Source organism: Manis javanica, chromosome 7 (genome assembly GCF_040802235.1).
Source record: "Manis javanica isolate MJ-LG chromosome 7, MJ_LKY, whole genome shotgun sequence".
Lineage (NCBI taxonomy): Eukaryota > Metazoa > Chordata > Mammalia > Pholidota > Manidae > Manis > Manis javanica.
Window position 1 is genome coordinate 116,385,217 of NC_133162.1, and position 72,089 is coordinate 116,457,305.

A 72,089-nucleotide genomic window follows, 5' to 3' on the forward strand; every position below is an offset into this window, starting at 1 on the left:
AAAAGGAAAGTTGACCACAGAGGAAGAAGGTAATGTGTCAATGAAAGCAAGATGCCAGGCTTGAGGACAGAGGTAGGGGCCAAAACTGATGGGCTCAGGAAGCTTCCAGCAGGAACTGGATGAGGCAAGGAATAGATTCTGCTCTGGAGCCTCCAAAGGCACCAGCTTTGCTAACACCTTGCCTGTAATCCACCAAAACTGACTCTGGATCTCTGACCTCCAAACCTGTAAGAGAATAAATTTGTACTGTTCAAGTCAACTAAGCTGCAGTCATTTGTTACAGCAGCAATAGGAAATAAATATACCTGGTGACCAAGATCCAGTGCCAGGGTCATCTAACTTACAGTACTGTCTCTGACACCAACCTGGTGACCTTGGGACTGAATTTAATTGCCATATGCTTCAGCTTCCTCATGTTTTGAGCAATTCATGAGATGATTCATGCAGAGTTTTTAAGCACAGATTATGACACAGAATGTGTGCAACTGATGGAAGCTAATATTCAGAAGGAAAGGGACTGACAATGGTTGAATCAACCAAGTTCCAGGCACTTCTCAGCTCCCACCTTATTAAAGTCCCATGACAGTCCTGAGGGGCAAGGATTTCTGTTTAGGTATTTTATAAATTAAGGCAATTGAGATTCAGATTCAGACTAAATCATTTGTGTAGTTGGTTATTGTCTGTATCTACCTACTAACATTCACTGTCTCTATTTGATACCCTGACAATTAAATTCCTTCAGGGAATTTTTTTTTTTCCCTAACCAAAGCAAATTCAAGATAAATGGACCAATGCAGTGGAAGAGTACATTATCAAGAATCTGGCAAATGTAGGGCCTCATCCCTTTTCTGTGACAAATTAGTCATGGACTCTTCTGTGCCTCAGTTTCTTCACAGGTAAAAATTAACTGTTGAAATATTAATGATGAAATAACACTGACCTTTTTATTTTCTAGACAAATCTAACAGCGGAATTTTTAATCAACTATTTTTATCTAAGAACTTCAGATGCATCAGCACATTTTTGCCAACTTAATTTTTCAGGAAAACAAACTATGAACTTCCATTGCATTGTAACATTTTGATTGAAATGTAACTCTATCAATTCAATAATGGTAAGAGGCTTTCCCCTCAAATCTTAGAATCAGAAGACTCTTCCTTCTGTTAAAAAGATACTTAATAAAGGGTGGTGGAAACTGGTAGAATATTACTCCCTAGTCTTATAGTAAATGAAGTAAAAGTCTTTGTAATGAGCACAAGGACATCGTTAGATAGTAACACATTATTTGATTATAAAAGTTATTCACAAACTTATCAACATCATATCTGTTTCTGTGGGGCACAGAAGTAGTTGTAGGATATGAATCTTGGGCTGTTCCTAATTAAACCCTCAACATAGACAATAATTCATATCTGAAGAATATCCTCCACCATGGCAGCAGAGGCCATCAGGCTCTACCTACTTCCTAGGGGTGCAGAATGATTTAAGCTCTCCAAACAGCAAAGTGGCCTACGATCAGGGGACCTAGATTCAGCTGTCTTGACCTAAATGACTTGAGTTCTCTTCCAATTCCAAAATGCTGTTTTCATTGTCTTTTCTACCTCATCAGTTAATTTGTTTGATGCTACAGGATGCTTAGTAACTACATGACATCTCAGAGGCCCATTTTTAGATGAAAAACTGAGGTCAGGTGAGGGGACTTGCCTCAAGTCATAGAGTGGACCATCCACTGTAGAACAAACATTAGACTTCAGGCCTTCCAAATCTTAGGCTTACTCTTTTCTTCCCACACCACCTGCAAACACCAGCAACCTTTCCACAGCAGCAGTGAGGTGCAGGTGGTATGCTGCCTGTAACGTTAAATTTCATGCTTAGAAAAACTGTCATGGCTGGCTGCCCAGAAAAAGTAGTACTTGTCTTTCCATTTTCTTAAAGTGGTTAGCCCAATTTCTTTTTAATAAAGAAGAAGGTAAAAGGTTCTCAGAAGTATTCTATAACTTGGAGGCCTTACAAGGAATAATAGATCAATGAAAGTGCCATAACTTAGGAACTAATCCTGACCCTGTGCTTACTAAGCTGTGCAACCTCTTTCTAAATACTTAACATCTCTGAACTTTAGTTTCTCTCATCTACAAAATTAACATCTGCTCCCCAGCGTTGCTTTTAAAGTCAAATAAAAATGACAACACTAGTGAACATCACTTCTTTAATTGTGGTGGGTTGGGCGTTCTGCTAACCACTTTACCAATTTCATTTCATTCCCTTCTTACAATCACCCTAACAGGTAGGGTGATTATTTACCCTGTTATTATTATTCACATTTCATAGATTAAGAATTAACCTTGAGTACTTACGTCATTTGCCTAAGGTCACAGAGCTAATTTCAAGTCCTCTTCAACGACACTTTAAAAAACATGATGCATTATCCAATACAGTGCTTCAGATCCTCTATCTGATTGTCCCTAAAATGTCTGTTCTGGATGAACTGATACCCATGCCTATTGCTGGAACCACCTCTGAGATAGTAAACTTAGGAATGTGTGCTTGCCTTCCCTTCCTTCCTCCTTGGTCAGCAGCTTAGGGATGAAGAAAGCTGAGGAGAAAGTAGATGTGTAAGTGAGTAGGAGGCTGTAAGCTCCGGAAGGCAAGGGCTGGGATACATCTCTGTTATATGCTCTGCATAGTGTTCCATACTGAGCACTTTGCCCAGCGCCCTGCTCAGAGTGATGCTCAGTAATATTCGCTAAATGAATAAAGAAAATGCTGCCTCCTCGTACAGATGGGCGGCTTTTCTACGTGCAACTTACCCACAGCACAGACAATGATCCCTGAAAACAAACTGATGACTGAATGTGTCCACTAAGCTCTGGTCGTTTCCTCCAGGGCATACAACCAGACATTATTTCCCACCGTCTCCTGGAGTTATGCAGGATCCTGTAACAGTCAATGAAATAGGAACAAAAATGAGCTACACTGTTCCCGGCCTGGCCCCCAAAACCTCACAAGTGAGTCTCTAACTTCCTTCTCCTACCAGCTGGAGGCAGAGAATCCACTGGTAGATTCCAGAGCCCTAGGATATGGTAAAGCCACTAGAAGGAAAGACTGTGGGTCCCTGAGTACCTGGAGCAGAGCCCCCTGGAACTACCACCAATTCAAGCCTGATTCCAGCTGCTGTGAGAAACTTATAATTTACTAAGCCACTGAGGAGTTACTGAGGTATGATCGACAACTATAAATTGTATGTATTTAAGTTGTATAATGTGATGTTTTGATATGTTTGCATTATGAAATGATTGCCACTATCAAGTTAATTAACATGTGCATCACTTCATATAACTCCATTTTTTTTATAGTGAGAATGCTTAGGATCTACTCTCTTTGCAAATTTCAAGTATGCAATACAGTACTGTTAACTATAGTCACCATGCTGTACATTAGACTCCATAACTTATTCACCTTTAACCAAGAGTTTATACCCTTTGGCCAGCATCTGCATGTTTCCCCCACACTCCAGCTCCTGGCAACCCCCATTCTATTCTCTGCTTCTAAAAGTTCACCTATTTTAGATTTCACATACAAGGCAGATCACGCAGCATGTGTCTGTGTCTGGCTTATTTCACTTAGCATAATATCCTCAGGTTCATCCCATATTGTCACAAATGGCAGGATTTCCTTCTTCTAAGGCAGAAAGTATGTTTATTTTCACATTTTCTTTATCCATTCACTCATGGACAGAATTATGCTGCAATGAACCTAGGAGGGCAGTTATCTCTTTGAGATACTGGTTTCATTTCCTTCAGCTGTATAGCCAGAAGAGGGGTTGCTGGATCACATGGTAGTTCTATTTTTAATTTTTGGAAGAACCTCCATATGGTTTCCATAGTTGCTGCACCAGTTTGCATTCCAACCAAAAGCTGTAAGAGTCCTCTCATCTTCACAACTTGGCTAATACTTGTGATCTTTTGACTTTTGATCATAGCCATCTTCACAAGTCTGAGGTGATACATCATGTGGTTTTGATTTGTATTTCCTGTCACCAAAGGCAATATTGCGCCCCTTTTGATGTATCTGCAGGCCATCTCTATGTTGTCTTTGGAAAAATCTCTCTTCAGGGCCTTGCCCATTTTTTAACTGGGTCATTTAAGTTTTTGCTCTTGAGCTGTATGAGTTCCTTATATGTTTTGGATATTAACCCCTTATCAGACATTGTTTGCAAATAATTTCTCTCATTCTATAGATTGCCTTTTTCATTTTGTTGATTGTTTACTTGGCTGTGCAGAAACTTTTTAGTTTGATGTCGTCCCACTTGTTTGTTTTGATGGCCTGTGTTTTTGGTTAAGCCATCCAAAAAAATGCCACTGAAATTTTTGAAGCCATTGTTACGGCAATTGGCTTACCATGCCTTCCTCCTACCCTGCCACCACCAGTTCACAAACCTGCAGTGACTGTGCTGGCATCAGGCCAGCCAGAAGGAGTCTCAGCCTACAACAGCTATAGACACAAATCACACATTCTTTCATACACTCTCAGACTGCCTTATGTAACTTGTTTTTTCTATTTATTTCCTACTGTTATTATTTTCCTTAATAAAATTTCATTTGTATAAAAATACTTAAAACAGGGAGGAGAGCAAAGAGAATGTTTTGGGCCTCAGACATTTGGGAATGGAGCATGTGAAACAATCGTATTTGTTAGGATTTCTGACCTTCTGTCACCACAGAAGCTAAGGGAATAAACCCTTGGAAATTGGTGGTCTAGAAATATTTACAAACTTATAAAGAGAGACTACCAAGCTAAAACTTTCACCTAGGCACAAAATGTTAAGGAGATACATAAAATCAAGCATGTACATCTCAGTATTAAAATCTATTCATTTTTTTGCATGTACAAAGACTTGGCCTACAAGAGCCTATGTTTCCTTTAGATAGGACTTTAGGTAAAAGAAAAACTTGGATTTAAATCTGATGGCTTGGAAGGGGATACAAAAATATCTTTAAATATTTTAAGCAATTGTGCATAAATCCCTGGCACAGAGAAGAATGTATTTCTTTCTATCCTTTATGATATTTTATGATTACTCTTCTAATAATTTGTGTGATATTTCCCAGTTGTCAAATGTCTCTGATTGCCAGTGATTAAGACTAAATGAGAAGATCACACTTCTCCCCCAGGTGGTTGTTAGGAAACATCTGAACCATAGTGATTTGTTTGAACTCTCCCTAGCAATCTCAAGTTTACATAAACATTCATGCACACAACACTAATACATTTATTGGCAATGCAGGTTTCTGATCTAAAGTATCCACTTTTTCATGGATTAGAAATCATAAGCATATTTGGAAAACCAAGGGTATGAACTTCAAGATTCATGGTTTTATACATGTTAATTAAACCAGATCTGAGCTCCTGGATAATGTGGGCATTTGAGCTTCATACACAGTAGGTGAGGACAATAGAATTATTAATTAATGATGACATGAGTCACTGTTCTCTTTGAATGGCGAGGGAAATTGTCAGATGTGTCTTATTTCTTCAGTCCTATTAAAACACAAGAACAAAAATCAATGGTTCAATAAATAATTAAGAAGTAGCCACCATAGAAAAAATGTAAAGGTCATAACATAAGGCTGTGTCTGCCAATGTACATGGCATAAAGGAGAGGTGGCATCTAATGGTCTGCTTAGTTGAGTACTAACATGGAAATCAAAATTCTAGCAAAATATCAAACTAAAACTTTTTGTAATCTTTGGAGTAGATTAAAATACTAGTTTTACTGTTATTTAGATAGATGATTATATAAACATATCACACCTTGCCCTGCCTTCATATCTTTGAATTATGTTTTACCCTCCTCCCAGAATACTGCCTTTATTTTTTGGAGAAGCCATTTCTCAACCTTCAAGTCTTGCCTCAAGAATCACCTCCCTGGTATGGCCTCCTCTGACCCTACCCTTACAGACAGAACAAAATATCCTTTGTCTCTGCTCCATAGCCTACTCCACCAACTCTAATCTACTATTTAATAATGTGTGTCTCCTTTTAAAAAAACAGAGCTGTGGAACATTCCAGATGGTGACGTGAGAGGTGAGATGGAGAATTCCTCCCAAAACCACAGATATTATGAAAATGTAGTTAATTGATACAACTAACCCTAAAACAACAACAAGAAAGAAGACTGAACCAGACTGCACACAGACCTCACAAACAGAGCAGACCTCACAAAACAGGGTAACGTAGGAAAGCCTTAATCAGGTGGGACCCAAGCCCTTCCCCCACCCGAGCTCACCGGTGGGAGGAAGAGAAATGGAGCGGAGGAGGGGGTGGAAGCCTGGGACTGCTGAACACACAGCCCTGGAGGTCTGCTTTGGGGGCAGAAACCTACACTGTGTGGTGCTCAGGACATTGGGGAGCTCAGATAGGCGGAGTACTTGAGACACAGATTCCGGCCATTTGTGGATGAGGGGACCCACACCCAGCAGCTCTGGAAAAAGGAAATAGCAGGTAGTCTGAGAGGCTTCCTAGTGGCGAGAGGGCTGCTGAAGGAGTGGGGTTTGCACAGAGCTTGCTGTGCAGGGGAGGGGAGAGCTGGACAAGGTTGTCTGGGTACACTTTGCCCAGCAGGTTGGGAACTTTGAGGAACTTCAGGTGCTCCATCCCCCTGGCTGCCTACTTAGCTCTGAGGCTCCCCACTGTGACACACAGCCTGCTGTGCCTTCCTCCTACCCTGCCACCACCAGTTCACAAACCTGCAGTGACTTGCTGGCATCAGGCAAGCCATAAGGAGTCTCAGCCTACAACAGCTATAGACACAAAGCACAGAGGCTTACACCAGAGACAGGCACCACAGATGGGAACCAGGAAACAGATCTTTCCTCACCCAAGGCACCAGCTCTGCTTCCCTATGACCCACAACCTCACTCTAGGGGTTGAGCAGCTCCAGAGACTGGAGCTTCTGGGCACTAGTGGACACCACACAGAAATATGAAATGTCAAAAGAACATGGTTCAGACCAAAATTTCACAACCCCCAGAAAAAGGGCCTAATGAAACTGAACTCACCAATCTGCCTGAAAGAGAGTACAAAATATGCTTATGGAGGTACAGAAAAATACTCAAGAACTCAGGAACGAATTTAAGTCGGAGATGCAATCATTAAGAAATTACATATCTGAAATGAAACATACAATGGAGGGATTTAAAAGCAGATTAGATGTAGTAGAAGAGACAGTAAATGGAATAAAAAATACAGAAGAGGAATACAAAGAAGCTGACTCACAGAAAGAAAAAAGAATCTCTAAGAATGAAAGAATATTGAGAGAATTGTGTGATGAATCCAAATGGAACATTATTCATACTAAAGGGTACCAGAAGAAGAAGAGAGAGAAAAAGGGAAAGAAAGTGTAATTGAGGAGGTAATTGCTGAAAAGTTCCCCAATCTGGGGAAGGAGATAGTCTCTCAAGCCATGAAAGTGTACAGATCTCCCAACACAAGGGACCCAAGGAAGACATCAAGACATATAATAATTAAAATGGCAAAGATCAAGGATAAAGACAGACTTTTAAAAGCAGCTAGAGAGAGAAAAAAGATCACATATAAAGGAAAACCCATCAGACTATCATCAGACTTCTCAACAGAAACCTTACAGGCCAGAAGGGAGTGACATATTTAATGCAATAAAGCAGAAGGGCCTTGAGCAAAGAGTACTATACTCGGCAAGGTTATCATTTAAATTTGAAGGAGGGATTAAACAATTTTCAGATAAGAAAAAGTTGAGAGAATTTACCTCCCACAAACCACCACTACAGTGCATTTTGGAGGGACTCCTATAGATGGAAGTGTTCGTAAGGCTAAATAGATGTCACCCAAGGGATAGACAAAGACTACAGAATATGATTCAGAACAAACAAAGAATGGAGGAGGAAGAAAAAGGAGGAAAAAAAAAGAGAGAACCTTTAGGTTGTATTTGTAATAGCACACAAAGTGAGTTAATTTAGACTGTTAGACAGTAAAGGAATTACCCTTGAACCTTTGGTAACCACAAGTCTAAAGCCTGCAATGGCAATAAGTACATACCTATTGATAATCACCCTAAATGTAAATGGTCTAAATGCACCAATCAAAAGACATAAGGTCACTGAATAGATTAAAAAACAAGACCCACCTATATGCTGCCTACAAGAGACTCACTTCAAACCCAAAGACATACACAGACTGAAAGTAAAGGGATGGAAAAAGATATTTCGTGCAACTAACAGGAAGAAAAAAGCAGGTGTTGCAGTAGTTGTATCAGACAAAATAGACTTCAAAACAAAGAAAATAACAACAGACAAAGAAGGACATTACATAATGATAAAGGGGGTCAGTCCAACAAGAGGATATAACTGTTATAAATACCTATGCACCCAGCACAAGATCACCTACATATGTGAAACAAATACTAACAGAATTAAAGGGGAAAATAGAATGCAATGCATTCATTTTAGGAGACTTCAGCACACCACTCACTCCAAAGGACAGATAAACCAGACAGAAAATAAGTAAAGAGACAGAGGCACTGAGCAACGTATTAGAACAGATGGACCTAACGGACATCTACAGAACACTCCATCCAAAAGCAACAGGATACACATTCTTCTCAAGTGCACATGGAACATTTTCAAGAACAGATCATATACTAGGCAACAAAAGAACCTCAGTAAATTAAAAAAGATTGAAATTGTACCAACCAGCTTCTCAGATCACAAAGGTGTGAAACTAGAAATAAATTACACAAAGAAAACAAAAAAGCCCACCAACACATGGAGGCTTAATAACATGTTCCTAAATAACCAATGGATCAAGGACCAAATAAAAACAGAGATCAAGCAATATATGGAGACAAATTACAACAATGATTCAACAACACAAAATCTGTGGGACACAGAGAAGGCTGTGCTAAGAGGGAAATATATTGCAATACAGGCTTACCTCAGGAAAGAAGAACAATCCCAAATGAACAGTCTAAACTCACAATTAATGAAACTAGAAAAGGAAGAACAAATGAGGCCCAAAGTCAGTAGAAGGAGGGACATAATAAAGATTAAAGCAGAAATAAATAAAATTGAGAAGAATAAAACAATAGAAAGAATTAATGAAAGCAGAAGCTGGTTCTTCGAGAAAATAAACAAAATAGATAAACCCTTAGCCAGACTTATCAAGAAAAAAAGAGTCTACACACATAAACAGAATCAGAAATGAGAAAGGAAAAATCACTACAGACATCACAGAAATACAAAGAATTATGAGAATGTTATAAAAAATTATATGGTAACAAACTGGATAACCTAGAAGAAATGGACAACTTTCTAGAAAAATACAACCTTCCAAGGCTGACCCAGAAAGAAACAGAAAATCTGAATAGACCAATTACCAGCAAAGAAATTGAATTGGTAATCAAAAAACTACCTAAGCACAAAACCCTTGGACCAGATGGTTTCACTGCTGAATTTTATCAAACAGTTAGTGAAGACCTAATACCTATCCTCCTCAAAGTTTTCCAAAAAGTAGAAGAGGAGGGAGTATGCCCAAACTCATTCTACAAGGCCAACATCACTCTAATACCAAAACCAGGCAGACACCACAAAAAAGGAAAATTACAGACCAATATCCCTGATGAACATAGATGCAGAAATACTCAACAAAATATTAGTGAACTGAATTCAAAAATACATCAAAAAGATCATCCATCATGATCAAGTGGGATTGATCTCAGGGATGGAAGGATGGTACAACATTTGAAAATCCATCAGCATCATACACTACATCAACAAAAAGAAAGACAAACACCATATGATCATCTCCATAAATGCTGAAAAAGCATTTGGCAAAATTTAACATCCATTCATGATAAAACTCTCAACAAAATGGGTATAGAGGGCAAGTACCTCAACATAATAAAGACTATATATGACAAACCCACAGCCAACGTTATACTTAACAGTGAGAAGCTGAAAGCAATTCCTTTAAGATCAGGAACAAGACAAAGATGTCCACTCTCCCCACTTCTATTCAACGTAGTTCTGGAGGTCCTAGCCATGGCAATCAGAAAATACAAAGAAATAAAAGGCATCCAGATAGGCAAGGAAGAAGTCAAACTGTCCCTGTTTGCAGATGACATGATATTGTACATAAAAAACCCTAAAGAATCCACTCCAAAACTACTGGATCTAATATCTGAATTCAGCAAAGTTGCAGGATATAAAATTAATACACAGAAATCTGTTGCATTCCTATGCACTAACAATGAACTAGAAGAAAGAGAAATCAGGAAAACAATTCCATTCACAATTGCATCAAAAAGAATAAAATACTTGGGAATAAACCTAACCAAGGAAGTGAAAGACCTATACCCTGAAAACTACCTGACGCTCTTAAGAGAAATTAAAGAGGACACTAATAAATGGAAATTCATTCCATGCTCTTGCCTAGGAAGAATTAATATTGTCAAAATGGCCATCTGCCTTAAGCAATATACAGATTCAATGCAATCCCTATCAAAATACCTACAGCATTCTTCAACGAACTAGAGCAAATAGTTCTAAAATTCATATGGAATGACAAAAGATCTCCAATAGCCAAAGCAGGCAGAATTATGCTCCCTGGCTTCAAGCTCTACTACAAAGCCACAGTAATCAAGATAATTTGGTACTGGCACAAGAACAAACCCACAGACCAGTGGAACAGGATAGAGAGTCCAGATATTAACTCAAGCATATATGGTCAATTACTATATGATAAAGGAGCCATGGATATACAATGGGGAAATGACACCTTCTTCAACAGCTGGTGTTGGGAATACTGGACAGCTACATGTAAGAGAATGAAACTGCATTACTGTCTAACCCTGTACCTAAAAGTAAACTCAAAATGGATCAAAGACCTGAATGTAAGTCATGAAACCATAAAACTCTAAGAAAAAAATATAGGCAAAAATCTCTTGGACATAAACATGAGCAAATTCTTTATGGACATATCTCCCCAGGCAAGGGAAACAAAAGCAAAAATGTACAAGAGGATTACATCAAACTAAAAAGCTGCTGTACAGCAAAGGACACCATCAGTAGAACAAAAAGACATCCTACAGTATGTGAGAATATATTCATAAATGACATATCTGATAAGGGGTTGACAACCAAATTATATAAAGAGTTCACACACCTCAACAAACAAAAAGCAAGTATGCCAATTAAAAAATGGGCAGAGGATCTGAACAGACACTTCTCCAAAGAAGAAATTCAGATGGCCAACAGACACATGAAAAGATACTCCACATCGCTAACCATCACAGAAATGCAAATTAAAACCATAATGAGATATCACCTCACACCAGTTAGGATGGCCAACATCCAAAGAACAAACAACAACAAATGTTGGCGAGGATGTGGAGAAAGGAGAACCCTCCTACACTGCTGGTGGGAATGTAAACTAGTTCAACCATTGTGGAAAGCAGTATGGAGGTTCCTCAAAAAACTAAAAATTAATTTAGTAGTAGTGGAAATACCATTTGACCCAGGAATTCCACTCCTAAGAATTTACCCTAAGAAAGCAGTAGCCCAGTTTGTAAAAGACATACGCACTCCTATATTTATCACAGCATTATTTACAATAGCCAAGAAATGGAAGCAACCTAAGTGTCCATCAGTAGATGAATGGATAAAGAAGATGTGGTACATATACATGATGTAATATTATTCAGCCATAAGAAGAAAACAAATCCTACCATTTGCAACAACATGGATGGAGCTAGAGGGTATTATGGTCAGTGAAATAAGCCAGACAGAGAAAGACAAGAATCAAATGATTTCACTTATCTGTGGAGTATAAGAGCAAAGAAAAAGAAAAAACTGAAGGAACAAAACAGCAGCAGACTCACAGAACCCAAGAATGTACTAACAGTTACCAAGGAGAAAGGGACTGGGGAGGGTGGGTGAGTAGGGAGGAATAAGAGGGAAAATGGGCATAATGATTAGCACACATAATGTAGAGGGGGGGACATGGGAAAGGCAATATATACAGGGAAGACAAGTAATGATTCTACAGCATCTTACTACACTGGTGGACAGGGACTGTAATGGGATATGTTGGGGGGACTTGATAATGGGGAGAGTCTAGTAACCATAATGTTGTTCAAGTGATATACATTAATTATATCCAAATAAAAAATTAAAAAAAAAAACAGAGCTGTTTGAGGACAGGTACTTGACATTGTCCACCTTTGTATCCTCAGAGCCTAGAAAGATGTGCTATACTTACTGGGTGCTTGATAAATGTTTGATGCATCATTAAATGGTTCTCAAAGTATTGTCTGTGAACACCTGATAGTTCTATAGACCTTTCAAAGGGTCTGTGAGGTCAAAACTATGTTTATATTAATACTAAGAAGTCAGTTGCCTCTCACTGTTGACCTCTGCACTGACAGAGTGAAAATGATGGGTAAAATGACTGGGTTCAGAGCACAAATCAAGTCATGGCAACAAAAAAGTAATATTGGTAGTCCTTTTAGTTTTCACAGCTGCACACTTCCAGGAAATAGAGTGCAAGTTCCACTTGGGAATGTCTTTGGGCACATAGCAAAAAAATATTAATTTATTAAGTCTTGACCTTCAAGACATGTCTTTCTAATACTCCGTGTGATGAAATGGCATGGATGGATTAAAAGCCCTGCTGTATTCTGCAGCCCAGTGGTTTTTCTCAAGGATATGCCCTGGTTTGTTTGTCTTGAATTACAAACTGAGCTAGCTGGGGGTTTTTTTTGTTTTCTGTTTTTCCTAAAAAGAACCACTAACAGGTAAACCATGGTTATTCAGATTTGGAAATTTGGCAGAAATTTTCACATAATCGAATAGAGTAAGCCTGCTAATTCAAGGGAAACACAATACATTGCAAATGACAAAATTCAAGTTTTCAAGTATAAATTAGAATTTTGGAAAACTTGTATCTTCTACTTTGCTCTTAACAGCTTCGCAATATTTAAAGACTTTCCTGATGAGAAGAGTGGTGATATTTACAAATGTTGAGTTTCGATATTCTACGGTAACTTGTGTCAACACTTGGAGATCTGTGTATTACTTCTAGTCCCCTGAAAAGAAGATGCTAAAATGAGATTAGACATTCACGAGAGTTACTGATAGAAATACCTCTGAAGGGTAAAGGAAGAGAGCCTGAGAAGGCATAGGAAGCCTTCAGACCATAATGTAGGTCTGATGCCTGTGCAGGAGGGAAGCAAGAAAGAGCTTCAGACTGCAGTGCAGTTTCAGGAATATTTCTGCTGAGCCAATGGCAGATTCTGGAGCCAAAGTTATCACTTTAAGGAGGTCTGCGTCTCACAGGGATGGGACTGCATCAGTGCTTCTGCTATGCTCATTCCTTGGCTGGGATCAGCTCTGGGAAGCATCACCTTCATACAAATGTGGTGGTGGATCCAGAAGGGCAGCAGCAGATGCTGTTAGTTAATTATATTCCCTGCAGTATGAGATCTCAGCAGTGCATTTTCATGTCCAACAGAATCTGGTATAAGTCAATGAACTGATATTTTCCAAACTGCCAATGCATGTTGTTACACAATCATGAATGAATAAAATATTCACCAAAACTGAGTACAAAAAAACTCATCAACATGAACTACGGTTTCAGATTCCACATTGCAACAAATTTAAACTGCATTTAATATTTTAGAAACCACCATTATTTGGGGTTTGATGTAGTATCAAAGAATAGCCATAATCATCTGAAAAGGCTATTAAAATAATCCTCCTTTTTCCAACCAGGTATACATGTGTGCCAGATTTCCTTCATACACTGTACTTCAACATAAAGAACATACCTCAATAGATTGAATGAGAAGCTGCTAGGAGAATACACAGATCTTCTATTAAGCCAGGTATTAAAGAGATCTGAAAAAAAAAAAAAAAGTAAGACAAAACCCTTCACCTCACTAATTGTTTTCTTGGGAAATACTTTCCATTAAAATGTTTTATGTTAACCTGAACTAGATTTGTTACTGTTAATTTTTAAACAAATTGATAAATATTTGAAAGTTTCTCAGTCTGAATTTATAACACAATAAAAGGCAATGGACGTTATTCATATAACAGAAGCTCTTTGAAGTCCTTGATAATTTTTAAGAGTATAAAGTAGACCTGAGAGAAAAATGTTGGAGGACCACTGCATTAAGGAATCATTACATTCAGCAATGGGCAGTGAAACAAAGTTAGTACACAATAGAAGAAGGCAAAGAATACAGTGGTTAACAGAATAGCTCAAGAGTCAGAAAACCAGAATTTAGATTTTGGCTTCAATATGGCATCTTTGGACAAATGAATTAAGCTCTCTGACACTCTATGTTGGTGAGGATATGGGGCAACTGGAACTCTCCCCCTTTACTGTTGAGAGTCAAAAATGATGTACCCATTCTTGAGAGGTATTTAGTGGTTTCTTATAAATTTAAGCATACATCTATCCTATGAGCCAGAAATTTCTCTCCTAGGTATTTACCTAAGAGAAACAAAACTCTTGTTCACAAAAAAGGAATTTATGTTTGTAGCAGACTTATTCATAATAGTCAAAATATGATAGTAATCTAAATGTCCTTCAAAGCAAAAATCACAAGTAGTGTTTTATTCAAGAAAACAGGGTAATACACATGTAATTTTTAAAAGAAACTACTGATACACACGAAATTACTGACTCTTCTCTAATAAACATTTTGTTGAACCAAAGAAGCCAGACACAAAACTATACATACTCTAAAATTCTGCTTATATAAAATTCGAGAAAACAGACTGAGGTAATCTGTGGCTAGAAATCAGAAATTGGGGATGACGAGAGGTTAGGGGAAATGGAATTTTCTAGAAAGGGCACAAAGGAACTACCTGTGGTGATGAAAATATTTTACATCTTGTTTTGGGGAAGTAATTATATGGATGGACACAGTTATTAAAACCCATTAACTGTATCCCAAGATGTGTGTATTTCATTTATATTTGTGTATGTTAATTATATTAATTGTATGTCAATAAAATGTATTAAGAGGTGTAAGTAGCAGAAGGAGGAGAGGAGAGAAGGAAGAGGAGAAAGAAGACCTTGGCAACAGTGGTGTCTGGGTCTGACTGCAGATCTATTAAATAAGAAGCTGTGAGGGTGGGATCCAGGAATCCGTGTTGTACAAGCCTCTCAGGGATTCGACTTGTCGAGAACTCTAGGGTCTTGACAGGTATTGTCCATATCGTCATCCCCACGATTGTAGAAAACACTGTTTTCGAGTGGGAATAGATCAAACAGGACCTTCTGTGTCTCAGAACTTTCAGGAATCCCCTCACCTTGGGTCTCCTGAGCACTTTCTATCACATCATTCATATGAATCTTCTAATTTTTTACTCTGACCTGCATATTTTCTTTTAAAAGGTATATCTTAATCTTCGATGTGGATTATAAACCCCTCAATCTCAGGCCCTCTCTGAGATGTCTCCCACAGACACTGCTGGGATGATATTCCTGGGGCTCCCCCCACACCGTCACTCCCTTGGCCCAGGAAGCTGGTACTTGCAGCGTCACCCTGCGAGCAGCTGCGGCCTGTTCAGTACTGGGAGCACCTTGCCAGAAGTGCTTCCATCAGAGGGGAAGTCTGGGCAGGGAACAGTCAGAGCCTTCCGGCCTTGGCCTCAGAGTGAGTCAGCAGGACCACCAGGCTGAGCATCCAGAGGGCAGTACAAGGCCAGGCCAAAAGTTTGAGGTGATCCTGGGCTTTTCTAAGCCCATAAAGGTGAGAGCTTAAGAAAGCAAACTGGACCATTGTTCCCAGCATGTCTGGCTTCATGCCCAGGCTCAGCCCTCCGCTCAAGCAAATGCGCATAAACCTACTTTCAAAAAACCACTTCCCCCAAATCTAACACAAGGCCTTGGCTTCAGGTATAGAATCATGTGAAATGAAGGATTCAACAGCCTCCAGTCAGATTGCTGAGAGAAAAGGCACATTAGTGACAGGGACAGTGAAAACAAAGGCAGCCTACAAAACCCGAACATGTTTTGGTCACATTTTCTATTGAAAGGCATTGTGCAATCTCTAAATATGGAGATCCAAGATTCTGTACAGCTTAAATCAAGAGCTGAGTCACTTGTTCCATTGACTGCATGTTTAAAATGGGTGGGCACAGTTCCACTGAGTATAACAAAATTGCATTTTATGCATTGATAGCAGACACCTGTTAAGCAATGTATGTGAATGTTCCCAATGTTCACAGCAAAGTAGTTATGAGGCAGAGACTATTATAACTGCCATTCTATAGATGTGAAAACTGAGGCTAAGAGAAGTTAAATAATAGGTTTGATTGTCATCTAGCTAAGAAATAGCCAAGCCATACTAAGACTCAAGTGGCCTTACCCCATGACCCATTCATTTCTGAAACAAATCTACACACTGAGTAAATATTTATTAGACACCTATTTATTATATGCCAGATACTTACTCTAGGCACTACAAATATCATGACAAATTAAACAAAGTCCTTACCCTCACGGAGCTCACACTGCCGCAGAGAAGACAGTAAATGATGAATAACAATGTTTCCAATGTAATAAGTAGTGATAAGGGATAAAAGTGATGCCACGTGCTGGGTGCAGCTTAACTAAATAGGATGGTCTCCAAGGCCTCTCTGCAGGGAGGTCTTCATAATAGGACCTGACCAAAGGCTGGAAGGCAGCCGGGTACACATTTGCAAGGAAAGAGTCCCACATGGTGGTAAATCCTTGCAGGGAATGCTTGTCAAATTAAAGGGATGGGAGGAGGCAAATGGGACTAAAGCAGGTAAGCTAAGGGAAGAGTAATGGGAAATGTAGTATAAAAGGTTCCCAGGGGCATATCTTGTAGGACATGGTGGAAGATTTTATTATGAGGCTGATCGGGAGCCTTTTGGGCAGGTGAGGGGATGGCCTGCTGGGGCAGATGAGATTTGGTGGTGAGGCTCCGTGAGAAAGCAAGCAGAGAAAGCAGTTAGGAGACTACTGCAGGAGTGCGCGCTAGACATGGTAGTGGCAGAAGGGCTGAGAAGTGGCTGAATTTAGCACATACTTTGGCTACAGAGCCATGGGATTTGCTGAAGGTTGGGTATGAGGCATGAGTCAAGGATGATAGGATGCTTTGTAACTATCCTGTGTGATCGCTCCATGTGCTCACCAAAGAGGAGTGGATATCAATCTTCCTTTCTTCCAGGAAAAGGGAATGCAAATCAAGAGAAAGGCCCTCCCTGGAAAAAAACCAATAAACAAGCCTTCCTAGCAGTTGAGTCTTATAGTATGATGGTAAGGAAACTGCAGGTTGTTTCGCACGAGGAAAGTTAAGCTAAGTGTGGGAAGTGGGCTTCATTTATGACTCAAGCACTTGAGGAGAATGTGAGCCCAGCAAGATGCCTAAGCCCTTGGGTTTCATTTGCTTTAATTATGAAATGGGCATAATAATTCATGTCGACCTACTCAGAAGGTTTTTTTGAAGAACCAATGAAGTAGATTAAAGTATCCTAAAAATTCTGAAGTATAACATACTGTAGTATATAATAAGAATTCTTTCTTTGCAAATTTAATGTCTACATATTGTTGGTAGTGAAGTAAACTTTTGTTACATAAGGTGAGTTTTAATATCTGTCATTGGATTTTGTCTGGATTCTGACAAATTTCCCTTTCAGCTACAGAAGGAAACTCCATGCTCATGTTTCTGCAAGCACATGTAACTCTCTCTCTTTTCAAGCCAGGTCAATTGCTCTGTGTTCCAGTATCAGTTCTGCTGTGTATACCTTCTTTGTTGCATGCAGCTGTTTTTGCTTGGATGAGGAATATGGTTGAAAAGTCAAAAGTAAACAATGGAAATTGCAATGAAAAGGAATGAAATGTTTGAGCTTTAAAAGGAAAGTTAGAAGTTTTAAATAAATTGAGGAATTGCAGCCTTCACATTCATAGAACACTCATAGGTCATTCCATAGTGAGAACATATTAGACAGTGCAGAGGAATGTCCACCCAGGCAGGAATCTGAGTATTTCCTAATTTGCAAAACCGAACAGAACCTATTGTGCAAACCTATTAATGTATCAGATACTATTCACTTTCCATTTCACAAGTAACTTACATTCATAGCGATCCCCAGGAAGTCCACCCTCAGCACACACATGAAGTCAAGTGGAATGACTTCCTTCTCCATAATTTCAATGATATACTTGCTCTATATACACAATTACCCACATATTTGGAGTTTTCATTGTAATCATCCGAAAATGTAAAGAGTTCGAGATAGTCATCTCAGACGCTGTGTCTCTAGATTTACTGTTTGTATCTGAACAATTATGTGAAGAAATAACCAGCCAAAACAAAAAGAATGTTTTCAGCAGCTGCTATTAAAGCCAACAGATGAGGATCAGAGAGAAAATGGCTGATTTAGGAATCACGATATACAAAGAATATTTCCATGCCTTTTCTGCTTCTGCCTATTATGCTCATTTCTTCACATTTTCCACATTACCCCACTAGCCCCCTCCACTACCTTCCCGATCATTTTATTGCCATAAGTTACACATAAGGTGTAGCCAGGCTAAAACATACACACACACACAGACACCACACAAACACAGGTGTCACTTAATCATGATTGAGAGGAAAGAAGTTTGGAGGTTCAAATAAGTTTTGGTTACAGGTAGGAAAAAAAACATGAAAAAAGATGCACAGCTTAATCTAAGAACATATACCCACTGGGAAGGGTGTGACAGAGATGGACGTTCACCCGTCCATGTACTCCGCCTCTGTATTTCCAGGTGCCCTTGCGGTTGGATTGGACCACGGGATGGAATGTGGCCATCACAAGAGTGGGCAGAGAAGCTGTGTGTGTCGTATGTCCAGTCTGCCTCTGGAGCATCCAGCTCGGTCTTCGCTGTTCTTTTGTTAGCAGCTGGAATTGACTGAGATGATGGAGACACCTGACTCTCCTGCTAGAGAAGAGCCACCCAGCTTCCACAGGAATAGAACAGAAACTTTCACTCGGTAAATCCACTGAGATATGGGACCTCTTAGTTTCAGTAGGTAGTGTTGATTACCCTGACACAAAATGCTTTTGATGATAAATTACATGTGGTCTTGAGGTGTCAGAGTCTTAACCAAGGGCATATGAATCTGCAACACAAATTCAAATCAAAAGCCAGGGTGTGTTATATATTCCTATCTATAAACATAGATATGGATGTGATCAATTACCTGGTGGGAATTGCAAGTTGAACAGCTTTTCTATGATGCTGCCCACTTTCCCACAAACCATCACCTCCTCTAATCGTTATAATTGCAGCAGTTTATCTGAATTTACATATCTGGGACAACAAGTCTCTTTTTAAAAAAATGCTTGCAGATAAATTGTGGTTTTCCACACTGTGGTGTGATTTAGTTGGTTCTGACTGAGTTCTTCTAAGCACTGCTGGTTCACAAGCTCCTTGGGAGCTGACCAGGTGTAATCAGAAACTGGTTCCCATAGGCAAAGGGTAGGGAGAGACTGGAGAAAGAGGTAGGCCACTCCAGATTGGTAAGTGACTGGTTTGATAAGCAAGAGAATGCACATATGAGGCTCATCTTGGGCAGCCACAGGATGAGCAGATTTCTACACTTGCCTGCCAGAATCTCAAAAGTTTATATACTCAATGGGGTTCAGTCACATACACAGTACAGATGGTCTCAATACCATGTCCCTCTCTTGAGGCTGTGTCCTTGGGGCAGCCTCTGGGAGTGGGGAAGGCAAACAGAAACCACATTCCAAGGACAGGGGAAGGGGTGAGGAGCTTCTGATTGCCCGGGTCCAGTTCACAGGTCAACTGGCAGTCCCATCTTCTCAAAGGCCTCTCCCAACAAACACCTATCAGAGAGGAAATACACTAAAACTGAAAGTCAAGGGACCCAGGAAGACAGATCCTTTAAAATAGGGTGGAAAGGGTAGGTGAGATGCCTGAATGTGAGTGCCTTGGGACAGGCTGAGGGTGTAGCAGGACTGCCAGGGTGGCACTGAGTGGAGGAAGAGAGAACAGAGAGGGTTGTTAGAAGGATGCCCAGGGAAAATCTCATAGGTTTCACATTTTTGCTTAGGGCCAACTCTAGCAAATGGAAAAAGACATTCTTCTCCCATCTAACTGTCAAGGCTACCTGATACCTATTCCTAGGGGATCTGACAATGTATACTGCAGTTCCTCTACATGAATTACATAAGCTTTTGTGGGTTAGCCTGACACCCTAATCGCCAGTCAACACACTGCTTTTATGAGAGAATACTTCCCAAATTTCAAGCAAGCAGTTCTGGAGTACAAACAAAATTAGAGATTGCTTGTGTATGAAAACAATCTATACACTTCCTTGTCACCACCAAGACTAAATTCTTTGTCTTTATTACAAATCTTCTTGAATGCCCTTTTAAAAGTTTATAAATTTTTCCTTACTTAGGTTGTTCCAAGAATATTTTTTAACCTAATTTCATCTAGTTGTATGTATTTTAAAATTTGAGCTGTAGAAAAAGGCATTACAGAGATAAAGGTATGTACCATGGACCACAAAGTTATACAGGTTAGGAGAGAAATCAATTGGTGATGTCTAGCAAATACCTGATGGAGGAGAAAGAGCTTATCCTTTAAGAGAGGAAAAGCAATACCAAAATCTCTCTAAGGAGAGCTGCTAGGAGAGGCAGACTGTAGTGTAAAAAATCTTTCAGAGTATCTTGGAGGAGTTAAGTAATTTTCCCATACTGAGGGGGCATGTGGATAACTGACTCTTGAAAAGTAAGAAGCCTCAACATTAAAACAATTGGAAGCACTTTCTCTTCCATGGCTTCTCCATCCAGAATCACCAGCAAGAGCTGCTTTCATGATGAAAGTCAAATGCAGTCAAAATGGTAGTATTGCAGGAGGTGGCAGGGTTGACATGGGGTTCATTTAATCAAAACTTTCAATCCCATACCACTGCTATGTTGCAAAAATATGTTGCAATAATAGTCAGGACCATGTATCTCCTTGTTGGTAGGAACTCAAGTCTTAAAATGGAAAACACACATCTTTGAGAGATTCTCCCAAACCAAGAGTCTGTGGTGTTTTTAAGTAGCAGGCTCATATGCAGAAATGCAGGGCTGGCCCTCAATGTCAGTAGATTCTGCTTCACCAGCACTTCCTTCTTCTACCATCCCATCTCTTTTGAGCCTGACATGGTACCACTAACTACTTCTCTAATCTACCTGTGAAGAACTCAGATAGGTGCTTCGGGTCATCTGAGGTTCTTCACTAGAACACCTGACTGTATTTGGGTAAAATTTGCCACATAAAGTCAAATACAAGCAATGTACTAAAAAGAGCAACCAAAGAAGATGAGCAAAGAAGTTTTACAATTGGCCTGTGAGTGAACTCATGTTCCTGAAACCTGACACTTGACTGAGTTCTTTATTTACCAGTTTCAACTTCTTCCCTGGATTATAGTTTTAAGAATAAAGGGAAGACTTCAGGGCTTCCCTTTGTGTCCGGGACTCTTCTTTGCAAAATAAGCCTTCTCTTTCAACTGTGACACTGATGTGGTGACTGTTAGTATATCGCCATTACCACCCTGGGAATGAAAGCTTTCATATACCTGGTCTTATTCACAATTCCAGTCTTTGACACTAGTTATTATGGAAATGAGTTATTCTAATACCTGCATTTATTCAGTTGAAATGCCAAGAACTGATCTGGGAGAGTGAAGGAATATAAACAAATATAAGCTCATCTATGCTCCAAAGAAGTTCTCATTTGGAGTGATAAGACACACACCACTCAAATAGTTTACTAACATAGACTAGCTTGAATTGGCCAACATGCTTCAAAAATATTTGTTGAATGAGTGAATAGAGAACAAGTAACCACTCAAATGAGCAACCCAGATAACAAGGAGAGCAAAGACGTGCCTAAGATCGTATCACAGGGCAAGTAAACAAAAGTTACCTGGAACTATGAAAGTGCATTCCACTTGCATAGCACACCTGTCTATCCCAAGAAGTAACTGAATCCTTCATGGACACATCTGCAAGCAGAGACTTAAAACTGAATGCAGAACAGTCACATTTGGCCCTCTTTTTGCATAGTTCTCCGTCCTGGATCTGTGTTGCCTGCTGAGCAAGGCCTTTGGAATCACTTTAGGGATCCAGAAATGTCTCTTCGTAGCACATCAGAAAACTGTAACTATAACCTGAAGACTTGACAAAAGAATTAAAAATATAGTTTACTTTGGCATGTGGATTATTTTGAGTTGAAGCCAATCAAGAGACAGCAAACTCAAGAAAAATTTTTACCTCTCCCTTAACTACCTAAAAGAATTGAGATAGGGGTCCTGGCTCACAGAGAGAGCTATTACCAGGGTTACCTTTTATCTGAGTGACTCATCTGTATGCCAGGGCAAACAGCTAATTATCAAACATCTGCTCTTCTTTCTGTTCTGTGAATCGCCCTTGTGCCCTTTGAAGCCCCATGCCCCAACCCATTCCTTAGCTCAGGATGGCATATAAGCCTCAATTGCTTCTAATTGCTCAGACCTTTACTATAATACATTTGGGTTGAGACTGAGTTGAAGATACTGACTAAACACAGTGTGTGACTGAGTACTTTCTTTCTTTCTTTTATGATTTTTTTTTAATTAGGAAATTTCTCTATCTTGCCTTCATTTTTCAGTCTATCTACCAATGCAGCTTCTTTTTGTGCCTAGCCTTTCTTAATACCATATTTTTGTCTTTTTTCTTCATTCCTTCCTCTATTTGTTATTCATTTAATTTCCCCAAGTTGTCTTTCCATCCACACAGGGTTTTCCTATATGCAGCCTCTTATTTCTTCATGCTACTTTGTTAGTAAAATACTTTACATTGTTTCTTTCCCTGACTGTTTAACTTATGATTTTCTTTGTTAGTACAGCTTCTGAGCCTGATTAACAATTTCCTTCAAATAAGTAAAGAGGCCCGATATTCCTTTTCCATTCTGGTAATCCTTCCAAAATCCATTAAACCTATTTCTAAATAAGTCATCAAAATCAATGAATATGTCTTAGAGTCTTACCCAAAGCCTTGGAATCAAGATTTCTAGAACATAACCTGTCCGAACATTTGCCCACATTTTCTGTTGATGAGTCACCATGATGATTTTATATGAAGATTCTGCATCTCTTCATTTCTAGATTTTCTCATTTGCATTAAGGTATTTACAATCAATTAAGCATGTTCAACATATCAAGCTAGAAACACCCACCTGATATGAAATTCCCATAAACGGAGAAAGGCTCTAGACTTTGGAGCTGTGCAGATTAAAACTTCACATATTTTGATGTGTAAAAAGATTAAGTGGACACATAACTTCTTGGAGTGTTTTATAAGTGAGGAATGTTGATTCAAATTGTGTCCCTAGGGAAAGACAATTAGTATAGGTAGAGCAAGGGCTATCCTTAGGCAAAACTGCCAAGAAATACCCAATGAACTTGACATATTTATGGCCCTTAGGCCTCTCTCTGGAAGCCCTAAACACTGAGCAAAGAGAGAAGGGTATTTGGCATCAGAAAGCATGTCTCACCACATCCTCTTCTTTAGCAAGTTATTCTCTGCTTAAATCTTTACCCTACTTTGAAGAAAACAAAAGTATTAAGAATGAGGGAGTTTAAGATACCTTTATTATTCTCTTACTTTCCCAACATGTGGGCTAAGAGGTGAGTAAGCAACAAATCTTCATTTTGTAGAATTGTAGGAACTACATAATTTTTTAGAAGTTAAAGGTATAATGTTTACCTAAAGAGATAAATAAATATAAATTTGGCATCAGACACTATATGAACACAAGTAGACCCTTACAAATGAAAATAAGGTATCAAGTTGATGAATGTTGCCATAACCACAGTAAAATGTTTCTTAAGATATTTTTAGTAGAATGAATGGGCAAGTTCTTCATGAGTGTCTTCTTTGACTTGTAGCTCATCAAAAGTCTCAGAGGCAGAGAGAGAATCCTGGCATAGTAGGAGAAGGGAGAAATAAGCAATTCACTCAAGTGACTGCAGAGACAAATCAACAAAATCACCATATTGAGGAGCAGGGATGTGATAGGGAGATAGGAACTTCTGTTCTTAAGTTTATAATAGGAAAACACCACTGCTTGGTTTTGGGAGGAAGTAAGTTTGGAAGGGAGCAGAGAGACATTACTGTGTTCATAAACCTGGTTTCTAACATACAGATAGAAACCAAGCTTATCAATTGGAATTCTCTCTGACAGGGCTGGAAATTGATATTATCATACTTGTGTGCTGCCTCAAAAATTTGCAAAAAATGCTACCATGCTAAGCAACACATTGCAGAAAATGTGACAAAACAAACAATATGATTTACTTTCTTTGTATTCATACTATACTGGCTACCTTATTCTGTTTCCTACTGTTTATCATTTACATAAAATTTGTAGGTTGATTCAGCTGACAGAAATCATAAGCAAAAGTAGCATGTTTTTTAAAGCTCATAGTCCTGTTTTATGGATTTACATTTGCCTGTTAGAGACCTCCCCCCTTCCCCCTTTTCTTTTTGTATTTTATTCCTGGGGAAGAGGGAATAATAATTATGAGAGAAATATTGTTTTGCAAGGAGCATGAAATTTTAAATATTCAGAGCAAGACCTGTGAGATTCAACAGAACCTAGAAAAGAAACAAACTGCATTGATGCAATAGGAAATTATATAGGAAACATTTCTACAGAAGCAAAAAGGGGGGAAGGAATGGAGATCAAACTCCAGACTGATAAGGACACAAGGTCATTCTAGCAATACATTCTGCACCCACAAAGGCATGTACGTGAACTGTCAAATTCAGTAAGGAAGAAAGGAACCCACCATTCTAATTTTAAAAACCTAGATTAATTCCCATGTGATTTTTCTCTTGCTCTTATAAACAGACTAGGAGTATTTGAAACAAATGGAAATTCGACTATGCCTAATTTATCCACCTGCCCCAGAGTTGTGTCTCCTTGGAACCAAAACAATCACGTGAAAATATACAGCATAAACTTAAGCCTAAAAATACAGATAAATATAAATGGCTGTCTGCCAGTAAGCAATCTGTTTGATCTATGTTTAATGTGAGTTGACTGATTTTTTTTTGTGTGTGTGTGTGGATTTGGAGATGGCTACCAATGTTTTTAATATGGCAACAATGTTGTCATGTTTTCTGTGTGTTCCCAGCTGAAGTGCTATGAAGTACTGATGAAGACAGTGGTAGTAAGGTAAGGGCTTATGGAATTCCTACAAAGGACCACAGAGTAAACTATTAAGTGCCTGAAAACAAGCCAACCAGATCTGTAGAAAGACAGAGTATAGAAATGTAGAAACTGAGACTGAAGCTAGGAAATCAGGTCATCCCCCACAATGTGCTGATGTTTACTGTTATGATATACATGACTGCCCTTATCTACTGGAAAATGAAAAATGTACTATTATTTCAAAGCCAGAACATCTTGGTGCTATAATATTAAAATTTTTTAGAGTGTTTCTAAAAATTCTAGGTTTCATCCTTACTTTAATTCTCGCCCCTTAAAGACTAGAAGCTTTAAAAATAGAGCCAGTGGTACCTTGGAGATTGAAGAAATGTGTTATAATCATATGTACCCTCAGGGCTTGGTACTATTACATCAGAATGACAAGATGGCTAACCAGTGAATGGTTAGTGATATCAAGAGACAAGAGGGGGCCTAGTCTGTAGTTCACTTGCAAAGGCTCATGCATATTGAAAAGAGTAGTGGGCAAGGTCATCACCGTGGTTTTTTTAGTAGTCCGAAAACATAGAAAATGGGAAAAAGCAATGGAAATGTGAGAAATTATGCAAGTTTCTTCTGATTCAGTAATTGTACTCGCTAATTTGCATACATTTATATGATTGAACAACAGCTCACAAACATTTATTGAGCCTCTATGATGTTGAGGATCTTAGCAGGTCACAAAGGTGTTTACTAGAACACAGTCATATATATGTAAATACTTAAGAAAATCTGGTATGTGGAAAAATATAGAAGTATGCAAGCTTCATTGCATCAGTGCACTTCAAAAGCTGGCTCTGTAATCAACCAGTAGTATGACCTTGGGAAACTTATCTAACAATTTGGTGACTCAGTTTCCTAGTCTGCAAAATGGGGAAACATTTGCTTTACAAATTTATTATGAAGACGAAATGAGTTAATATACTCAGGGCGGTTGGAATAGAGCCTCACTCACATTTTTATCACAGCAACAACAAGGAAGAGAGAGCTGTGTAGCCCCAGAAATTAGGTTAAACGGAGCTTAAATTTAAAAGCTGAGTCAGATCTGACTGGGCTAACAAGAGGTAGAAAATGGACTGTGAGGAGTCAGAAGGGATATTACAGGCACAGAGAACAGCTTTCGTCACTGGCAAAGGTGACAGGTATAAATAAACCCCTGGTAAGTTTTGCATTTCTAGAGCTAAAGTGAGGAGAAAGGAAAGAAATGATAAGAGATTAGGCAAAAAGGTTAGGGCTGATCAGGAAAGGCTGTGTATGCTGACTAAGGCCCTTGTATTGGGTCTTATGTGGATGATGGAGAGACACTAACTACGTCTAATCAGGGAAATGACGTGATCATATTGGATTTATTTCTGGAAATGAAAAGATTGATTTTAGAACATCTTAACTGGAAGATATTGAAAGACCATATGTCTATGACTATTTCCGAAGTTAAATGACTATTAAAGGTTAATGTATAAATAAAAAATTAATTCACCCAGTTTAGCCTCTTATCAATAAATGATAATTTAATGCCTCTGCCTAAGTGCTTCCTATAGCAAGACTCTATGGTGAAAGATCTTGGGAACCACTCTGGTCATAATTTTGTTCAAATTTAATGAAAAGGTTTAGTAAAACAGAATCTATATGAAAAATAGTGATGTGGACCAAATACTGAGCAGAGTGCTCAATCACTCAATAAAATTTATAGGCCATCCACCAAATGTATTATCTAAACTCTTTTCATGGAAAAAGTCATAAGCAATATCATCTTGCATTGAAATAGTGCTACATAAGCTACTTTCCCTGCCATTCCTTTTCTTACTGTTAAGATTTCCATCTTTTTGGAGAGGGTTGAGCATTTCATTTACTCAGAAAACACTTTTAAGTTGCTTACTATATGGCAGACACTACTTTAATTCTTTCACAAATACTTGCTCTTTAATCCCCATAACAACCTTGTGAGGTAGATGGTGTTTTTCACTCCATGATACATATTAGGAAACTGAATCAGAGATAGGTTAAGGAGGTCAAAATACAGAGCCAAAATCTGAGCCTAGGTAACCTGGCTTCCAAGTCTATGTTCATAATCACTATACTATACTGTCTCTCATCTATAAAAAATTTTTATTTGGAAGGGAAACTTGGAAACTGACAACTCAAAAAGGCAACATTTCTCCTTAGGTATAATACTACTCTGGCACTGCTAAAGATGTCTAGGACATGAAAATAATTCGACTTATTTGTTTATGGATTTCAAAACTGGATGAGATTGTCTCTCAGCTGGCTCTTCCACTTGCGTCTCTCCAAGTGACTACTCACCGACTGGAAAGGAACATCCTTCACTCTTCCTTCCTCCTTATGTTCACGACCCCCACGGATTGAAAAATTCAAGCTTCAGCTAAAGAGAGAATCCTGCCTCTTCTTGGGTAAATAAAATTTACTGGTAAGTCTGTTTTTACAGTGGTCGTAACTGAACTTGCTTTCTTAAGACTTCAACTATCTCTCTGTGTTGAAATCTAAAGGACCCACAGACTGTTTAATCATCTCTGGATGAAATGCTCTCTTCCAAACAGAAGACAGGGAGGCAGTACATTATAAACAAACCAAAAGTCAAGTCAGGCTTCTTGCCCAGAAAAGAGCTACATATAAATAAATGTAATGGAAGGAAGGAGGAAGGAAAGGGGGAAGAAAGGAGGAAGGGAGGGAGGGAGGGAGAAAATGTCCACCTACCTGCAGAGGTTGTGAAAAAATGTCTGGCTATGCAGCTGTGTGATGAAAAATCCAATCTAGTCCTAGATTTAGTCTCAGGTCTGTCAGGGAGCCTGAATTAGATCCTTATACAGAGTTCTCAATGAGGGGGTAATCCTGCTTCTTGGCCACATTCAAGCAGGAAGCACAAGACCAGAGCCAGATGCTGCTTCCTTAGAACAGCCCTATGCGAAAGGTGATGCCTCAGACCTAAGTGACTGTGAATATTCCAGGAAGATGATTTTCTGCTTGCCTTCTGGAAGCGTGCAAGGCTGGCACATGAGGAGTCTTGGTAATTGACCCATGGTAAGAGTAGTAGCTTGCTCTCCAAGTTAATTTTAAGGGAACCCTAATTAGAAAGTGCCAACTGCCTGAAGGTGGCAACTCTATCACAGGCCTCGGAGGAGTCAGTGTAAATGAGAACACACCATTGTTTCTGACTATTCTTATAAACATCATCAATGGTAAGGTGATAGCAGGGCTGAGGTTTGCCATTATTAGCACCCTTTTCCTTTACAACATTTTAGGTGCAAGGATTGCAGAAAAGAGGTCCGTTAAACTCCCCTTAATAGGCCCCGTGTATATTGCATATCACTAACAGCAATTACTATAAGTTCTGTAATCCGAGTTCATGGAAATGGTAGAAATATATATTTTTTAATTACCTTATTAATGATTTCTGAGAATGTATTCCAGGGCAGAGATACCAAGTTCAATAGAGAGGCAGCTTCCATGTTAGCCAGATCTGTAAAACATAGCAACATCGGAGCCAGCTGTCCAAAATTATTCTCCTGTGCAGCCATATTTAATAGGGAGAAATGTAGCCCAAATAGCCAATGACATCATGGCTTATCAGGCTATTAACTGTGACTTCACCTAATTTAGACACACTAAAGACACTAGTTGTAGAGCAGAGGTGATTTGTAGCACATTTAATTGTCTGTTGACAGGTTGAAGAGCTTGGCTACTAGTTCTAACATGTCCTTAAATAAAGCAGTTAGTGAGAGCAGCTCTTCTCGAATTATTATAATCCTGAAGGGTTCTTAACCTATTTAATACATTCCTTAGAAGCATCAAGTCCACTTCCATTATTGGCCTGTTAACTGCTACAATGTCTCTTCCTATTCAGAGAGTGAAGATTGTTGTGTTTATCACATAACAGATGAAATGGAAATACGGACAACTCTCTTACCGAGCCCTGCATTTGCTCAGAGAGGTCTTGTTTCTCTCTGAGGTCTTTTATCATGAAGTTCTTAGTGTCTACATTTACATTTCAAAGGGCAGAGGTATTCAGGAGAAGAGGAGGACCATTGAGAGACTGTGCTTCTGTACATGATAGAACACAGAGTAATCAAAAGTTCTTTTGTGTGTGTGTGTATGTGTATGTATATGGGTGTGTATTTACTGGAATAATTTAACTCTGATTTACCACCTGATTGATTTCATCTAAAACTGTTGTCTGAACAATGCTGAAATTATAAATATACCTATATAATCAAAGTATGTAGGGGGGATTACCTAACTGCCCAGTGCACTGAATCATTATAATTAAATTTCACATAGAGGTTTCATAAAATTCTGACCTTATCATCCTCCTCATTCTCTATCATGACCAAGTAGAGAATAAACAGATTACATGGTATTCAAACACTGAATATAAATTTTAGCTACATTCAGAAACTATCTAAGGGTGGAAGAGAGAGAACAAAAAAGGAAATAGCACAAATAGCATTTTTAAAGGAATTTGCAAAGCTATTTCTTTTTTGAGAATATTTGGTATGGTACCAGAATACAGATAGTAAACATTTCTTTTTTTATTGTTTTGCCCTGAGGAGAATATCACAAACTCTTCTCCACCAATGTCTGTAAAATGTTGGAGAATGTTAGGTAGAGAATGGAAATGTAATAGCATATTTGTCATCTTTAATTTCCGTTTCTATAGCTTGGTCATGGTAATCTTGTCTGATATTAAAAAAAAAATTGCCCAAGATCTCCTTGGACAGAAATATTCCTGAACAGGAAATAATATGCCAGAAAAGCAATGTATTTAGGAGCATTAGACATAATGTTAAGAAGTCTCTTTGCTATATTTTTCTTACAAGGTCACATCCACTTAACATTTAGAGAAGGAAGAGCTAGATGTTGAGCATCCATAGATCATAGTACATTTTAAGTTTCCTGAATTAGAACCAATAATAGTCAGGCAAATATAATTTGTTCAATTTCTCTGATTAAACAATTGTTTTCTAAATATTTTAAGGAGAACTCTCTGTATTGGTCAGCCACAGAGCAAAACATGAAAAGAAAGTAATTTTCAAAAGCATGTTCTTCAAGAGAATGAGAAGACAAGCTACAGGCTGGGAGAAAATATTGCAAAGAACACATCTCATAAAGAATCATTATTCAAAATATAAAAAGAACTCTTAAAAATAAACAATAAGAAAATAAACAACCCAATTAAAAAGTGGACAAAAGACCAAAGAAGATAGGCTGATGGCAAGTAAGCACATGAAAAGACATTCCAACAACCTATGTCATTAAGGAATTGCAAATTAGCAATGAGGTACCACTATATACCTATTAGAATGGCCAAAATCCAAAATGCTGACAATACCAAATTCTGAGGAGGATGTGGAACAACAGGAACTTTCATTTATTGCTGGTGGGAATGCAAAATGCTATAGCCATTCTGGAAAACAAAACTGAACATACTTCTACCACACAATGCAGTAGACACACTCCTAGATTTGCCCAAAGGAGCTGAAAATTTATGTGCCACACAAAACCCTGCACATGGATACTTGTAGCAGCTTTGTTCCTAGTTGCCAGAACTTGGAAGCCACCAAGATGTCCCTCAGTAGATGAATGGATAAACTGTGGTACATCCAGACGATGGAATATTATTCAGCACTAAAAAAGAAATGAGGTATCAAACAGTGAAAAGACACAGAGGAAATTGCATATTCTTAAATGAAAGAAGCCAATCTGAAAAGGCTACATATAGTATGATTCTAATATTCTGGAAAAGGAAAAACCATAGATTCAGTAAGAGAATTAGTGTTTGATGAGGGTTGGGGGAAGGATGAATAGGCAGAGCACAGAGGATTTTTAGGAAATGAAACTCTTCTGTACAATACTATTATGCTGGGTACATATCATTATGAATCTAAACTCATGCAATATACAATCCCTAAAGTGAACCATGAAATAAATATAGACTTTGGGTGATAGTGATGTGTCAATGTAGGTTCATCTATTGTAACACATGGACCACACTGGTGTGGGATGTTAATAATGGGGGAGGCTGTATGTATGTTAGAACAGAGGGTATATAGGAACTTTCTGTATTTTCTGCTCATTTTTGCTATGATTCTAAATAAAACTGCTCTAAAAATATGAAGTTTATTAATTGAAAAAAAAAGGATGTTCACATTCCCTACTCTTTTTATTACTTTCTTTAAGTATGAACAAGTTCATGTAAGTTAAATGTTTTTTCCAATCAGATTTGATTTTGTAACATTTTTTTGCTTGTTTCTAACCATTAAGAGAACGGAAGTAGAATGATCCCTCCTATGTCAAGGTTGACCCTTGCAGTAGCTAAAAACAGATCCTGTCCACACATGTTCCTACAGGCTTGCAATATTCTTTGACCTAAGACCACTAACCTCAACAGATGCCTCTAGCTTAGAGGCATTAGCAAAAATTTGTGTAGGGTCAGGGCAGGTGATTTTGAGCACTCTTTTGGCATGAAGCTTTGATTTTGAGCCTATTCACTGCTTTTTAGCTCACAGAAAAGTGTGTACTTGAATTGACTTCACTATGGCTAGAGAGGAGACAAGATGGCCAGATGAATTATTGACAGTAAGGGTATTTGGGGTGAAATACTCCCCCAAATACCCTTTATAGTAGAATAATTATTCTAAATTTGGTTACTTCTCAAACTGACTTAACATATACTGTAGTTTTATCATGTGTTCTAATAAATTGTCAGCTAATCTCATCATGATGCAGATACTCTGGGAACATATGGGATAAAAGGTGCTGGAGAGATATTCAGAGGTTATTGAGACTTAGTTGAAATTTATGGTCAAATAGTTTTGATCATCAAAAAGACAATTTATGATGTCCCTGGTACTAGGAATTTAGTAGCTGAGAATAACTTAACATTTCATTACCATTTTTATTGCCATTTTGGAAAACACATCATGAACTCAGAACAGCCAGTCAACCACATTTATTGGGTGTCACACTTAAAGAGCTTAGCATTCTACAGTGTGGGGGGAATACAGAAGAAGCTTCTGTTCAGACATCCAAGATCTGCATTGCAGATGCTTATAATCTTATGATGATTTGAGACCCCAACAAAATTGTACGATCACTTCCAATGGAGGCTGTCAGTATTTAAAAAAGACCAAAATAGCTAATGACATGTTGTTAAGAGGACAAGCAGGCAATGGTACTATGCATACAAACCATATAAATAACATGTACAGATAACATGATAATGTTAATGGTTACTATCTGTCACAGTTAAATTACAGATGATGTTTTCTGTCTCTATGCCTTTTAAGGTTTTCCAAGTTTTCAATATTGAGCATGTATACTATATCAGTAAGGAAAACAGATTTTGTATTAAAAAAATGAAAAAAGGCTTCTCTTGTTTTGAATCTAAGATGAAAGCACATATAACTAGTTTTAGTGATTTGATAACTCCCAGAAAAATAATTAGTGAAAAAATAGTAAAAAATAAATAAATAAATAAGCAAAAACAAATTGGAGAGAGTTGTAGGAGAGAAATGTGGGCATTATCTTCCCTTCCCTCTAAGTAGCAAGAATATGGGATTGACATGGTTCTCTAATGCCCAGGTTTGACTCTCTTGGTCTGCAAACCAAAGGGTTAATTACAATTTGAGCCAGAAGGGGGCAGCAAGGAGCTGTTCATGGAAAAAAACCCAACCACTCCTGAGGCCTTTAGAGTGGAAAGCGGAAGTAGTGAAGCCAAACTGAGTGGGAGGTGATACATGGTCAGCCAGCAGGTACACAGAACAGGGGCAAAGCCAAGCACTGCCAGGCAGAGAACTGATGAGGAAAGGCATCACTCCAGCGACTGAGAACTGACTGCAGTCAGGACAGTATAGGCCGAAGCTGAATTTTGTGGCAGGTTGAGGTACCAAGACAGAAACATCTGAAAGATAGAAACAAACATCTACAAAGATTTCTCCATGGGTTGGAAGCCAGAAAGAGAAACCAAATCTTCATTGCTTGAAGTGTCAAGAGCTGATGGGTCCCCATCTAAACTGTGATCAAGAGAGCTATAAATGAAGTCTTCTAGACACAAAAGTCCTGTCCTGATGCCCAGGAAACAGTGTCATCACCTACATGAGTAGAGCATATAATTTATGGGTACATGTGAATTTAAAGATACTGCCCATACCCAGTCATACCCAGCCACATTCACAAATCACACTCTTCCAGTTATCAGCCCTGGGACAAGCTTTTAATTTTATTTAATTCTAACTCATTCTTTAATACCTAACATTTTGCTTGGGAACTAGCAGAAAAAACGGGCTTACAGTTAATAGACTTAGGATATTCATCTTTTACTGCTCCTCCCAGGAAGGAATTTGCCCTCTTTCTTTCCCTTCCTGCCTGCCGAATCTAGAGGCAGTGTTGTCTATAGGATAGAAGCATTGAACTAGGGTTTGTTAAAAAACAAAACTCAACTGAGTAAATTTTAAAGATCTTACTGGCTTTATTCAACAGTTCATGAATCAGGCAGCATCCCATCTAACAGACAGAAAAGAACTCTGAAAAACTGTACAAAATGAAAGACTTTCATGGGCACAGAGGGGCTAAGCAAGCAAGTTGCTAGCAAAGAGTGGATTGTTTCAGGTAAAGCACCTTCCTTTGGGGAATGGCAGGGGGGCATCGGGCAGATTACCTCACTGCTGTAGACCAGGTAATTCTACATTGATTAGTTTAGGACTCCAATCATGAAGAAGGTTGAAACTGTAATTAAGTTAGGTATTAAGTCTTGATTTGGTGATGTGGGCTTAGCACAAGTGACTCCATTTGTCTATTTGTTAACAGGTTCAAATCAAAGTGTGTCCTATTGCAAAGCCTAACCTTATTGTTGCATAACTTGAGTCTCAGTTACCATACCCTAAAAATAATCCAAATATCAAAGAGTTGTAGAGAGCAAATGATATCATCAACTTATATGAAATAGTTTGTAAAGTGCCCAGAATATTGTATATTCTAAATAAATGTTGGCCATAGTTTTTCATTCTTTGCTCCATTTCCTGACAAATCTAACACAACTCAAAGCACAGTATCTTTTCATGGGACTCATTAGAACTCTGGCCATCGTATACCCTACTCTCTTCTCTATTTCTCCTAGGATGTATTTTAAGCATTTTTTATAACTGCTATTGAAATGTATGACAATTTCCATTTCACAAGCTGACTTTTCTTACAAATATGCCTGAAGTCCTCTGCAAATGGTTCTTAAATATATTAATAATGCAAAATTTCTCACCTGGCATATGAAGAGGCTAAATTTTAAATGATTTCATAGTAAATGGAGTGCCAACTATTGAATAAATAGCCTTCTCCAACCAGTGATAGCAGTGTGTTTATTTGAAATCAGGTCATGAGCCTGCCCGAAGAGGTGAGGCCCCTGAAAAGTCTCTGAGGCAAATGGGCAGGTGTTTTGCATGCAAAAAGACAAAATCAACTGCTGGGGAGTAGGTTAAATGTAGCACTGATAGGCAATCTGAAATTATATCTTCTTGCCTTTAAAAAAAAATCACTGAACCCCCTGAGGTCCTTCACCTATAAATTTGATGCTACTCACAAGAATATCAAGACAGCCTATACAGACAATATGAGAGTAGGATAATGCTTATATAACATTTTGAAAATAAAAAGTGTTAACTCCTTCTAGAATGTTCTTTAGTCAAGAATAAAAATGCACATTTTAGAGGCTCAAATAACAACTCCCCTGTGAAAATATAGCCCTGGGTCAATTTAATATTCCTGACAACATTACAACTGTAATATGAGTACTTGAAGAAACAATTTGGGTTTACTCAAATTTGTGTCTTTAGAAGGCAATAAATACCTTTATCATTTTGACAGGTAATATCACCTGAAGTGCTTTGAACAGAAATAGGACATGTCTTTCTGAGTGAATGCTTTCACCTGAAGACTTCTCTTTTTATATCCACCGCACCACCTTGAATCCAAATGACATTCATTTTCTAAAAATATAAACAAGCCTCCCATTTTCTTGTCTTTGCAATAACGTCCAAGGAGTTTTTCCTACATGAAGCAGCAGGGCCCATAGTCTCAAGAAATTATTACAGCTGGGTAACTGGCCAAAGCATGGGAATGAACCCCAAATTTAACACTGAGATCCATCAAAAAAACTTTAGTTATATGTTTATGGCTTTGGTAAGAAACAAACAGAGATACCTCTTCTCATACCACCTCTCCAGCCTGGCTAAGGCAGGCCAAGGAGCCCTGTGCATCAGGAGCTTGAGGACAGCAGGAATAATTTAACACAGAATAGAAGCACTGACATTTCTGGACTACTTTCTGTACTTTCCAAAGCAGTTTCACATATACTATCAGACACATCAAACATTATTTTTCTGGTTTTGCAGTAAAGAAAACTGAGCTACAGAGAGTTAAATATCTAGTTCTCAGTTATGATATTATGTTTATTCATGTAAACCTATGCATAGAAGCAGCCAATGGCCAGAGACATCACCCAAAAGCGATTTGCAGGTTGGAAACAGGAAATTTTAAAAGTAATTGAAACTGGACAGCATTCTCATTCCTACAGGGTTTTGGAGGGACCTTTATATTTAAGACCAAAGGTCAAAGATTGAATGACAATGTGTTTGCGAAGCCTTGGTCTAATTATATTTCTGGATTTTCTGGGCTAAGAGGGCCATTTCCATTTTTATTCCTGTGAATTCTTCCTCTACTGAGATGGGTGTACATGTAATGACAGCATAATTGATGATATAGAAGATAAGATATGGAGTTTACATGGTATTTCTGTAAAATATTTATGTCACTTCATTCCTACCAGAAATAGACTGTCTCTTTTATACATAACATCCAATTTGATATAGAAAACAGGTGGCAAAAACAAGCTCATTAGGAGATTCCACGAGAACTCTAGGCATCTAAGAATGCAGGAACATTATCTGCCAGTGACCACGTTGTACCAAAATTAATATTTTAAGTATTCATTGCCCCTCGGATATGAGAAAAATCTCACAAGGTGTGCATGTGTGTGGTATTAGCTACTTTAATCATTATCTCAAAAGCATTATAATGGCAAGAATTGAGAAAAGACTTTGTGGAGTACGATATTGTCCAGTTTGTAAAACTCTGTAGAGATGGTTTTTTGCTTTTGTGGATTTCACTTTGGTCACATTCTATCAGTCAAATAGAAAGCTATGAAATGAGGACAGGCAGCATTCCATAAAATATTCAGATTGCACCCAGCATTTATTTAAAAGTGGTGCCTAGAAGCTCCTTTCAAACCTTTTTCCATTTCCTAACAAACCTAACAAAACTCAGAGCACAGTATCTTTTCATGTGACTTATTAGAGGACCACAGTACAACAGTGAACTCATGACTACTGTTCCAATACTTCAAATTGCTAGTATTCTCTAACCCAAGAAGTGGTATCCCCATCCACTCAGTTGTGTTAGAAATCTCAGGGTCATCTTGACCCTGTTCTCTACCTGGAGACATTAATTTCTATCATTAGCTAGTTAAGATTCTCATTATTTTTTCCTGAACTATTACAACAGCCTCTAATGGGTTTCCTTACCTCTAACATTTACCCCCAAAATGCCTTCTTCACACAGCCAACAGCATACTGCAATTGAAAGAAAAACACTACCAGCTAGTTCTTCTGCTTTAAAACCTTCAGTGGCTCACCAGCTTCTGCATGATGCCATCCAAGTCCCTCACCTTTGTTTATAAGCCTCCTGAAGACCTGTGTTCATACCTCAGGACCCAGTTCCATCTTCTGTTTAAGCCCCAGAGCATGGGAAATCTGTGAAGTGCTTACACATCCCACACTGTTCCTTGTCCCTCTATGTCAAGAGTCTAGCTGAGCTACCCCACAGCATCGCTGCCTCAACGTTCATTTGTGGGCCAAGTGGCCTGCAGTGGGTAGGGACTTAGCTGACATTTGCCACTCACACAAGTGCCCTGGACAACAGACCACTGAGTCACATGTAAGTAAAAGTCCAGGACATGATTTCCCTTGTGATGAACAGTCTACCCTGCCTTGCAGTGCCTTCCCCTTGTGTACCCCGTAGGTAAGACCCCCATGGAGCTACTAAACCCCACTCTTTTTGGTTTAAATTGACCATCTGTCCTTAGCCCAGGAACCCCAGAGCACCCCACCCATGGATCCTAATAAAGGCACGTGCCCCAGGTCCTGCCCCTCTTCGACTGCGCCCTGCCTTGACCTCGTCAGCGGCATGCTGTGTACTTTCTCCTGCACTTGTGAGTAATAATCTTCTCGATTTCAGTTCCTTTGAGGTCTTTTGTTGGACAAGTGGCTCACCATCCACACCCCTCTTAATACTTCTCTTGCTTCATCTGGTCTTTTTGCCAGAAATGTCTTTTTTCTGCTTGCTTCTACATTCTTTATCTTTCGTCATGTTGTCTGAGAACAGAATCTGAAATAGACCGCTGTGAGGAGGAAGTTCACTGGGAAGAGCTTGTGGAGGGAAGTTCAGACGGTAGGACTGGGCAGAGAAGACAGCACAGCACCGCGACAGCCTCCAAGGGAACGTCTGGGGCTGGAATGGACCTTCAGTACTTTCCCACCTTGAGGTCAGAGAGCTGGATTTTTAATTATCCCCTTCCCCATTAACAAGTCCCTGGATGCCAATGTCTCCTTGCAGGGGTATAACTTTGACCCCCTGCAGCTTTCTTCTGATGATGATTCCTTCCAACACTTCCAACATCTCAGGGAAAGAGTACCTCAGTGCTGACAGGAAATCTACATGGCTCATCACAGCATCCACTACACTGGGCCACTTACGACCCATCCTTTAAGGGTCTCAGACAATGCCTCCTCCAAAAAGTGAAGAGGGCTTTGCAGACATGCTCCCGGCCCTGGATAAGGCAATGGTCCTGAGCGATCCCCTAAGACTTCAGCCTATCTCCACCACTGTTACTCTGTCCCACTCTTATTATCTGCAGGTTTCTCTACCTCCCTTGCTAGAATGTGAGCTTTGGGAATTCAGGGCCTTTCCTTGCTCATCGGAGTGTCTTACAGTCACCAACAACAAGACTAACATGTAGTGGGGACTCCATATATGTGGTTGAATAAATGAGTGAGTTCATGCTTGACCCTGCTGTATAAACTCTTTGGTAAAATTTCATCTCCTGACACTGTAGTTTTGGGACACAAATGGAGGTTATCCAGTGGGTTGTGAGAGGCATTAAAATGGGATGTTAAGAGTACTAAAATATGCTATTTACTTTTTAAAGAACAAAGCAAAACACACTGAAGGTGATTCTTGTAATAACATGGCTCTCAACATTTTCATTTCACTATGTTCACTTGAGTGGGAGAAAAAAGGTGAGGTTACATCTGCGGAAGTGGAGTGCACGTAATACCAAATCTTAGTCCATCTATTCTACAGCCTATAATGAACAACTTCTAATGGTGATGGTGACTACAAATTATTAGTGAAGCTTCAGCTGTCCATGAAATTCTCATGAGTTTTGTGGGAGTGAACTGTGCATGTGAACATTAGCTTTCCTTCCTACCACAGTGAAGAATCCCAAAGTGTGAAGAGTGAGCATGAGTATTTTGATTTTAGCCAAGTTTCAACATTCTATTGTTTAAGGTCTTCACGGAAGCACAGAAGTTTTCATTCCTCTTCCTACCTTTGTGCCCACCTGATGGATCATGTTATCAAGGAAGGAAATGAAAAGGTTAAGATATCACTGTGAGGGGAAGGGGAAAAAGCTGTCTCAGGAGTTTAAAAATCTAATCCTTTCCATTTTTCCAAAGAAACCCAGAGACAGGATGAACATAAAGCAAAGTTGTGTTCATTAATCCAAAACAAATACTCAAAGGTATATTCCTTATAGGAACTGTAGTCTGGAGATGAAAGAATTTTGAGTAAAGGAGTGCTTTGCTTGAAATGTATTGCAACCTCTCTCCTTGGCTGAGCTTCCAGCTGCTTCTGGTCATTTGGCTAATGGCACATACCGCATCTCCCGCTAAGTGGGCAAATGACAATTCCAGTTAGTTTGTCTTCAACTGACTAACTGTGTTTAGACCAAAGAAGAGGAACAATGATCTAATTATAAATGTTTAAAGGCATTATTAAGTACTTTGCTTTTCCAAGAAAAAAAAAAAAACAATTTGAGAGTTCTCAAGTGGAGCAAATGAAGTCAGGATTTTGTTTGTGGCCCTACTGCTAACTCACGCTAGTATGTGGACATTCTTTCATCTCTCTGAACTTCAGTTTCCTTATCTATAAAATTAGGAGGCTGGACTACTCAACTTTTAGCATGTTGTTTAGGTTTTATGACTCAAGAGTGTCTCTGTTAAGTGCTAGGACCCTGAAACCAAATGACCTGAGCTTAAATCCAAATGTATCCCTTCAGCCTCGTGACCTGGGCAAGTGATCCCACCTCTGGGCCTAGTTTCTTCCTTGTAAAATATGGTTAACACCTATCTTCCTGATGTATATATTAAATATGGCAATAAATATAAAGAATATAAACACTCTATAGCTTATTTATAACTGCTATATAATATTTTACTTATCAATTTATAATCCGTAAAGAATACCATAACACCTTAGATTTGTTTCCACTGTAGATCAAATCAGAAGGGCTTTTTTTTTTTCACCATAATGTAAAAAAGTCAACAAATTGTATCCTTGCTCCTTTGTACTCAGTGTGAAAAAGAATGCACTAAATGTGGGTCCCACCTATACATTCTCTTAGGATTCTGCTTAGAGTCTCCAAAATTCTGTTAATGTGTTCATTCTGCTGTCTCCCTCCTCTGTCACATTCTAGGTCCTCCTTGTAGGTTAATGACTTAAGAAATTGCCTTTCTCAGCTTGCCTTTTCTAAGAAATTGCCCATTCCACTCGAACCATTCCAAATATGTTAATTAATTTTTACTGACTGCTTGATTACTTCTACAATATCTGTGTGAATATATATATTTTTTCAATGTTTTTACCTAGTCCCCCAAAAGGTGGATAATAGTGAAAAATTATTAGAAAATGTCTACAGTTCCTGGATTATAGCCTTCAACTATCATATACCTGGCATATATAGGAATTATATTACTGGGAGAACTGCACAACCTACAGTGGCCAGTTGTTAGCCAGGCTGCCAGAAAGCAATGTCTTCCTTTCTGAAATTACATTGTTATTGCTCCTGATGTTTTATTTGTCCTAAAGGTTAAACTTTTGCTGCCCTTATAAAGTTATATGTCATTCTTTGAAAGTCATATCTGAAAAATGCTGAATTCAGAATTTCATTGCTGTATAACTTACTAGTGGAAAGAGAAAGAGTCATTCTTTACATTCTGCTCTCTCAGTGAAAAGGGATCATTTAGAAACAGTAGCATCCACTTTTCTAAACAGGGGAGTTATTTCCAACCTGGAAATATGTTTGCGAGTAAACCAAAAATGCAATGTTTTTTTACTGAGCCAAGAACCATTTGAAGTGTGGTCTGAAACCAAAAGACAGGGGAAAGGAGTAAAGGAGAATTTCTGCAATTGATTTTAACTAGAAAGAAAAAAATTAAACATGCTCAAACTATGGCCTTTTGAAAGTTATTTCGAATCTATCCAAACAACAAATGTTTTTCAGCTGACTTGTAAGGACCTGTTAAATTCAGAATTTCTACAAATAGTCCTGCGGGCTGAAACAAACAGGTAGACTCGTTTCAACTTGTCCTACTTGTGAGCATTTCTGAAAACATACCTTCAGAAATAATGACATATTTTAGCAAGCACCATTCTTCCTTTTTCTGAAACGATTAAGTTATTATAAGCTACATACATAATCCCTGAATTAATACTATGCTATTTTCAAAGTCAACAGTCTTGTTAATTTGCATGAGTTTCTGTTTTCCTTTGGAATAAACATATCCTGGATGTTTCCCAGCATGCTCTTGCAAACATATCTCCTTCTAATTACCCTGACCATAGAATTGGTTCAGCAGACTCAATGCAAGGAAAAGAAAGCTGCTCTTATTCCAGGGGGTGGGTGGTAAGGAACTATTGGAACTTGCCTTAAGATATTTCTACTTTGGTGAATACTAATTTTCAGCTGGGGCACAGTTCATTTATCTTCCTTCCCTCTGGAAAACTGGAAATAACAATATTTTATGTCAGACTATATGAGTCACACCACTATAATACAAAATCATAGAGTATTAATGCATGAAGGAATCTCTGATACTCTAGTCCATATGTCCAATTCTACAGATAAGAAAACTGAGTTATAAATAGACTAAACATTTTATAGCTTAGTAATAAAAAAATAAGGTCTGGAAATGGGGTCTCCTAATACTTTTCTCTGCTACAGTCTTTTCATTGTGTTGGCTTGCAACTCATGATCACTTGGTGTTCATTATAGTTCATGTGTCAAATTTAATTTATTCCTCTTTTTTTAGTTAAAACAAACTCTCTATGTCTAATACGATTAATTTATTAGCTATGGTTATTCCATTTCTCTAATACAGCTGTATGCTATATTTCATTCATTTAATTTAAACATGAGTCTACCAGTTGGTATCATGGTCTGGCTGCTCAAAATGTCAATGGAAGGTCAACATCAATTTGGATGACTTTTAGCTTCAGGATTTGGTCAAATGGACACAGGAACTCTGGGGAGATGAGTGGGGTAAAGCAGAGTCTCTAGTGACCTCTAGGTTTATCAAAATGGGCTCTATGTGGATCAGAAAACAGAGATCCAGTTGTATCTCAGAAATGGGAAACAGGCCTCAAACAAAGAAGGCAGACATAATGAAATCACTACTTTGCTCTTTTTCTTTTCTCCTTGTGAGGAAGATACTGGTCAGTCTCCAGAGCTCTTTGTCCATCCCTGCCTCTTGTCTAAATTTCTTGACAGCTTTTCTCAATCAGCATCATCTGGTCATATCTGTAATATCATCCGGTCATAAGCATCATCATTCTATATAGCATCCTCGGAATCCCATATCCCAAATTCAGAAATACTGTTCCAGAAAGGATAGAAGGAACTCTCAGGAGCTCTGTAGACCAGCTACTACTCTTGTTGGACACAGAAACAGCAATGGCATCTCAATAAAACACTCAGATGGTGAAGAAGCAGAAGCAGCAGGGCTTAGACAGAGGAAGAAGGGAATCTGGCAGTCTGTCTCTTATCTTATGACTAAGGTTACTGGGAATCTGGAACATCTTCTGTGCTTGATGGGTTAGCACTGAATTTTAGGGGAGCCCTGGCTTCTCCAGACATTCATATGAGACTGGTTTTCCACCATAACTCTTTTTTTAACTAAAATATAGTTGATATACATTATAACATTGGTTTTAACTACAAAACATAGTGATTCAATTATACGCATTATGGAACGCTCATCGTTGTAAGTGTAGTTACCATCTGCCAATATACAAAGATATTACAATATCATTGATGAATATTCCCTATGCATACTTCCATCCTCAGGACTAATTTACTTTATAATTGAAATTTATCTCCTCCACCTATTTCGCCCATCCTCCACCCGTTCCCTATTCTGCCACTGCCCTTTCTCAACATCCTACTTGAGTGTCCTATCCTCCTTTTTCTATATCACACTGGGGACTTGAACATTTATGATAGACTCTCACCTCCTGAACCCTTGTCCAATGACTACTTGTCATGCAATTGAACTAGAATGGCCATTCATTTGTTTGGAATTGAGTTCTAATTGTCATTGTCAAACTCCCCTTAAGACTGCTGTTCCCATGTCCAGATTTACCCCAAACTCCTCCCATCTCTATGATCTTTCACCCTCAGCATGCTGTGGGGCCAGTGTGTAAACATCTGGTTAAGAGTCTGGAGATAGAAAACTGGCTTACCTTAACCTTGCCCACATGTGGTCTATATTCTTCAAAGACAAAGATCATAGTCTCCCCTGGAAAAGTAGCCACTGTCCAAACTGTACCTTTTTTACCTGCTGAGAGCCATCCAATACCTTTAGATCAATGGTCTTCAAAATGGAGTGCAAGCACTACAGCAAAGTGCGAGCTGATGCATTTGGACCAGGTGGGGTAGGAAACATTAAGACTGCCACTTGTAACTATTTTTATCTCTTATTTTTTTATTTTCTACTCTTACAACACTGAACAAAGTAGTTAGCATATTAGTATAGTAGCATCTATGTATAATTTACAAATAAATAGCATATATTAGAGGTGAAGGAAAATTCTTACTGATAAAAGTGCTTGGCCAATACCTTTGTAGGCTACTCCTTTACTGTAGCAAGCACTGGCTGACCCAGAGTAAGTAATCAATAAATCATATTTGAGTGATTGGTTGAGTGATGGATAAACAAAGCACACAAAACTATTGTGCTCTGGTGCATTCTTAGAGTCTTTTTTCTTCATCAGCCCAATTACCCCCAGTTCAACTTTTAGTATCGTCCATGCCTACAACTGTTCAGGAAAGAGGAATTTTGTCATCAAGAGCAACCTGTGTCAGTAGGTTGGCAACTCATGGGATTATAGTGATATAGATGAAACTAATGAAAAGTCAAAATTGGTGAGCAAGTCTCAACTGAGATCTGAGTGAGCCTCAGGATGCATTTTCCTTGAATTCATGGGGCTTTGATTTTCTTATTTCACAATTACTGAAAAAGTCAATATCCCAATACTCAGATAAAGTAGGTAAAGAAGAAATCTTATCAGAATAGCTTATTCTTTGCCATGATATTTTGGAATATTCTATTTGACTTAAAATATCCACATGTAGGCAGGGGTAAACAGTGAAATTCTGAGTCTAGAATTTAAATGAAGCCTAAAATGTCAGATTGATTGTCCTTGAAGCTGTCACATGCATGTTCTATACTCAGTGTAGACTCCCCTCATGGGTCTCACAAAGGTAAGTTATATAATTTTAACAATAATACAAACTAAGGGGAATGGAAAATAATTAATTTAATATAAAATACCTCAATGTAAAATATAAATATTGTAATGTAGTATAAATGCACAATGATTTGGAATTTGGCCAAGGACTATATTTAAAACACGATATCGATAGCATTAAATGAGTTAACTCTATGTGACCAGCCAAGTCTCTTTAACTGAAGGTGAAATTGTTACTTTCTTTTCACCATTTTAATCAAACTATCTCTAATTCTATTTTGAGTTACAAACATCCAATGAGAGAGAGAACTTAATAACAGATATCTACAGAAAATTTATACATTTTCATGGAAATTAGATTCTGTAAGTACAGGTATCTGTGGAAATATTCTTGATATGAGGATATGGGGACTCATATAGGTCTCTGGAAAATACCTCACTTCCAGAACTATAGTGATAATCCTATTATGGAGTACCTAAAATGTGTTAGGCTTTATACTACGTAATTTACCTAATTTTCTCATTAAGTCTTTGCAATAATCCAACAGGATTGGAAACTGAAATTTTGAGAGATTTTAAAGGCTTGCTAAAGGTCACAAAGCTTGGAAGTGGTGATGCCAGGTATTAATGGTAGATTCATCTCATTCCAAATCCTCTTTTCTTTAAAATTAAATCTCATTTACTAACAATTTTTTAATTATTTAAAACCCAAGAACTATGACAATGATAAGAGTACTTAATCCCAAATGTCATAAATCTGGGCATTTCCAAGGGGAAAAGCCATGGGGGTTAGAAGAATGTGGTGAGTAACATAACTAAATTGCTTAACACAGCAAAATATACAAAGTGAAGCTTTTCCCAAGATATTTGGTGGTAACATGGCAGTGAGAGGTAATGGCAAGAGTTGAATGATGGATGTGAAAGCACCTAGGGAAGAAAAAATCTTGTGAATCTGTCATGAAGGGTGACCTCTGGAGGGTGGGGGTGAGAGGGATCCTTGGTTTTTACCACAGTAAGTAAAGGAGCCATGGTTTTCAGTGCCTGAGAAAACAGAGGGAGTCTCAGCGACAAGGCCGTGGGGGAGAAGCATATTCCCCGATTATGAGAGAGGAGCCGAGGCCTGGAGAGAGTAAAAGAGAAGGAATCAGTGTGGGAAGGATGGGGGGTTTGAGAAGAGCAAGATCTGAGAAGCTAAGACAAAACACCCTTTAAAGAAAGTCAATCCTCTACAGAGACCACCCCTCACATGCTGATCCCACTTAGTGAACATCTGCACACCTTTCCTATTTGAGAGCAATCTCATTGCAGGTGGGAGATGAGGGTGACACTCCTTCCTCTGACTGCTGGAGCACCGCCAGGCCCATGACCTCCAGGCAGCTAGTCAGCAGCTCCTCCGGCTCTTCCCATCTTCAGGGAGTGACCAAAATGAGTGGCGTCAGTTAGAGATGATTCACAGTAGTGGTCAGGAAATTCATTTCCGAGGGCAATGGGCTCATCAGCGGCATCCTTTGATAGACGAGCTTTGTGGCAGAGATTTGCCTGCATCAGCCCCCTTTGGTTCCTGCCATTCCTGGCTCTATATCTCCATTCCTGCTGATACCCTTCCAGAAAATCCCTAAGCCAAAGTTAGTTTCTGTTGCTTGCAACAAGAATCATGATTATTACACACTGAAATGGATGTTCATGATGAAAAGATGCCTCAGAGATTTAAAATTAAAGCTTCTCCTGAGAAATATTCAGAATAACTCAGATGAAGACTGAATCGTATCCCAAACCATGATTTGAAGAACATCCAGGATCTATGAAGGGGGAAAGAAATGGGCAGGAACAAGCCCTACAAACAACCCATTGAAACTAAGGGAATATGGACTATCCATCAGGTCTGTATCAGGTATTACTGTGGGAAGCAGGAGAGTCCCTTCTCCCTGTGGCTCCCAGTGACCCCCTTGGGACCACCACTGGTGGCTCAGTTATTGTACCTGTCCTTACCTTCTCTGTGTAGGTGAACAGTCTCAAGCTCCCCAGTCAATGACTGTAGACTGAAATCTACACAGATCTGGAAAGGAGACAGAAACAGACCCAAGGTTAATCCTGCTACTTTATAAACATCATTTACAACATGTTCCAGAGAAGACTGTCTTGGGAAATTACCATAGTCATATTGACTCTGTAGAAATCTGTAACTGAACTTCCCAAAATAGGAACACACAACTGAATTCTATAATTAATCCACATTGTGGCAGTTTGTGAATTATAAGTTATAAACTCAATATTGAGTACAGCAGTCCTGCTGCTCCCAGAATGTTAATTTTCATGGTTCAATCCCTATAGCAACCTTTCCATTGCTAAATGCCTGAATTCCTCACAACAGAACCTTTCTTGGCAGTGAAAAACTTTGCGAACTAGTATTTCATTTGAGCCTCTGAATAACTCTACAGGGTTAAAATGATTCTCTTTTGAAGGCCAGGAAACTGAGACTCAGGGTGACCAAGAGCCTTTTTCCAACATTGCATAGCTGGTACATGGCAATTCCAGGAAAGAAATTCACTGTTTTTAAGCAGAGTTTATGATATTGTTACAGAGTTAATGATGTTTGTTTTCCTACAGATCTGTGCATTATGATTATTGTCCTTCTGAAGCAAATATAAGACATTCTGATAGATGGATATCAGAAAGTCATGCTGACTAAAATCACTTCTCTTACAGAGGACTGAGGACCACTCTTAGTAGCACACTGCTGTGTGTTAAGCACTTTTTTCTCTCTTTGCCTGCCTTTTTAAAAATGCAAATAAATGCCCCTGAAAGGATAACATTGTATCAAGGATTTTTTCGTATTGCTTCCTCCAACATCTGGTTAGCCAACAACAGCAAGGAAACAAAAACAAAGCCAAAGATGTAAGAAGACACTTAAAGGCTGAAAGAGAAAGGCGATTAGAAGACAAACATCTACTCTTCACAACTCCCAGGATCATAAGGAGCTGCCTCACTCTCTTCCACCTGCCCCATGTGCCCAGTCTCCTGCCCAGACATCGCAGTGGAGATGCTAGAATCCTGCAAGTTCCCAAACTTATCTTCATCCATGAAACTACTGCTCTTAATTCTGGGGCACATAAAAATAGAGGCAGATGACCAAGCCTACAAATGGTCGCTATACTGTGTTCCTTATACTGAGGGAGTAAAGAGATGGGGTGGTCACACCCACCTGCAGAAACCTCCACAGGAAGCCCCCAAAACTCACAGAAGACTGGATGCAGCTGATTCATGAGTATTATTCTCAGAAAATTCTTCCTGAATAACCTACCAAGACACACCCTATTTTACAAAACAGTGAATGCACATCACCTACAGAAGTCCTTCCTCTTCTACAAAGCTGAAACCCAGAGGCGAAGCTACTTTCAGTGGAGCTCAGGAATAGTTTAGCCTTTCTTAGTGGAATCTTGGGACATCAGAGCCTCTGAGTTCCAGGTCTGCCCCTTCTATCATCTCTTCATAGTTTCAATATCCAAATGAATCCCTGCCTGTAGGCAACCCACAACCAACTTTCATTGACGTGCAAGACTTGCATGCTATTAAGATAGCTTTTCTGACATTAAGGTCTGGTATTAGTTTATTAAAATATTAAATATTAGACCACTTTGTAAGTTGCAAATTCCTTCACTTTTTCCTTTTGTCCCTATGTTAAAGGGAATAAAGATGTTTTCTTTTAGCTTTTTTTAGATAAACCTGAAAACAAAAATATTGATTTCTTTAAAGAGAAAAAAAACTGGTCCTTGATTGAAATCATTAGAAAATAAAAATTGTATTTAAACATTATATATGCAGTTAATTTAAATAAAAATTGTAAGTTTCATTCTCCAAATATAGAGATAAATGAGAAAAGTATAAAAACAAACAGACTGAGAAGCCAAAAACACATAGAATATTTTTATTAATGCAAAAGAACAAATGATATAACTCATGGAGGTTTTTTTTGTAAAATTGTTTAATCAGGAGTCCGAGGCTCCAGTACTGCTGACCAGCGGACTCAGACCCTCCCCTAACATCCATCTGCACTGTGACTTGGATCCGTAACGCATCCTGCTGAGCATTGATTCTCAACCACCAATCTACACAGGAGACTTGCAAGCCCCTCAGGAGGAAGGGAGGAAGGAGGAAGGCTCGGGGCTCCATGGAGATGTGCGTGAGCAGAAATACACATGTGGTGGAGTAGCTGCTGGGTGGAGGTAAGATTGCATAAAAAGAGCCGTGGCTTCCTGAGAGGGGCACACGTTACAGGGTGGAGGAGGAAGGATCAGTGAATTAAAAAGAGCCTCCAGGATGAAAGAGGTAGAGGACTCAGGTTCTGAGCCCACCATGTGGCTTAAAAGGAACCCATCACAATCCTGTCACCGGGGGGGCTCAGCTGCACCTCCAGAGAAAAGGTGTGTATGTCTGTGTGTGTGGGTGACCTGAAAAGCAGTGTCACTAAAAACTACAGCACTTTGCACTGCAGGCAGCTTTGCTGTGGGACACTACTTAATACAAAAGGCAGAAATAAAAAATAGGCCTTCATTTTGTAAAAACATTGCTGAATTAGAAATGGTTGGAATATACAATCTGTATCACAATGACAGGAGATAACCCTAAGATGAACTGCCACTCTATATTGCTGTCAGAAGAGGCAGCCTGGACTCCTTTCCACAGCAGAAAGAGGACTTCGATGATACAAATGAGGTCAACAGCCACTCAAGATTCTGACATGTCTACATGGCTGTAAGAAAGATCAACAATGGTGCAGCTTGGTCTTTAGAACAACAGCTCAGCTTCCACTTGCCAGCAAGTGGAGAAAGGCAAGGGAGAAGACACAGAGAATTCTTCAGACAAAGGTTGCAGCTCTGGAGCTTTTGACAAATTTTCCAGGAACCACCACCACAAAGAGCTGGAGATCTTATTAGATGGCTCCAGGTGAGGGAGCCATCATCATTTGAACCATCACTGAAGTAAATGTGGCCTCATTTATATGCACACTCTATTAGGCTGAAAACATAGCAGCTACTCAATAATCTTGTTTCCTAGTGTGTCCCACTGCCCTACTATGTGGAAGGTCAAAGGGTGCCTGATACAACTCAGTCATGAAAATCATGTGTTATCCAAGACAGTTTTCCTTTTTCAATAACTATTTTCTATAAATGAGTCCTTTTATTTTTGTATGCTGAAAATTTCTCCATTTGTGTGGCAATGTTTCTATGTAGCTCCTAGTAGAACATTCTTTCAGATCCCAACATTTAATATGATTGATATATACAAATACTTCTTAGCATTGTTGGATCATTAGCCCCTTGAACGAGTGACTGAAGATACGGACCTCCTTCCCAAAAGAAGGCACATGGATGTGTAACCCTAGAGCAGTCCGACTCACAATGCCCTTCAGTACTTCCTCTGCTCCAATATCTTTCTCACACCTACAGTCTCTCATGTAGGTGAAATCGAGCCGGCACCCAGCATCAACAGCTTTCTCTGCCTCTTACATCCCTCTCCATCCTTCTCACAAACTCAGACTTTCTCTAGTTTATTATTTACACTTGTCTCCAGGAGGCCCTTCATCTGGATTCCCGGTTATAATGGGGAGCTTAGCAACTGACTTAGGTGGAAGGGCGTTCTTCCTCTGTGTTTTCCTACCTGTTTAGCCTCGTCTTTCTCATCACATTTGTCTGATTTTGCATCCTAATATTAAGTACGAGGGTGGAAAAGACAGACCTTCCTTGAGAGAGGGGGAAGAGAAAGAATCCAAACAGACAAATACCTAATTCCTTTATGGGAGTGGAAATGCCCTGTCATTCCCAGATGTCAACACAGTTGTGCTTATCTTATTTCCATGTGCACAAACCTTTAAACACAAATGGAAAATGATGTCCCTTCTAGGAGTATGGTGATGGGGGTGGAAATAAGGAAGTCTCAGGTCAAGGTCAAGACTGACATATTTCTTGAATCTTCAGTTTTTCTCTAACTGGCTATTAGGCTGAAGATTAATTTTATCCAAGAAAAAATTATTTAGAAAACTGTCCGTAGTCTAGCACCCCAAGTAATCATATCTGTAGTTTGCTTTCAAACTCTAGAACACCACAAATATATCAAAAATGCTGGGATACAACCCATACATATTAAGAAAAAGATCAATAGGATAATAAGCTGCATCTCAAAGGCATGTAAAAAATCAGAAAATATTCCACCTTGCAGGAGGTCTGGATGAATGTCACAGAGAGCAAACCCTGAAGAAGTCAAAGTATCTTTCTAACTATGGAATCAGACATCTCTGTCTTCTCTTTATACTCTTCTCCCTGGCTGAAACTCTGACTGAATTAGGTTACCAGAGGAACATTTGGGATGTTTGGATTCCAAATCCGCCTTGGAGGTTTGGATTGCTGATTGAACTATTTTACTTAGAAATAGTTATGTGCATTCATTATTGCATCATACTTTCACTTAACAATACTTATTAACCATCTTTAAGCACCATATTAGCTGCTGAGGCCATAATGATTATCATGATTTGGTCTTGATCCTCAAGGGCAGGATAATCTAAAAGGCGTTACATCTAGTAAAGAGGCAATTAGGTGAACCCTTATGAAGAACCCCTACCCCTGCATTGGAGCACTGAAAGAGGCTTCTTTGAAGTATATCTAAGCTGAGAGCTGCAGGATGATTGAGAGTTAGTTGAGTGAAGATAAGGAGAGTGGACCAGACAGACTTATTCCCTGGAAAGGTGTGTTTGAAGCAAAGAATACTTGATGAAAATGTGTATCTTCAAATCTAGCCTGTGAAGCAAGACTATACAGGATGGTGGAGAGGAAAAAGATCAAATTGGGATGCTTTAATCATGGGCTAACATAGGGTTGAATTTACACTAAATGTAAAGCTCAATATGGACATGAAATTGGCTCAGTATGTAGGAGAGATGATAGCATTGAGCAGACATCCAGCATGTCTTTGTTGACCTGATATAAGAAGGAATAAAGAAAGATCTTTTTTTTTATTCTGGATAGTTGATTTCTAAGCAGTATTGAGTAGTTTGCTATGATCAGTAAATGACTGATTCTTATATATTTTTTGCCTTGGAAAGCTTTATTGTTTTGCTTAAACATTATAAATTCATAGGTATTAATGTAGATTCTGATACTAAAGATAAATTATATCTAAATTATCTACACCCTTGGATTATCCATTCTGTTCAGTTCTTTTGACTTACTACCTCTGTTAATAGGTATAATTAGATGATGATAGTGAGAGTCATCTGTATAATTAAAAATCCTCTTGGAGAAATCGATTCTTTCATTCCAAAAATACTGGAAATATCAAATCATAGCATCTTCTGGAATGATCATCAAAGGAATAAAGTCTACTGGAGAATTGAAACCCAGTGCTCAGGACTCAGGTGATCTACAACTGGTTTACTACTTAGCCTCAAAGAAACTCTTATCTTATGGTTTTAAGGAAACACTACTCTCTTCTAACAATTTATTTCTTCTTCTATTCAGTATTGGAAGAATTTACATTCCTCAGAGTTATGTATCTTCTTTAACTAGAATCAGCTATTGCTTTATCTTTTATATTGAAATTGTTATGGAAAAACTAAGCAGGAATGCAAACTATGTTAATTTGTTCCAAAGCTGAGATCTTTCTAAGCAGGGAAGTACTAGGATTGTAGGGATTCTTTTTCCCTGCTCCTTAGAGTATCAAATTTTCACTTTGAAACAACTTCGGTAAGTAGAAGTCCCCCAGAGTAACAGTGAATGATGTTTCTGACCCTCTAAAGATACTTGAATTATTTAACAATTTGTAACATGAAGTGGGTCCAGACATAATCCAGTCCTTGATTTCTTATATAATTGTGCCCAGCACAAAGCCTTTCTTCAATGGCTGCATTCTGGTTTAAGGGCTCATTATCGGGAGAATATTTACAGCCAAGGCTTTGCCTAAATCAGAGCAGAATATACTGCTAACCCCTTCTATGGGGACCCAGAAGTATATAGTCTTCCACTTTTCTTAACCTCAGTGTCTTCACCTAGAAAATATTACAGAATTTCAGGAAAGCAAACGTAAATTTAGAAAACTCATTTTGAGTCTTTGTTCTGCCACTTACCAACTGTGTATTCTTAAAAATTCATTTAAAATAAGTTTTATTATCCCGATTTTACTGATGGTGAAGCTAACACCTACCCCACAGGGTTGTAGAATTAATGAGATAAAAAAAAACACAATGCTTCACAAAGTAGTCTTGTATGGCTTTACTGGGTAGTTTCCTTTGCCAAAGCTGGAACGTGTAAACATGCTTTCAAATGAGCAATACAAGGCTTGACATTATTAAATTAGTCCTTTAACTCTCTAATACACATTTTGTTTACTCTTTCAATAAACAAATATGTCTTAACTATATATTTCTAACTTTTAATCACCAGGGAGAATTTAAGGCGTTGAGAATAGTGCGGCACTCAAGCCAAACAGACTACATATCGTTGGTGACAAGCTGTGGCTCCTCAGATACACAGAGTGGGCCACATGTCATCAAGACATCAAGGGTCAATTTGTACATAAATTTTTCATTAGTCTAAGCCTTTCAAGCCACACATTGAGACCAAATTCTGAGTTAATTGAACTGTCAGAACTGTATGCCATCTCAAGAATGCTTTGTAAGTAGCACTGTTCTGTAAAAATAACTTTGTCTTATATTTAAGAAAAAAACCTGAAAGATCTCAGAATGCCATTTCTTTCCAAAAGAGTAGCCATATTTGAATTATCTTAGCAGCTTGCTGAGAGAGTGCAAAGCTAACAAGAATCAAAACAGACTCTTTACATAGTTTGTTTGGGTCTAGAGGAAATCTGTCCATGAGCTTTTGTGAAGGGGCCAACATGTCAGCATATGCCTGACTACACTGAGTTTATCTTTCAATTGATTTAGTCCATTCTGGGGAATCAAGATGATGCAAGAGTGTGGCACATAATCAAGCTCTTTCTTTTTTCATTGACAGAGATGATAGAAATGCCCTTATTCTTGTAGATTATTTGATTAGAAATAATAGAGTCAGAGACTATGCTTAAATTCTTACTACAGTTATTTTGTTCATGCTTTAAGATGTTATTATATATATGTGTGTGTGTGTGTGTGTGTGTATATATATATATACATATATGGTGTAAGTTTTGCAGCAGTAATGGTTGTCAACAGGGAAGAGTTGGGAGTGATCCATAACTCTGTTGCCTTGGGGTTTACACACAATTTCCTAGAACATGTGTTCTATTAATGGAGTCTGAAATGAGGTCTTGCTTGGCCTTCTAAAAATGCTTGAAACTGAGTGGCAAAGGTGGCGGACATTACTTCTGAGGAATTCTCGCAGACAACTCTTAATCTTGGACATTCCAAGAAAATGTCATCCTCTGTTCAACTTTTCTATTTCTTTGAAGTATGTTGGTACACATATGCACCCTCAGCAAGGGTATGACCTGAGGCTAAATCAATGTCATGCAGCTGAGTGGATGGCACCTTAGGTGTCTTTTTCTCCAGGTTATTTGTACAAGCCATGACCACAGGACTCTAGAGAGCATGACAGCAGATGCCAGACAGGCACACCCATACCTGACCAGGGAATGATGTGGTCAGCAGCATGGCCTTATATAGAAACACATGGAGCACTGCTGGGGCCACTGAAATAGATGGGGTGGGGGAAAGGTCAAGGGAGCTGAGGTCTCACAGAAGCAACAGAGGCATGTTAAGGTAGTGAAACGCCAGTGCAAGGTGGTATAAATGCCCATTTCCATCTTACTCTTATCCACAAACTACTGAAACCTGGTGGCATATAGTTAAACATAAAGTCAACAAATATTATTTGAGAACCTAATATGCCCAAGATACACACACACACACACACACACACACACACACACACACACACACACACACAGAGTTAATTGTAGAAGATCTTAAATAAGGTTTAGGGATAGAAAAAGAATTTTAAAATAAGGGGGATTAGCATCTAACAAACTGTGCGTGCTAATTTTGTTTCTGGTAGAGCATCTCCTGAATGATATTGGGTCTCTGGATAAAAGGAATTTTATAAATCCCAGGTTTTAATTCTGGCTCTTCTTAGCTGTGATTGTGTTTTCCTATTCATATGTGGTGCATCCTCAGCTATAGAAAAATATAACTCTGGAAGACAGAGGCTGTAGAAAGTCTGAAACCAGAAAAAAAGACATATGCCAGGTCCCTAACAATATGGCTCCCTCTCCATTTCTCCTCTGTTGTTTCCAGCTGTTTCCAAATAAATGCTATGCTAGTCCTGAAGATCAAGGAATTTGTTTATCCACTGGCAGAACTTCCACTGATTTCTTCCCCTTCAGCTCCTGAAAATCCTGGGCTCTCGACCACGTTCTTTGCTTACTTGCTCCCAAAGCTTTTCCTCCCACATCTTCTTTATCCCTCAGTCATGTCTGCCCTCAGCTTTGCCTGAGAGGCAGCCCTCCCTAACTTCTCTTTGATTCCTTCTTCTAATATTCCAGTGGACTTTTCTCTTTCTGATTCTCAAGTAGTAGATTCTTGTGCTGAAGTTGGAGGTGGAGGGCAACATAACATGTTCAGGACCTCTAAGAAGCTGAATGTAGCTGGTGCAGGGCCAAGCAGAGATTTACACAGGATGAGTTAGAGCAATAAGTTTTATTAATTAAAATCTCATGGTTTAGCAGTGAAGTTTTTGAATTTTTATCTTAAGAACAACACAATGTCATTGTAAAATGGGAGGCATAAACAATATATACTGAACATTCATGAAGGAAAGTTGTGTTAGGGAAGATTTTGCAGAGAAAAGAACCTTTAAGTGTGGGTAAAATATGTATTGCCATAAAGGAGGCAGGGATATCATGGATGTAGAAGCCATGTCTAGATGATGCCAAGTTAGTATCTCTGGCTGGAAAGATGTGTTTGGGGAGAGTGGTGAAAAGACAGGTGTGGAAAACCAGAGTAGAGCCATGTTGTGAAAGGCTTCATGCTTACGCTGATGAATTTGTGCTTTATCCTCCAGTACCAGCTTTCTCCCATGCCTTTTACTTATTTGTCTCCCAGAATCAGCTTTGGGTCCTATTTGCTTTCCTTATCCATCTGCCTCATGATGAAGGGGTGCCTGCATCTGTTCTGAGCCTCTTGTCAATTTCTCCATGAGGCAGATGGTCTATTTCTATTTCCAGACTTTGCCAGATCCCCCTGAGTTTTTCATCCTCTCTCCCTGGGGATTTATTGCCAGTGCAGCAACACATACCATGTGGCAGATGAGTTTAGAGAATAAGTTTCAATAGCTGTATTCACCAAGGAGCCATTCCAGCATATTATCTAATGTCTCTTTCAATAGGTATCATCTTCTGATCATAAGAAACAATGCCTAGGAAGAAAGTGAACAAAATTTAGATTGGGATGGAGTCAGTGAAGTTTTCATGGGTTCTCCTTAGAGTTTTTATTGCTCTGTTTTGCTCCCCTGCAATGATTTCTTTATTAGATTCTTCCTTTTGGATGAACCATGAGACAAAGAACCTTAAGATATGAGATGTAGCCCATCTTTGACACTGGGGCCTGTTACCCTGTTCCATATTCCCATACAGCTTTAAATCAGGTATCGCTAACGACAGCCCCCAAATGTTCTAGTCTGACTCTTGAATCACTATGAAAAGCAATATAAGAGCCCTTCCTTATGAGTCAGCCACATTCAGAACCCGCTCTTGCCGATCTGCATTATTAACTTCACCTAGATCTCTCCTATACCAATATGGCAGATTGTATCTTACTAAGCGTATCATGTGTTCATCACATACCCTGGCCATGACATTTCCTTGAGTTCCACAGCAACAAGCTGCTTTTGGGTCTCTTATCAACCATCACAAATTGCATAGTCACCACCAAGGGGAACCAAACAAAACTGGACTGAATCAGTATAAATTCTTTTTCTGCTTAAAAAAACTAAAATCCCTGGATGCTTTCCCTAGAGATGGTAAACCGATGAAAGCTCCATGTGCAAGGGTTGTTGATGTATTTAGTACCAGGATTAGATATTCTCTAGCTGTAGGCAGCCACATGGCTTGACCACTAAGCGTAACATCAACCTCTCACTTTGCATTTTGACATCTACAACTACTAAAAATCAGTTAATTAAGATGCATTCAAACCTTGTCTGAAAGACACTGAGCTCTCACTGATGTGACAGGACAGATTTCTCTCCAGCTGGAATGGGATTTTTGCTGGTAACTAGGCACAGGAGTTTCAAGACTTCTAGCTGAATCTTGAGAGCATGCGATAATCTTGCTTATTTTTTTCCCAGACTACCCCAAGCTTTGAACTTTCCTTGACTAATGGGCTCAGTTGGAAGGCAGACCTAAGAAGAACCAGAGGTGGAATGGAATGGAAGAGAGGAGTATTATACTCAGAAAACAAATCCATGCTCCCTTACAATGGAGAATGGCATCTTTGGGAAAAGATGAAAACTTACTCTCTTCTTTTTTTAAACTTAGACTCTTTCTTCTTTTCAGAGTTATTAAGATATTCACTAGATTTTTTCTAATGTTTTTGAGAACTTTGCCTCAAATATACTACTAAAGAATTAAATATTTTCCTTAAATATTATAGTACTCTTAAAACTCAAGTAAAGAGAAGTATTTATTTGAGGATAACATTTTTAAAGCAGATCAAAAGATTGGCCTGGAGCCCTGGTAGCACACCTTTATAATAGTCACATCCTAGAGCCCATCTTCGTTTCATTTTATGCCATTAGAATCTTGCATTTTTCATTTTAAGAAGTTTTTGATGGAATGTATGCCAACTGACAGTTAAAAAGGAAGAAAAAAATATCAAAAGAGTCACATAGTCCTTCGTCATTTCTATACTTGATTAAAAAGGGATCAGACAGGGAATCCATATGAATACACATCTACACATATTTTTCTGTTTGTATCCCTGGTATTCATAATCTATGGAAGTTTATTTCACATTTACAGAGCTCAAGAGTTAATCTCTTCTAAGTATCTAGATTACTAAGGAGGAGGTGAGAAGACAGAAATGAAAGGACTAACATAGAAAGACATAATTGCAAAAAAGCGAATAATAAAAACACTAGCTTAAAGATATATATGCAACTGTGTGTTCTGAATGAAAACAGTAGTCACATTTTGAATCCCTTAGCTTAGCCAAATTTCCTGGTCCCTCCAAATCTGGCAGAGTGTCTCCCAGAAATATTTCTAAGTTAATCATCCAGGACAGCATTTATCAGTGTCTAGACAAAATCTCCAGAGAGAGGGAAATGAAGCCTTTTCTTACCAGAAGGAGAGAAATTTCGGTCTCACCTTTGCCAGACTCCTGCCTCTTGTCCTTGTGTGTGCTGTTTCATTCTGGCTTCAACCAAAATGTTTGAGAAGTGGATCCTGGTTTGATTTTGAAGACTTGTTTGTTTGTTTGTGGTGTGTGTGTGTGTGTGTGTGTGTGTGTGTGTGTGTGTGTGTGTGAGTGTGGAAATGAAAGGGCGGGGGTTGTAACTGGGTTGAATACTTTTCTGTCTCTGGCAAAGACAAATCCACAAGGGAAGAGTAGACTGAGGCAAGCGTTAACTACCACGGAAATGTGCTCTTGATTTAATTTAACTTTTATAAGCCCAGGATATATTTGAAAGGAAGACGCCTTGGGCTTCTAGGCAAGTGAAGTCAAAAGTAACTTATGATGCTGCTCCTCCCCTGTGTCTTACACTCTATTCTACCTTAAAGAGTACTTACCGCTGCAGAATAGATTACTGACACCAGAATACTGAAAGCCAGGGTATTACAGCCTCCAAGAAGCAAAACCAGCGAGAGAAAATGTCCTTGCTTTTGTCATAGTACATTTTTAGAACTAAGCAGCTGATTTTATTTTCTAATGAAAAATCTGTGAGTAAATTTTAATCATGCTGTGAGGGAAAAAAGCCCATTTGCAATTGAATCCAATTACAACTCATTTGTGATTAAGATTTGGTATTTAATATTGATGGGTTTATATTGTTTTCTTATTGCTGTCTGTGGAGAATTCAATATGAACAATACATTGAACACAAAATACAAAAATGCTATTGTTTCTTTTCTCTATAAATATTGGAGTGGATTTATATTGTAAATATAAAAGAATCACTTGTTGAGAGTATTTTTAATAAAAACTTTGAAATTGCATAAATGAAGAACATCAGAGTTCCTACCTAATGAAACTCCGTAAGAAGACATTACATGTATTTATTTAACAGAGAGACTGCAAATGAAAAATTGAGTTACCTTTGGATAGTAAACCTTTCCAGTTCTCACACTTCCTCTTGGCAAAACATGTAAAGAAAGATAATTTTCTATGTGATTTGTTGGAAATCAGACTTGACCACAGATGTTTGATTTAATAACTAAGTAGTTCATTGTCCAACTTTGAACTACATCATGGACAGATAAAAATATGTTATTTCAAACTCCCCTGAATCATTTTCACTCCACGTTAATGACCTCACAGGATGAGAGAGTCCACCTTTAACATTGGAAGTTATACTTAGTTTGTATAAGGGAGAGAAAAGAAAATATAATTGCAAACAATCACAACTGCACTCTGGTAACAAAGGGGGATAATTAAATAAATTGAAGTGTGTTTATATAAGCAAAATCATAAGACATGAATGTACCCAAAATATGCTCAGAAAGCATTTAAAAATGAATAGGAAAACACATTAAATTTTTAAGTGATAAAAGGCAGGATGGCATGACCATAAATAGGTTAAAAGTACTCTACTTTCACTGAGAAAGTACTGAAAAGAAAACATACCAAACATTTAACAATTCATTTATTGAACTTGGGAATTGTAATTTTGAAATTTCCCTATTTGTATAATGGGCATCCATTATTTTTAATACTGAGAAAATACATAGTGTTCTCTTGAGACTAAATGTGATTTAAAACTTAATCCTCTGTGCAAAAGCAAGTGCCATCAAACCCTAAGGGGGAAAAATGGTCTTCAGGTGCTCTTTATTACAGCCCCTTTCCTTCCAGATCTAAAAGACAGTGAAAGCCAAAGGGAGAGAATCAGGCTAATTAAGATTTTGCTCCAACAAAGCTGATGCCATAGATACTGCATTCCCTCTGTCCAAAACCAGTGTGTTTTCCTGGCCAAGCTCATTCCATATGAATTGCTTCACTCCACTCAAATGTTCTCAGCCAATCCCTAGTGCCCATGATTCAGCCGAGAGAAATGGCCTTTTCCAGTTCTCTTCCCAGCAACCTCTGCCACTTAGGCTTTCAAACCAGATCACTCACTCCTGGGAACAGTCTTTCCACAATGTTTTGGCATTGAAGATACATTAGAATGAATGGATTTTATAAATCTAAAGTTTGCTGAGTTCCCAACATTGAACCTCCTAGGGTACATTGTACAAAACAAGATGACAGTTGTTCAAGACTTATGAAGATATTTTTTAAAATTCTATAACAGGGTTGGAGCAGAGAAGCTGTTTTGAGTGACTGTTTCATAGACCAGGAATGGGCGCTATGTTCTCACAGGGCTGAAGCTGGTGGGCAGGGGGATATACTGTGCCTGAAAAAACTGGGTACATTTAGGACAGAGAGGGATAGACTAGTGTGGAGAAAGTAATATTACAAATCCACATACTGAGGAAATTAGTATCAGTACCAGGAAGGGCCAAAGGCAGAATGTAAATTCAGGGGCAGCAGATCCAAGAGTCCAGAACAAGGTGAAGTTGAGATTAAAATAAAAATATTTCATAGAGGAAACAGTGAAGCAGCATCACTAAGTCATAACTTCAAAGAAGATCTGGTGTGCTGGGCTTCATTTATGAGATAGCCAGGGTGAGAAGTCAGATAAGATTGGAAGACTGGTGTGTACAATGTGTCATTAAAGGATGTTTAAAAAATCTTTGGTGGCTTGTACCCTGAACATATTAATTTCTAAGTATAGTGTATGTTTAAAAATCTACCACAGTTTCTCATTTAAGTGTTGAAGGAAAAGATTAATGATTTAACTTTATCTGGGCTACTTGACTACTAATTCAATATGTTATCAAGTAAGTAAGCAATACTAAGTCTCATAGACTGGTCAACACAGGTATAAAAATTATTTTATTTGGCAAATATTAACTCATCAATGTCTATACCTTACTGAGATTGTAATACATTGACACCAATGAATCCTAACCTCCATATAAGAGAACTAATATCAGTATGCAATAAATAAAATATGAATGCAATTGCTTTTTTTAACTATCTGAGGTTCCAAGGATTCTTATAATGAAACTGAAATAGGTGGTATTTTATTCATTTACTCATTTGTCACTCATTTTTTTGAAAATCGATTACATACATAACCTGATGTTAAGGTTTAATAAGAAGATTGAAAAGGAAAAGAGAGCTAGTTTTGCCTTTAAGAAAATTGACATTTTATGGACAAGAAATGAATGTGAAATATTTTAATAATGATAGTAGCAATGATCAGACTAGTCCCTTTGGCTGGAATTCCCTCAGCATCTTTGTTTCTTTGTTCTTCCCCATCTGATAAAGCATTCCCTCCACCTCCTCCCCAGCAAAACTTCCCCAGGTACACCCCAGGTACACCATGCAAAAGAGAGTGTGCAGGAAGGAGAGCCAACCTTTGTTAGCATGCCTGGAATGAGAATAATAAATTACCTTTATTTATTGAAGATCTACTATGTGCCCAGTGCTGTGCTAGGCACTTACTATGCATTGTGCTATGGGTGTTTCCTGAACCCACAATCCAGTTCTGGGACACAAAAATTGGCTGATGAAGAGGTAGGTCAATACTGGCTATTCAGTGTAGCTCTGGGAATAAGGGGGTTCCATGCTTGGGGCAAGTTCCCTATCAATTCATACACCAAAGGAGGACAACAGGAAAGCAAGGTTGGGAGAAAGAGTTTTTATTGCTCAGAGCTCACTCGGGTTTGCTAGCTAGCGCCTGCTCCGTCCATCCCCTGCTGCCAGGCATGCACTTTCTACTCCACCCACCCCTTCTGGTGGGAACTCCATAGGTGGGTCCCTGGTGACTGTGGGGCACCAGACCAATTAGGGACCAGGAATGGAGGGGAGGGGAAAATGACCATTCTCTCTCCACCCTTTGCCCTGCATCCACTGGAGGCTCTGCCATGGTAAATATGCATTGGTATGTAAATGGATCCTTATCCACACACCACTATGGAAGCCAGGTGGAAATTCTGGGTGGAAACCCCCATTTACCCTGCATTAAGATGGGACATTTTGATCTGTAAGATACCGATCTGCTGTCAAAGGTACTATGAGAAAGTGTGTGGACTGGACATTCAGCTGTCCCAAGGCTTAGGAAGGAAGTTCCACCCATGTCTGTGAGTCTGTGAGAGGGGGAGACACACATCTTATTAGAGAAACTATGTCTACAGAAATATTTAAAAATAGTGAGAGTGAAAAGTAGGGAGGAAGGACTGAAAAAAAAAATAACCCTAAAATCTAAACACTTTCTGAAGGAAAACACATCTTTGGTTGGATATTCAGATCCAACACCTCTTACATCTTATATCATTCTTTATATTTTCTTATGTTTGAATTTTAATTAATTGCTAGTAACTTCTTTTCCTTTATTTGCTCAAGAAATATGAAAGTGTATGATAATTACATGAAAACACCTTTGAAAGGCTGAAATCCACTTTTCATTCATTTGTGAGTTCTTTTTTCTAACCCAAGGGCTATAGGAGTAATAGAAACTGTTTGTTTGACAAAACTGGACAGCTGCCATTTATCCCAAGGCTGTACAGGTGACAGTCTGGCTATGGATTCAGGGCATTTTAGACTTAGAACTATTTGGCCAGGAGTAATAGAAAGATTGTACAATATCCATAATTTGATACCTCCGATTACCATGTAGAATTAAGATAAGTCTATGCATATTAATTAAAATATAAGAGCATTTATTTCTCAAAGGATTTGTATTCCAAATGACTCCAGGAAGTGTGGGATTTATGACTATATATATTCTCATTGTGTTGTCTTGGATTATGGTTAACCAGCAATTACAAATGTGGGGTCTTCGGTTTAGGCTATAAGTGAATCACAGATCCATTCAGGTATGAGAACAAGTGCTTAAAAATTAAGGAAACAGACATAAGAGTACAGATTTCTGACTTCCATTGAATATTCTTACTGGACAGCAATCTCCTGTTGCTGAGTAGCAACTCCCTCCCTTTGCACAGGGAGTGTGATTTCCACTTTGCCAATATCCCCTGCTTAACTGCACCATGCCCTCTTCACTTTTAATTTAAGCTAGCTCCTTATCTCTGTTTGCATTTAAGTTTATAATTCCAGGAGTAGACTCTGACATGATGTTCATGAAATTCACAGTTTCTGAAAGTGGTAAACACTTTGAAAATTAAATGACATTGTACCTGTAGCATAGATGTGAAAAAGAAATACAGCACTAGCTTGCAAATGAGTACTTCGTTAAAAAAATCAAATCTGGAATATTCTGGATCTTGGTTTGACAAATCATGTGAATTAACTCCATTGTCTGCTGCTATGAATAGATACATTGTATTTTAATTCATTTGAATGTGGAAATCATAATACCCTTGGCATGTTTGAATTGTGTATACTATTAAATCAAGGGCCAATTCCCCCAAGCCATTACATTTAGAGGCTGGTATTTGATCTATTAAGTTTCTATAGCTTTCATCTCTGCTGCATTGATCTGTACTGAAGAACTTGAGAATACTGTCCTCAAAGCAAGCTGCAGTTTGCATTGTTTCCATTAGATGGCACAGAAGATTTTTAAGGTCCCAAACAAAAAGGAGCTTTGGAGAGTTCTGCGTCTGATCAGCTATGTGTAAACACCAGCAATTTCAGTTCCACCACACCTTTGTAGCAGGAATCTAACTTAAAGTATTCCTAGGGAGGAGCTATTTTGTAACCCATGAGCCATATTTTCCTAAATACATAAATACATAATAAGAGTTGAGAACATAACCTTTATGTTTGAGCTCTGTTGTTCTTTGGTTTATAGCTCTGTTTCTTATCAAACTTGAAGAAAATAAATAGTTCCAGGATTGTTGCAAAAGATACGGGGGAAAATGACACTTTTACACAACAGGGAGCAAGGGTCAAGGCTAAAGCCCATAAAATATTAACCAAAATATTTAAAAGCTTTGCAGATGTATATAATTACCAGAGTTTGCTGTCAGTCCATTTCTAGCTGTTTTTGTCCAACTATCCTTGGAGTCATCCCACTCTAACACTATTTTTTTTTCTTTTGATAATTTAGGATAGGAAATAGTTTTCAATATTTTGGATAAACTTGATCTTAGTCATTCTAAATTTTTATATTATCCCAAATGTCAATCATTCTGTCCATTACACATCATCGTTAGTGATTTTCAGGGTTTCTTGTCAATGTTTTTCTTAGATTCTAAGGTTAAGTGTCTGACATCAATTTCATTGGAAATTAAAAGAACTCCACTGAGCTCTGCACTTGATTTTGATCCATAAGTGGAGACAGAATTTGAGCCATACCAGTAAGATGTTTGTTGATCTGGCTTGGATATCCTCATTCTTTACTTTGCATGTGTTGAAAGACTTAGAGAAGTCCCACAAGACTTCATAGATTGGCCAAAATGCAAGCCCAATGTTTCACATAAACAGGAAGAAAATGTTCTACCAGATCAGAGCTCAGTACACATTTAAATCAAAATCTGTTGAGCTGGTAGTAAAAGTACACAATATTTATAAATTTAGCAAATTGTTCTCTAGTGCCCCTTAAATAGCCCAGTCTCTTCTTCAAGTGACTCTTTTCCATTATCCTCTTCTGTATAGTAGACTAAACATTGATGTTTCAAAGTCAGACCCATCGTGAAAAATCATAGCTTAAACTTAGCTTAGAGCCATGGCGATAGTGCTGAAACTGGACTATTCCAATCACCTCTCCATGGAAAAGTGAGCATAGAAAACAAAAGATTGTAAGGAGATAATTGCAGATGGGCTACATTTAATTCTGGGTCCTTTTCATCCTCTTTGAGATAGCTTATCAGTGATGAAGACTGTGAGGTTATTATTTATATAATATGTAGTCCCATTTCAACAGAAATGAAATGGTTCTAAGGTGAATTGAGGACTCAAGGTAAAATCTGCACACCTTGGAAAAATAGTACAGAGAACAATGAGTCATTGTTTCAGAGGACGTCTTGGATACAGAACAATGAGAAATAGGAGAATTGCAAGCTTAACTGAGGTGCCTCGCTTAAAACTGGAAAAACAGAAGGCATGAACTCCATGAGGTCTTTGTTAGTGTAAATCTGTGGATATTAAAATTCTTTTATGATGATGCTAATGGCCAATAACAGCTAACACAATTAACACAGCTGACTAATTTGAAAGAACTAGAAAATTAACATTTAAGACATAAAACTAGGATTAGCTCCTGCACATTATGACGTTTTTCATGAGCATTTCTTGGCCATCAGAAGATCTAGATTCCACCCTTATTCTTACTTATGTTAAGTTCAAATTCATCTCACTAAAGCTGTCATTATTGATTTTGTGTATAGTCACGTATACACCTGTGAGAACAGGCACACAGTATGGTAGTTTTTCTGCCCTTTAGGAAGCAATCAGCTTTTTTGGTAATTTTTATTCCTTTAGATCTATAACACAACCACACCTACCTCCTCCCGCCCCACACACATCCCTTTGAAAACTTCTAAGCTTTCTGAGAACCCATTTCTCTTTCATAGCATGGATATTATACTGGGTTCATCTTTCCAAAATTCTCTGATCTTTTAATTTCTTATTTGATAAATACTTGACCACTGTAATTGCATACTTTTGACCACACACACTTATTCAACTCTGAATAACACATATTCACTTATAAGTAACGAAAGATGTCATCTTGATGAATGACAATACAATTAATATCAATCCAGTAAAATAACACAATATTTCAATAAGCAAAAACACTGACTTTTAAGGAAAGGGCAAGAAGACTAAAAACAGGAATGCCAATACAATAAGAAAGGGGAAGTTTGAAATTAAATGATTATTTGGTAATTGGAATCAACACTAATGTTCACTTTTAGTTGTTTTGGTACCATTCTTTGTTCAAGAAGAGAAGGCATTTTGTTCTGAAAAGAAGGCATTTGGCTGGACCAACAAAATCAGATCCCTGTATTTTCCAGTCTAAATTTGTTTGCAGATTCTGCTCTTTTTCAATTATGAGTACAGAAAATAATTGCAGAGGAAGAAATTTGGGAGAAGGACTAGCTTTTCTTTGAATGGTGAAAGTCTTTTGGATGTCAAAGGCATTGTTATCAGCCCCTTTTGAGTTTGGTTTCTGCTTTGGATTGCCTTATCCAGTGCTGAGACACATTCGGACTGGTAGTGATGGCTCCATCACTTCTGGTCTCACTTGGGCGCCTGATGGGAAGGTGGACAGGAGTGAGACAAGAGCTCAAGTTCTTGGGGAAGAGCAAAGTTAACTGCTCCATATATGGGCTGAAAACCTGTGCCTGGAATTAATGAACAGCAGCGCAGTTTTTATATTACTATTGAAGAAAACGCTTTCTGAGAAATGTCTGCATCATATGAGGTATAAAAGGGTATTATGGAAGAAACCCCGTAACTTGGAAAGTCTCTGGATACACTATATCCCTCTTTGAGATTCATAGTGTACAATAACATAGAAAGATCCTGAGAAAAGCTGCTCCAAAATACCCTGGTTAAGAGACTGTTTCCACACTTAAGTAGCCGATATCAATATCTAATATGATTTTTGAGTATACTGGCTTGAAGCGGAAGTACAAGATGTTAAAATGACAGTGTTAAATGTTAATAACATAAGGAATTCTTTTCAGCCCCCAAAATGTAAACAGGTACTAAGGAAAAAATCTACTTTCTTTCTGTAAGTTCTCTTCTTCCATTAGGCAATATATAGCAGAGTATAGCAATTATCACAACACAGGGGAACATGATTGGGCTATTTTCCCAGGTCCTTGACAAATGATTTCAGCTGGAAAAAAAAGTCACACGTCATTTTACTGTCTGCTAGAGTATAAAAAAAACTTTATCATGAAAACTGAAATCTGTCTCTAATTTTTTAAATATTCCCCTTTTCACACACTCACCCCTCTCTCTGAGGGACTGTACTATCCCATCCATTATTAAACTTTCCTCATAGGAAAGGAAGGTTAAACTCTCATTAAACCTTTGTGCAAAGAAATCTTTGTAGTACTTGTACATTAAGCCTTTTACCAATTATTCTGAAATAAAAACTTTTTATCCATATTAAAGGAATTTTAGGCAGCCCTTAAAACTTAGAGAAGGGTCTTGAAGTATAAAATTTTATCATATATTAGGGTTTCCTACTAATCTTGTTTTTATTCTACAATTTTCTCTTAACATAAAATTAAGCCACGCATTGTTTCTCATGGTTTATAATCTAAAATAAGTGGATTGATCCCATGATTAAGGATTTTCAATGTGGGGTGTGTACCGTTTCATGTGTGTAAATATGAATACTCTCATGAAGTAATATTGACAATAAGCGAACAAGGTTTTGTCATAGATTTTACCTAGTGAGAAAACTTGCCTAGACAAGCTTTGGCAGTTCTGTTCAAATATGTGTATGACTGACACAGATTTCTCAATTCACCTTGCTGGATTACTTCAGGGCAAACTGTCAGGTGGATGTGCAACAGGAGACCAAGATGATCTTTTATTTTTATTTTCAGCTAGCATTAGCACCCTTGAGATTTTTCATTCACCATTTTTGCAAAATCTGTTCAGAATGTGAAAGGAAGAAATATATCACATGGAAAGATGGATGCAGGACAAATGCAGAGGATGAATTGTATGGCCTGGAACATAAAAGACCACAAACAGAAGCACAGCCCCCAGATGAGAAGTCTGCCAATAGTTTATTCCCTATGATGATTCACCTTCATCTCTCACTGACTTTCTCTGAATAATCATATGCAAACTACACATAAAGAAAAAGTATACTACTTCAAAAAAAATCATGATTAAAGGCAGAGGGCAGGTACTACAGGAATGAGTAAAAGAGACACTTGATGTTCTCACTCTCCCACAGCATCGTTCACTCTGGGAAAGTTGCACTCAAGGGAAATCACAGCTTGGACTCATGCCAGAGAGAAGCCAGGTGGTAAAGGCTAAGTTTAGGCTGGGCAGCTCCCGAGTAGCATTGTGAAGCTGGAGACTTCTTTTTTACTCATCTTTCCCTTCACCTTCTGCAATTTAGGGATGTTTTAATTGCAAGAAACAGAAAACTCATCCAAGACAGATTCTATTTACAAAAATAAAAGGGCACAAAGGAAATTGCCTGGCCCATCTAACTGGAGTCAAGGGGCGGAATAGCCTTTCTTCAGGAGCCAAACTGCTCAGGAAGCTGTTTCTGAACTTCCATTGCCTGCATTCTATATCCTTGATGTGGGCTCTACTCTCCAGCAGGTTTGCACTCTGTGGTCCCAAGAGGGCTGTGCTCATGAATTTGGATTGTGTGCTTTCTTTTTTGTCTGTCAGAGAAGGCAGGATTCTATGTCCAGCATTCTTAGCAAAATCCTCTAGGTTCAGTCTGACTGGACCAACTTAGAACACAAATCAGTATACTTGGACCAGGGCAAAGTAATGCAATAAGCTGACTGACTTAGGTCTGAGTTATGTACCCCATCCTAAACCATTTTCCACAGTCACAAGTGTGTTATGCTCAGCTTAGCCTAATGCCATCAGAGTCCTCCTCTGGAAGTAAGAGTGGGTTCACCCTACTCACACCACGTGACTCACAGGAAAGGCAAGGTGCGTGCATGTGTGGGGGGGATTGTTGCTAAGGACACATAGACTCTATACCAGGAGAGACAGTCAGACAGCAAGCCAGGGATGCCCATTATAACACTTCCTTCCCAGATCCCTAGTCTTTGGTCCCAGAATTCCATTTAATGAGGCCTTAAATTTAATTAGTCCCTTGATTCATACAAATTAGATTAATTCAGAAATAGCTCAGAATTTACTTGAAGGCCTACCTGAAGAAAAATTTTGAGGGGGAAACAAACTGCTTTAGAATCTTAAATTCCTTTTGTGAAGTAAAAATTTTGATCCATATTAAAGGAATGAATTTTAGGCAGCCCTTAAACCTAGAGAAGGGTCTTAAAGTAGAAAATTTTTATCATATATGGGCTTCCTACTAATCTTGTCTTTATTTTCCTCTTGATATAAAATTAAGCCATGCATTATTCCTCATGGTTTATAACCTAAGTTAATTTAAGTCCATTTATCCATTATTTATAAACTCAAATGTGTTTGTCAACAATGTAGTATTTCATATCTAGAAAAGGGACATGTTATAAGATGATCACTTTAAATATAAGACAATACGTTGGCTAAAATCTGAATATATTAGGTTTTTATGCTGCCCTAACAATTCACCACAATCTTAGCAACTTATAACAACACCTATTTATTACTATGAACTAATTAGAATAAGAATTCTAGCACAGGATGGCTGAACTGTCTGTATAAGATCTCATCAACATAAAATCAAGGCATCACCCAAGGTTGTGATTTTCATTTGGAGCTCAGGATCTTCCAAACTCATTGATGTTGACAGAATTCAATTCCTTGTAGTTATAGGACTGAGGTCCCCATGTCCTTGGCATGAGGTCACTCTCATCCTGAAGCATCTTAAGCAGAGGTATGTTGAATCCATCTGACTCTTTGAATCTCCATGCTTTCATTTTCTGCTCTTTAGGGCTCATTTGATTACGTTGGGCCCACCTGGATAATCCACCTTTATTTTGAAGTCAGCTACGTAGGAAACTTAATTACACTTACAAATGTCCTTTTGCCATGTTAGCATAACCACAGGTACAACATCAAGGGGTGGAGACCAGGGGGACCAAAGTTCTGCCTCCCGTGGTAGATGTTTCATTTTCCACATGGTGAAACCAAGTGAAATTGGAGGGGGCACACACCTGGGGGAACCAAGTGCGGGTCCTTCAGCTTTTGCATTTTGGTGAATAACATCCTTGTAGCCATTGATATATGTATACACGTATGTAAATTACCGAAAGATAAAAGATACTGAGACTTTTCATTTGTTCTGATTTAGGCTTCTAAAACCTCTGTTCTGCAGACTAGGAATCAGTAATAAGGACACCTTTGAAAGAATCTGCCTGCATTTATCTTGTGTTTCTTTTTTGTCAGACAGTACAAAGAAAATTAAAGTTTTTTTTCCTTGCTATACATATAATACTCAGAAGTGAAAGCTTAATTAACTTGTCAGAATCACGGCATTTCTTTTCTTGAACTGCTGTATCCACCTTCCCCAAAGATTTGAAAAAGGAAGAATAAGCTTCCCCAGCACCTTAGCTGGTGTAGCTGAACATCCACAGCAATCTTGCCCTCTAATATGGCTTCCTGTCATTACAAGCGGTGTTTTCATTCATCTGGGTGAGCACATGCTTTCACCATTTGTTACGAAATGTCTACCGTGCAGAACACCAATCATGACATGAAGTAGAGCCCATCAGGTTGCAAAGAGGAAGCAAAGCGGAGCAGCTAATTACCATGTACCAAATCATCTTTTTCAGGAAGACAAAAAAAAAAAAGTTAAAAGAAGCAAAGTAGTTGACAATTCCAGGATTGCCTGTAAGTTAATTTTCACTTTCTTACAGTTGACTTCTTAGTATTTTACTGTCTCAGAAAATGATGTTCCCAGAAGCATCTCAAATATCAGACCAGCTCCTCTTAATATGAAAGCTTTCCTCTGAGTCTAAATTATTTACCTTTGAAAGCTGCATAAACTCTTTCCGGAGGCTATGAGACCAAGAGTAAACTGTGTCTTTAGCTTTCTATGGGTAATTCTAAGGATTTGAGTTACTTCAGTGAAAAAGATCAGCAACCTCTTTTTCAGTCTTTAATATCCACTTTCTTAAGTTCCCCCAACCCACACCAGGACTTGACTTTTCAGGGAACTGCTTCTTGATACAACCCCATTCCTCCCTGACAACTGCTTTATTCTGAAGTCCCATGGATTTGGTTTTGCCAGTATTTATGTGCCTGTGTTGCTGAGTTATTTGGCAAAGTTTCTTATGTCACCTATGCCAATTGTCCATCTTCCCAAATGAACCATAATATGCTCAGGAACAGAGGCTACACTTTACTTTACAATGATGGCCAATTAATGATATTGGCTTGATCACAATTCTAGTATCTTTTTAAAAAAGTCACAGTCTGGTAATTCCAACATCCCAGATTCAGATATGGTTCTGATGCTTGCTCTATCTCTGCAAACTGTATTTTTGCCATTTGATTTGTTTGTAATTTTTTCTTGATAGCCGGATATGATGGACAGGGTAAAAGAAACTGCTATAAATAGACCTTTCATCCTCTGGTTGTGGGGTGTCAAGGAGAGGAAGCATTCTGTGTGCTCTGAGTAGCTTCAGTCTTTTGGACGTTCGTCTGGACTATGAACTTCACATGTGCTTCTCAGTCCATCCCACTCCCGTCCCCAGGTGGGACATGAATGGCTAGAGTGGCTGAAGTTGGAATTTTCCCTTCCCGGGGGTCTGTTGGGCTCTAATAAAATTCCAGCTCTGGGGGTTCTGGTTAACAAGTTTCTCCTGAGGGCAGACCTTGTTCAGAAGACCAGAGCACTCTGGAATATTTCAGATAGTTCCTCTCCTCTCACCCAGATGGAAGCAGGAGGGGATTTTTCTGTGATATTCATGTGAGAATCTGGTCAAGCTTCTGGAGGTGAAATTCACAGAAGTGTGAGAGCTCCCCCTCCATCAGAAGACTGAGTCCCCTTGGAGTTTTTAGCTTTCAGACTTGTTCCCTGTGCATCAAGCAGTTCATTGACTGCAGTTCAGGTTTTCCCACACCAGCCCAGGTTCCTTGAAGGTTGTATGCTGGTGGTTTTCAGCACCAAGAAGCTGTGAGTCTCTGTATTTACCTGTTTGTCTCTCCAGTTTTGGGAGGAGGCAGTTGTTTCCCTTGTGACCTCACTTCTCTAATGAATCTAAAGAGTTGTTGATTTTTCAATTTGTTTAGCTTTTTACTTGTTAGATGGAGTGGCAACTGCTAGCTTCTTACATGCTAGAACTAAAACCAGGAATCCTCAGGTTCTAGTTTTTAATGTCTTATTTAATAAAGATTTATTATATGTCAGGCACTGTTCTAAGAATTTTACAAATAGTCACTTCCTACCAACACTGTAAGACAGGTGATATTATCCCCATTTTATGGGTGAGGAAACTGAGCCACAGAGATCATAGGTCTGGTAAAAGTGGAGCTGGAATTTTGCATCCTTTATTTATAAAAGATAAAATAATTGGGTTATGCTTTCTAAGGGTCTCTGCAATAAGTTAGTATGAGCTGAAGAGAAGCACTTGCTCATTGTAAATTCAGATCTTTTGACTGTCCACTGGATTTGAGTTACTCCTCTGCATTCTCTTGGCTCCTACTTTGTCCAGCTAAACCATGGTTCAACCCTATTTGGCTAGCTTCGTCTCTTCTTTTGGACTGTTCATAAGATGACACTACCTTCTAGAAATTAAACTTTTATGTCAAAATGACTGATTTGCTTGTCTGTCTTTGCATGAGAGGGAACTTGATAGTTTATCAGATATATAATATCTCTTTCCAAAGGAGAGTTCCTTAGAACAAACTTTTATCATGATTCCAGATGTAGGCAGATAAAACTTGCCTTAAAGAGTGAAAGGAAAAACTCTCAACAAAATGGGCATAGAGGGCAAGTACCTCAACATAATAAAGGCCATATATGATAAACCCACAGCTAACATCATACTGAACAGTGAGAAGCTGAAAGCTTTTC

The 72,089-nt window shown here is 38.5% G+C and overlaps 1 long non-coding RNA gene across 1 annotated transcript; it reads right to left on the reverse strand.

Moving 5' to 3' along the window:
* Positions 1 to 1,077: 1,077 nt before the first annotated feature.
* On the reverse strand, positions 1,078 to 57,674 carry LOC140850614 (uncharacterized). Its single transcript, XR_012133561.1, has 5 exons — positions 57,550 to 57,674; positions 55,482 to 55,601; positions 46,189 to 46,255; positions 13,862 to 13,931; positions 1,078 to 5,538 (listed from the first exon to the last, which is right to left on the reverse strand). It is a non-coding gene; the product is annotated as an uncharacterized lncRNA (long non-coding RNA).
* Between the last annotated feature and the right edge of the window lie 14,415 nt (positions 57,675 to 72,089).